The sequence below is a fragment of the Hordeum vulgare genome, chromosome 1H (genome assembly GCF_904849725.1).
Source record: "Hordeum vulgare subsp. vulgare chromosome 1H, MorexV3_pseudomolecules_assembly, whole genome shotgun sequence".
NCBI classification, from domain to species: Eukaryota; Viridiplantae; Streptophyta; class Magnoliopsida; order Poales; family Poaceae; genus Hordeum; species Hordeum vulgare.
This window is the reverse complement of record NC_058518.1, coordinates 335,735,541-335,807,629: the sequence shown is the minus strand read 5'-3', so window position 1 is coordinate 335,807,629 and position 72,089 is coordinate 335,735,541. Positions and strand designations below refer to the sequence as shown.

The window sequence follows — 72,089 nt, the reverse complement described above, 5'->3', positions numbered from 1 at the left end:
GTTAGGGCGCAGAAGATCTGAACCAAAGAGCTTCTCTCTTTTACTGCTCCTGCTCTTCGTGTTCTTCGCTCAGGGTAATTAAAATCTTATTTTAATGCCTCTGTTGATCTATTAGTTCACTTTAGATTCGCAAAATGTGTTTTTCCTCAGAGTGCCTGTCAGCCATGCACACTCATTCCTCAAACACTTGATGAATTTCTCTAAGCCACTCAAATTCTTCATGAGATTCCTCAATTGTGTAAATTCTCGAATCTGCACAACTCTGGAACCCAAGATCACAATGCTTAGTCAAATTCCTCAACCCACTGGTCAAATTCCTCAACTTCTAAAATTTTCAATTTCTTCAAATCTAAGAATGCATATGACCTCTCCAAATTCCTCGCACCCACACTCTGTTCACACGTACAAAATGTGAGCTGATGAATCACTAGGTTCTCATCAACTTAACTCATTTTCAGCGTTCCTCGAAGAAACTTTACCAGTGTCATCACAATCTTCAAGAGTGCATATTCCTCAGCAAAAGCCTCAGTTGAAGAAAATGGAAGATGACAGAAAGCAAAAGGGAGGAAAGAAGCTTGAACAGAACACTGTAGTTGATATTCCTGAAGAAATATATGCCGACTACTGTACTCCTGGTGAGCAAATATATGGCAAAGAAACCATGGCGAAGCGCAAGATAAGGCTTCAGAAAATTCAACACATGTGGGCTAAGGAGTGGAAGGAATACCGCTATGTAACTCCGAAACATGCAAAGAAATTCGCCCTCAAGCCACCTGGCAAGAGGCCTCCTCATGGTGATCAACAAGCTTCTCATCCCTCAAGTGTTGAAACAATTGAGAACTACCCTGATGAAAAAGACAAACATGTGTCTAAGCTACAGAAGAAAGCAGAAGCTGCAGTGAAGAAATTCAATGAGGACTCTGTTTTGCTGCCATTGTCGCCACCTCTTCAGCTGCTAAAGCCTCTGGTACAGCTATTCCTCAAAAGAAGACTGTGCCAAAGAAACCAAAGGCCTCAGTGCCAAAAGAGCAATTGCCTCAGAAGGCTGCACCAGTGCCAAAACCTTCAACAACACGACAATCCTCACAGCCTCAACAAAAGCAGATAGTTAAGCATCAGCCTGCTCATTCAAGTTCCCCAGTGCCATCTGCCATGAGCTTTGCTACAAAGTCTTCACCAACTCTTTTGAAGACTAAAATGACTGCTGGAAGAGGCATCAGGCCCAGTCCAAGCAAAGTCATCAACATTCCTTCTGCATCAGAAGGAAGTGATGAATTTGATGATGAAACTCTTCAAGCGATCATCGGAAACAAGCAGGAACGAGTTGCACAAGCCTCAGGCAGCTCTATTCCTCTTCCCATGGACCCCAAAGTTCTGCTGTACTTCATCAATCTCTGGCATGAAGATCCAAACACTCCCATTGATGGCTTGAAGCTTCCCCCTGGTGTCAGTCACATGGTTGCCACATTCATCAATGAGGCAAAATGGAAAGAACAGCAAGCCAAGCAAGCAAAGGCTGCTAAACTGAAGAAGGAGAAATTCCTCAAGCAGAATCTCCTCAATCTGACGCCTGGAGCTCTTGTTTCAACACAGGCTGAACTGAAAACCTTGACAAATAAGTACACAAGACTATATGATCGTCAAAGTGTCAAGGTGAATTTCATCAAGCTTGCAACAGATGCAGTTGATGAATACAACAAGAAAGTTGCTCCTCCTGTGCAGTAAAAGCTACCTGAGTCTAGCTACACGGTTTAGCTGACAGAAGAAGATGAAGTTGATGAACCTACTACTGAGGAAATTCCTCAAGACATTCCAGCTGAAGAATCTGCTCCAGGTGAAGAAAATGTTCCAGCTGAAGAAAATGCTTCAGCTGAGGAAACTGCCAGGACTGTGTCTGCATCAGCTCCTGAAGAAACAATTCCTTCACCTCAACCCTCAAAGGTGAAGAATATGACTCTGTCTACATCAGACGTGAAAAAGAGAAAAGCTGCTGAGAAAGAAGCAAAGAAGAGAAAAGCTTCAGGCCTTGTTTGGCAAGAAGGGGTTGGGCAGGATTGTGGAGGGGGGGTTTCAGAGGATTGGGTGAATCCCTTCTTTCCACCCAATCCTCTCAAATCCCCTCAATTGTCAAATCCCTGAGCATGAGACAAGGTTTCTGAACCGCATGGGTAGGAAGAAATCGAGGGGGGTTAGAGAGGATTGAAGGGGTTTCCTCACCACAAACCCTGTCCACCAAATGGACATGCTGGGAATCGCGGGGTTTTTGATCCCCTCGGGGATAATCCTCTACAAACCTCCTAAAACCCTGTGCACCAGACAAGGCCTCAATGACCTCAGAATCCTCAGAGGCCAAGCGCCCAAAGGTCACTTAGACAGAGTCTTCAACTGCCCGTGTGGATGTTACGCCTCCGAATGTAGCTCCATCCTACTCATTGGTTCCCTTCGGAGTTGACTATGTCATCCCTAAAGATGATGAGGAAATGGAAGATGCTGAAGCTGAAGAAATCATGGATGATGAAATACAAATTGATGACATTCCTCAACCCTCCATTCCTCAAAACACCCCTCATGAAATTGTGGGTGATGATGAAACTGGGTGCACCACTCCAGTTATTCGTAATGACTTCTGGGAAGAAACTCATCGCTCACCAAGGTCAACCCAAATCCCTCCTACTCCTGCTGCAATAGAAATCCTCACAGGATCTGATGGGAAGACCTTCCATGAGGAATCTGCTCAAGAATCAGCTACATCAGCTGAAGATAATGCAGCGACTAATGCTACAACTACCTCCTCCACCAAGCAAATTCCTCAAGCTGAGGAAAATCCTCAACCTGAAGAAAAAGGTCAGAATGAAGAAAATGCTCCTGCCCCAAATACTGAAACTTCTATTGTTGTGGTCAACACAGAAATAGCAATGATAGTAGCTCCTCCTCAAGAACAGCAGCATAATCTTCAACCACAGCAAAATTGGCCCTTTTCAAAGAGGACACAATTTCAAAAGGAAGCATTCTATGAAGAACGGATGTACTTCACTAGCGCAAATCCATATGATAAGCTTCGCATCAGACACCAGAAGTTTTGGACGAGGAATCAGCTCAACTACTATGCCTCTGTGCTCTGTGGGAGGAACAAAATATTTCAGCACAAGCATATTCCTCACCGTGACATGGAAGAAATTTCTTGCTTCACTCCAGTCCTCAATGTTCTTCATGAAGCTGGACCGCTGCCTCTCTGCACTAACATTGGCGACTAGAACTGCAACATCATTCTTCAATTCTACGCCACACTGCACATCTCTGGAGACCCGAAGGATGTCAACACTTGGGTGTTGGACTGGATGACTCAGCACATGCACTACAAAGAGCCTGCCACTGAATTGCTTTGAGCGCTTCCAGTCTCAATTCCCTCAGAAAATGTGGTGCTGATGCACTACAACAATACCCCCTATAAAGCAACACGCCTTCTACAACGTCTTGACTATACGTTGCAAAATTTACAATAGATACACATAATAAACATTATAGCATATGCGTTGTAGAACTACACCTCATTACCCATTGCAACCGACCAGGTCTTATAGTAAAGCCCAACGCACTAACCCGGAGCCTCTTGTCTCTAGCCCAACACAAGTTAGCTTTCAAGGTTAATTTAGTTCGTGATTCTCAAAAGAAAAAAAGTTAACCTAGGTAATTCCGTTTCCCCAGCCTCACTTATTCCGCTCGAGAGCTCCCACACCGGTCGCCACCCCTCGTGAGTCTTTGCGCGGTTGCGATCTAGCATCCCGGCGCCGTCCCTCAGAACGCCCCTGGGATTCTCTCTCCCGGCGCCGCCCCTCACTACTCGCATGCCACCCTCCGCTCCAGCGCGCCGTCCCTCGTCACCATCCCTACGACTCTGGATACCAGCGTGCCGGCCCACGTCACCGCTACCCTACGCTCAATGGTGAATCCGAAGGTACGACCATGAACATGAAGTCAAGAACACGTTACCACACCCCACATACGACCCAGCAGCAGCAGACTGGTCCGTTTTTGCTTTTTAGGATTTTTATGTTGGGTTGTGCTACTGAAATCTGAGACATAGAGCCTAGAGTTCTGTTTTGGGGATGTCTTGGTATATAATGAGAAAGTACAGTCTAAAGTTTCGTAATGGGGGATGTTGATGATATGCGGTCTTTAATTTCAAGCATCTGAAGATACATATTAATATTACTTGGATGGCTATGATTTGTAGGCGATATACAAGCAATTATGCGATTCAATTCGCCTAAGGCGTCGACGTACCTCTGCACACCGAACTCAAGCACCACTTATAATTTTGTTGGAAAGTGGATAAGTCCTTTTGGAGCATTACACGATTTGTTCAGTCTAGTTCTCTATGTTCCTTACATGCCAAAAGGAACGAGTTAGTTTACTAGGATCTATTCTTTTAGTTTTATGCTCACCTAGTAATCCACATCCTTAAAAGCACAAAATACACTGTTCAGATGTAATTTCTTTGATAATGTTGTTGCAGACTTGGAGGTATATGCATCAGGAGGTCAAGGTGGCACCGCAACAATATTTATTTATTGTTTGATCATATAACAGTATTTATTTGGAGCTACACGTGAGATCAGACATATGATGCTAAGTTAACCTCTTTCCTCATATATTTTTTCTTGGTTTGTTTTAGTGTCATCCTTTTGTTAAATTGATGTACTAACTAATTAAGAACATATTTGGGTCGGATCTTTTAAAGTTCCTGAATATGTTGTATGGACTTAGAACTTGCTTTGGAAGGGCTAGTTTTTGTAAGTCACTGATGCAATCCATGTTAATAAATTATATGTTTGTTGAAGTTCATAACTTCATGTATGTGTTATACATACATGTGCAGTTACTAGGAACTGTTGGAAATATGCCCTAGAGGCAATAATAAAATGGTTATTATCATATTTCCTTGTTCATGATAATCGTCTATCGTTCATGCTATAATTGTATTAACAGGAAACAGTAATACATGTGTGAATGAATAGATCACAATGTGTCCCTAGCAAGCCTCTAGTTAGCTAGCTCGTTAGTCAATAGATGATCATGATTTCCTGATCATGGACATTGGATGTCATTGATAACGGGATCACATCATTGGGAGAATGATGTGGTGGACAAGACCCAATCCTAAGCCTAGCACTAGATCGTATTGTTCGTATGCTAATGCTTTTCTAATGTCAAGTATCTTTTCCTTCGACCGTGAGATCGTGCAACTCCCGGATACCGTAGGAGTGCTTTGGGTGTATCAAACGTCACAACGTAACTGGGTGACTATAAAGGTGCACTACGGGTACCTCCGAAAGTGTCTGTTGGGTTGGCACGAATCGAGATCGGGATTTGTCACTCCGTGTGACGGAGAGGTATCTCTGGGCCCACTCGGTAGAACATCATCATGAGCTCAATGTGACTAAGGAGTTAGTCACACGATGACGTGCTACGGAACGAGTAAAGAGACTTACCAGTAACGAGATTGAACAAGGTATAGGTATACCGACGATCGAATCTCGGGCAAGTTCTATACCGACAGACAAAGGGAATCGTATACGGGATTGATTGAATCCTTGACATCGTGGTTCATCCGATGAGATCATCGTGGAGCTAGTGGGAGCCACCATGGGTATCCAGACCCCGCTGATGGTTATTGGCCAGAGAGGTGTCTCGGTCATGTCTGCCTGTCTCCCGAACCCGTAGGGTCTACACACTTAAGGTTCGATGACGCTAGGGTTATAGGGAATTGTTATACGAGATTACCGAAAGTTGTTCGGAGTCCCGGATGAGATCCAGGACGTCACGAGGAGCTCCGGAATGGTCCGGAGGTAAAGATTGATATATAGGACGGATGGTTTCGGAGACCGGAAGTGTTTCGGGCATCACCAGTAACGTACCGGGACCCCCGGGACCACCGGAGGTGGTCCCGGGGGACCACCGAAGGGGGGCTGCGACCCCAAGGGGTAAGATGGGCTAAGTGGGGGTGGGAACCAGCCCCTAGTTGGGCTGGTGCGCCTCCCCAATCAGCCCATGGCGCAGGGGAAAGAAAAACAGGGGGGAACCCTAACTTAGGTGGGCCTTAGGCCCACCAGAGGGGTGCGCCACCCCTCCTCCCCATCTGGCCGCCACTTTCCCCATCTGGGAGGGCTTCCGCACCCCCTAGGGTGGGAACCCTAGGGGTGGTTCCCCCTCTCCCCTTCCCCTATATATAGTGGGCACTTTTGGCCTTTGGAGGACACAGTTTTCCCTCTCCCTCGGCGCAGCCCCGCACTTCTCCCTCCTCCTCTCTGCCGGCGCTTGGCGAAGCCCTGCCGGGAGACCTCGTCTCTCCACCAACACCACGCCGTCGTGTTGCTGGTCTTCTTCCCCAACCTCTCCCTCCTCCTTGCTGGATCAAGGTGCGGAAGACGTCACCGGGCTGCACGTGTGTTGAACGCGGAGGTGCCGTTGTTCGGCACTAGATCGGAATCGCCGCGAGTACGACTCCATCAACCGCGTTCTAGCAAACGCTTCCGCTTAGCGATCTTCAAAGGTACGAAGATGCTCTTACCCCTCTCTCGTTGCTGGTCTCTCCATAGGAAGATCTGAATAAGCGTAGGAAAATTTTGAATTTATGCTACGTTACCCAACAGTGGCATCCGAGCCAGGTTTTCTATGCGTAGATTCCATGCACGAGTAGAACACAAAAGTTGTGGGCGATGGTTTGTCAATTTTCTTGCCGTTACTAGTCTAATTCTTTTTCGGCGGTATTGTGGGATGAAGCGGCCCGGACCGACCTTACACGTACGCTTACGTGAGACTGGTTCCACCGACAGACATGCACATCGTGCATAAAGGTGGCTAGCGGGTGTCTGTCTCTCCTACTCTAGTCGGATTGGATTTGATGAAAAGGGTCCTTATGAAGGGTAAATAGCTTTGGCATATCATCGTTGTGGCTGTCACGTAGTTAAGAAGGCGTTCTTGCTAGAAACCCAAATCAGCCACGTAAAACTTGCAACAACAATTAGAGGACGTCTAACTTGTTTTTGCAGGGTTTGACATGTGATGTGATATGGCCAAAGTTGTGATGGTGCATGTATGATGTATGAGATGATCATGTTATTGTAATAGGTTTCACGACTTGCATGTCGATGAGTATGACAACCGGCAGGAGCCATAGGAGTTGTCTTAATTTATTGTATGAGATGCAACGCCATGTGCTTGCTACTTTTACTTCATTACTAATGGTTAGCCATAATAGTAGTGATAGTAGTAGTTGGCGTGACGACTTCACGGAGACACGATGATGGAGATCATGATGATGGAGATCATGGTGTCACGCCGGTGACGATGATGATCATGCGATGCCTGAAGATGGAGATCGAATGAGCAAAGATGATAATGGCCATATCATGTCACTATATGATTGCATTGTGATGTTTATCATGTTTTACATCTTATTGCTTAAAACGACGGTAGCATAATAAGATGATCCCTCCTAAAATTTCGAGAACGTATTCCCCTAAGTGTGCACCGTTGCGAAGGTTCGTTGTCTCGAAGCACCACGTGATGATCGGGTGAGATAGATTCTAATGTTCGCATACAACGGGTGTAAGCCAGATTTACACACGCAAAACACCTAGGTTGACTCGACGAGCTTAGCATGTACAGACATGACCTCGAATACAAGAGACCGAAAGGTCGAACATGAGTCGTATGGTTGAATACGATCAGCATGAGTTGCTCACCATGGTGACTAGTCCGTCTCACGTGATGATCGGACACGGGTTAGTCAACATGGATCATGTAACACTTAGATGACTAGAGGGATGTCGATTTAAGTGGGAGTTCAAACTTAATTTGATTAAATGAACTTAATTGTCATGAACTTAGTCTAAAAGTTGTCTTTATAAATATTGTAGATGTCCAACGTCAACCTCAACTTCAACGCATTCCTAGAGAAAAACAAGCTGAAAGATGATGGTAGCAACTATACGGACTGGGTTCGCAACCTGAAGCTCATCCTTGAAGCAGCTAAAAAGGCTTATGTCCTTAATGCGCCGCTAGGTGACCCTCCCGCTCCCGCAGCAGCGCAGGACGTTCTAAACGTCTGGCAAGCGCGAAGTGATGACTACTCTCTGGTCAGGTGTGGCATGTTATACAGTCTAGAAACGGGGCTCCAAAGACGTTTTGAGCAACACGGGGCATATGAGATGTTCCAAGAGCTGAAGCTAGTTTTTCAAGCTCATGCCCGTGTCGAGAGATATGAAGTCTCCGACAAGTTCTTCAGCTGTAAGATGGAGGAGAACAGTTCTGTCAGTGAGCACATACTCAAAATGTCTGGGTTACACGGTCGTCTGACTTCACTTGGAGTCGAACTTCCGGATGATGCTATCATTGACAGAATCCTCCAGTCTCTCCCACCAAGCTACAAAGGCTTTGTGCTTAACTACAACATGCAAGGGATGGAGAAAACCATTCCCGAGTTGTACTCGATGCTCAAGTCTGCAGAAGTAGAAATCAAGAAGGAGCATCAAGTGTTGATGGTCAACAAGACCACTAGTTTCAAAAAGGGCAAGGGTAAGAAGAACTTCAAGAAAGACGGCAAAGCTGTTGCCGTGCCCGGTAAGCCAGATGCCGGGAAGAAGAAAAAGAACGGACCCAAGCCTGAGACTGAGTGCTTCTACTGCAAGGGAAAAGGTCACTGGAAGCGGAACTGCCCCAAATACTTAGCGGACAAGAAGGCCGGCAACGTTAAAGGTATATATGATATACATGTTACTGATGTGTACCTTACCAGCGCTCGTAGTAGCTCCTGGGTATTTGATACCGGTGCTGTTGCTCACATTTGCAACTCAAAGCAGGAACTGCGGAATAAGCGGAGACTGGCCAAGGACGAGGTGACGATGCGCGTCGGGAATGGTTCAAAGGTCGATGTGATCGCCGTCGGCACGCTACCTCTACATCTACCGTCGGGATTAGTTTTAAACCTTAATAATTGTTATTTAGTACCAGCTTTAAGCATGAACATTGTATCAGGGTCTTGCTTAATGCGAGACGGCTACTCATTTAAGTCAGAGAATAATGGTTGTTCTATTTATATGAGTGATATGTTTTATGGTCATGCTCCGCTGGTGAATGGTTTATTCTTGATGAATCTCGATCGTGATGTTACACATATTCATAGTGTGAGTACCAAAAGATGCAAAGTTGATAACGATAGTCCCACATACTTGTGGCACTGCCGCCTTGGTCATATCGGCGTTAAGCGCATGAAGAAGCTCCATACTGATGGACTGCTAGAGTCTCTTGACTTTGAATCATTTGACACATGCGAACCGTGCCTCATGGGCAAGATGACTAAGACTCCATTCTCAGGAATAATGGAGAGAGCCACCGACTTATTGGAAATAATACATACTGATGTGTGTGGTCCAATGAACGTTGAAGCTCGCGGTGGTTATCGTTATGTTCTCACTCTCACCGATGATTTGAGTAGGTATGGGTATATCTACTTGATGAAGCACAAATCTGAGACGTTTGAAAAGTTCAAGGAATTTCAGAATGAGGTTGAGAATCAACGTGACAGAAAAATAAAATGTCTACGATCTGATCGTGGAGGAGAATATTTGAGTCACGAGTTTGGCACACACCTAAGAAAGTGTGGAATCGTTTCACAACTAACGCCGCCTGGCACACCGCAGCGCAACGGAGTGTCTGAACGTTGTAATCGCACTTTATTAGATATGGTACGATCTATGATGTCTCTCACCGACTTACCGCTATCATTTTGGGGATATGCATTAGAAACTGCAGCATTCACTTTAAATAGGGCACCGTCTAAATCCGTTGAGACGACACCGTATGAACTGTGGTTTGGCAAGAAACCTAAGTTGTCGTTTCTTAAAGTTTGGGGCTGCGATGCTTATGTGAAGAAACTTCAACCAGAAAAGCTCGAACCCAAAGCGGAGAAATGCGTATTCATAGGATACCCTAAGGAAACTATTGGGTATACCTTCTATCTTAGATCTGAAGGTAAAACCTTTGTTGCCAAGAACGGATCCTTTCTAGAGAAAGAGTTTCTCTCGAAAGAAGTAAGTGGGAGGAAGGTAGAACTTGATGAGGTAATTACACCCCCTCTCGAACAGGAAAGTAGCGCAGCGCAAGAAGTTGTTCCTGTGGTGCCTACACCGACTGAAGAGGAAGTTAATGATGATGATCATGAAGCTTCGGATCAAGTTACTACTGAACCACGAAGGTCCACAAGGGTACGCTCCGCGCCAGAGTGGTACGGCAACCCTATGATGGAAATCATGTTGTTAGACAACGGTGAACCTTCGAACTATGAAGAAGCGATGGCGGGCCCGGATTCCAACAAATGGCTTGAGGCCATGAAATCCGAGATAGGATCCATGTATGAGAACAAAGTATGGACTTTGGTGGACTTGCCCGATGAACGGCGAGCCATAGAAAATAAATGGATCTTCAAGAAGAAGACTGATGCAAACGGTAATGTAACCGTTTACAAAGCTCGACTTGTCGCAAAGGGTTTTCGACAAATTCAAGGAGTTGACTACGAAGAGACTTTCTCTCCCATAGCGAAGCTGAAATCAGTCCGAATCATGTTAGCAATTGCCGCCTTTTATGATTATGAAATTTGGCAAATGGACGTCAAAACAGCGTTCCTTAACGGGAATCTTAAGGAAGAGTTGTATATGATGCAACCAGAAGGTTTTGTCGATCCTAAAGGTGCTAACAAAGTATGCAGGCTCCAGCGCTCCATCTATGGGCTGGTGCAAGCATCTTGGAGTTGGAACATTCGCTTTAATGAGGTGATTAAAGCGTTTGGGTTCATACAGGTTTACGGAGAAGCCTGTCTGTACAAGAAAGTGAGTGGGAGCTCTGTAGCTTTCCTCGTACTATATGTGGATGACATGTTATTGATGGGGAATGATATAGAGATGTTGGAGAGCATAAAGGCCTACTTGAACAAGAGTTTTTCAATGAAGGACCTTGGAGAAGCTGCATACATATTAGGCATCAAGATCTATAGAGATAGATCGAGACGCCTCATAGGTCTTTCGCAAAGTACATACCTTGACAAGATATTGAAGAAATTCAATATGGAAAACTCAAAGAAAGGGTTCTTGCCAGTTTTGCAAGGTATGAGATTGAGTAAGACTCAGTCGCCGACCACGGCAGCAGATAGAGAGAAGATGAGTTCTGTCCCCTACGCTTCAGCTGTGGGCTCTCTAATGTATGCCATGCTGTGTACCAGACCTGATATAAACCTTGCGATAAGCTTGGTAGGGAGGTACCAAAGTAATCCCGGTGCGGAACACTGGACAGCGGTCAAGAATATCCTTAAGTACCTGAAAAGGACTAAGGAAATGTTTCTCGTTTATGGAGGTGACGAAGAGCTCGTCGTAAAGGGTTACGTCGATGCTAGCTTCGACACAGATCCAGATGACTCTAAGTCACAAACCGGATACGTATATGTGTTGAATGGTGGGGCAGTGAGCTAGTGCAGCAGCAAGCAAGAAGTCGTGGCAGCATCTACATGTGAAGCGGAGTACATAGCTGCTTCAGAAGCGGCTCATGAAGGAATTTGGATGAAGGAGCTCATCACCGACCTTGGAGTGGTTCCAAGCGCGTCGGGTCCTATGACACTATTCTGTGATAACACTGGAGTCATTGCCATAGCCAAAGAGCCCAGGTTTCACCGGAAGACGAAGCACATCAAGCGCCGCTACAACTCCATCCAGGACCATGTCCAAACTGGAGTGATAGATATTTGTAAAGTACACACGGATCTGAATATTGCAGACCCGTTGACTAAACCTCTTCCACGAGCAAAACATGATCAGCACCATAATGCTATGGGTGTTCGATACATCACAATGTAACTAGATTATTGTCTCTAGTGCAAGTGGGAGACTGTTGGAAATATGCCCTAGAGGCAATAGTAAAATAATTATTATCATATTTCCTTGTTCATGATAATCGTCTATCGTTCATGCTATAATTGTATTAACAGGAAACAGTAATACATGTGTGAATGAATAGATCACAATGTGTCCCTAGCAAGCCTCTAGTTAGCTAGCTTGTTAGTCAATAGATGATCATGATTTCCTGATCATGGACATTGGATGTCATTGATAACGGGATCACATCATTGGGAGAATGATGTGGTGGACAAGACCCAATCCTAAGCCTAGCACTAGATCGTATTGTTCGTATGCTAATGCTTTTCTAATGTCAAGTATCTTTTCCTTCGACCGTGAGATCGTGCAACTCCCGGATACCGTAGGAGTGCTTTGGGTGTATCAAACGTCACAACGTAACTGGGTGACTATAAAGGTGCACTACGGGTACCTCAGAAAGTGTCTGTTGGGTTGGCACGAATCGAGATCGGGATTTGTCACTCCGTGTGACGGAGAGGTATCTCTGGGCCCACTCGGTAGAACATCATCATGAGCTCAATGTGACTAAGGAGTTAGTCACACGATGACGTGCTACGGAACGAGTAAAGAGACTTAACAGTAACGAGATTGAACAAGGTATAGGTATACCGACGATCGAATCTCGGGCAAGTTCTATACCGACAGACAAAGGGAATCGTATACGGGATTGATTGAATCCTTGACATCGTGGTTCATCCGATGAGATCATCGTGGAGCTAGTGGGAGCCACCATGGGTATCCAGACCCCGCTGATGGTTATTGGCCAGAGAGGTGTCTCGGTCATGTCTGCCTGTCTCCCGAACCCGTAGGGTCTACACACTTAAGGTTCGATGACGCTAGGGTTATAGGGAATTGTTATACGAGATTACCGAAAGTTGTTCGGAGTCCCGGATGAGATCCAGGACGTCACGAGGAGCTCCGGAATGGTCCGGAGGTAAAGATTGATATATAGGACGGATGGTTTCGGAGACCGGAAGTGTTTCGGGCATCACCGCTAACGTCCCGGGGGACCACCGAAGGGGGGCTGCGACCCCAAGGGGTAAGATGGGCTAAGTGGGGGTGGGAACCAGCCCCTAGTTGGGCTGGTGCGCCTCCCCAATCAGCCCATGGCGCAGGGGAAAGAAAAAGAGGGGGGGAACCCTAACTTAGGTGGGCCTTAGGCCCACCAGAGGGGTGCGCCACCCCTCCTCCCCATCTGGCCGCCACTTTCCCCATCTGGGAGGGCTGCCGCACCCCCTAGGGTGGGAACCCTAGGGGTGGCACCCCCTCTCCCCTTCCCCTATATATAGTGGGCACTTTTGGCCTTTGGAGGACACAGTTTTCCCTCTCCCTCGGCGCAGCCCCGCACTTCTCCCTCCTCCTCTCTGCCGGCGCTTGGCGAAGCCCTGCCGGGAGACCTCGTCTCTCCACCAACACCACGCCGTCGTGTTGCTGGTCTTCTTCCCCAACCTCTCCCTCCTCCTTGCTGGATCAAGGTGCGGGAGACGTCACCGGGCTGCACGTGTGTTGAACGCGGAGGTGCCGTTGTTCGGCACTAGATCGGAATCGCCGCGAGTACGACTCCATCAACCGCGTTCTAGCAAACGCTTCCGCTTAGCGATCTTCAAAGGTACGAAGATGCTCTTACCCCTCTCTCGTTGCTGGTCTCTCCATAGGAAGATCTGAATAAGCGTAGGAAAATTTTGAATTTATGCTACGTTACCCAACAGGGAACACATTGTGAGAAGATAAGTTCAGTCTCTATTTATTTCATTAAGCACAAAATATGACCTTTCATACATGTATTTCCATTCTCATATAATGGAATATATACTAAAGGAAAGACTCATGTTGTATGCTTCTCATTCATGTTGAAAGTGTGTAATACCTTTGACGCAATTCTTCCATTTCACATAATAGGAAAAGGTCTATAGCAAAAAAGGAAGCTCGCTGAGCACGTCATTACAGATTACCTGACGAAAGCCCGGGTAATGAAGAGGATAATCAAGTTGAGAGCCCCCAAGGAAGACGTATAATGGCCTAATGAGCTTCTTATCTGTGCTTTGGCTGCATCCCGTGTCTCCAGGGGTGTAGGTATTGGCTTCATACAATTTTATTTTATACACGTACGTACCAGACTACATGTTTGATTTTTAGGATTATTTCTTATTACTATTTTACACCTTTACCCATGATGCATGAATGATGAGCTCATATATCTTTGGAAAGCATGGATCATATGATTAGGTTCACTGGGGCTAAGCTAAGAGAGGATTACCGATGCTTACCATACGTATATACACAAGTGTGTGGAGTATATGATGTCTATTTTTTTAAGCCCTATAAATCTATGTTTTTATTTTGACCCTATATGAAAGAGAGAAAAACCATATGAAAATCAGTAGAGAAATAAATCTATAAATTGTTCCATGATATAATGTACTAACTACAAGGGAAACAACTAAGCTACCTGTATGTATCATGCATGAAAAAAATATATCATATAGATGAGTATGTATACCATATATTTGATATGCGTACGTATGCATTTGTTAAATCTTAGAATGGAAGTTTCTTTTGGAAACTCTTCAACATAAATGAACTAGAAATTCAGGTTATCTCCATCGCATTAGTTAAAAAATGATATAGACCAAAAGGAAAAAACAGATATCTCTTTTGTGTTACCTATAGAATATTTCAATGTATTTGTTGTATATCACCAAAACAAAATAAACATCCTCCTTTTAACTGTTCATCCCATATACAGGATCCAAAACGGCTCTTTCTGCAGAAACATAGATACATGGTCCCTTCTAAATATTCCATGGAATATCTTATTTTGAGTTTCCAGTTTTATCATCCTATATTGGCCACCTTTATTTTATGAATCAATGACATAAAATGATCAGTTGCGAGATCTTCAAAATGTATTGAAGTTCACTAATTACTATTACATTACCACCAGAAGTTATTTGATTTGTTAATAACATTATGTTTCCAAAGTCACTAGCCCGCGTGTGTGCATGGGTTGATGACAAGTATCATATAAGTAGTGTATCACGCAATACTACTATGCAATACAACCTGCTCTATAAAGTACATATTGGTAACTGAATTTAATTTGCTTACTCATATTTATGTAAATAAAAATTTGTTTAATGATGGTGCTGCATAATAGTTCACAACGTGAACAATCTGGTGTTTCCAATATGTTGGTGTTTGATTGATGCACAAATAGAATTTTTTTCCAAAATTTAAACTTGATGGTGTTGAGCTTACAAATGAAATGTATGCCGATATGGGACTTGTGAAAACATAAGATTTGGTGTGAAGCTGCAAAAACTACAATAGTCTTGGTAAGGCTGAAAAAACAAAGATTGTATGGCATTCAACCTTTGCATGTGACTAATATCCTGCATTTTTTCACAATTTGCATCATGTCAATGCATTGTGTGTTAATAGTTCATTTCCTTCTTCTTTTGTAGATTCAAAAGATAAATGGGTGATTATATGGGTGTGTGGCAAGTATAATGATGATGATGATGATGATGATGATGATGATGACGATGATGACGATGTTGGACGCTATGAGTTTTAGTTTAAGCCATAGGGATGATGTTCCTTGGTTAAGTTTTGGTTAAGTTTTAGTGATGATGGATCCTTTGAGTATATGTTTTGTTGTCAAGAATGTATTTAGATTACACATCACATTTGGATGATGCTCCTTGTGTAATATCCATTGTTGTAATCTAACAATTTTATCTAATATATGATTTCTTCTTCCCGTGAGTATATTCTCTTGTTTTTTGTTCACTTGAAATATATAATCATCACCGTTAAAAGTAGAATTATTTAATTGCTGGCAATACATATATATAAATTAATAATATTCACAATATACAAGTACCAACACTTGGAACAGATGCAAATTCTTTGTTATTACACAATGCGATTTTGATTCATGTACATTAAGCACCAACATATACTATCGTTGCACAAGTCTTTTTTATGTGTTGCATTTTTGCAATGGTCCCTTTTACCAACGGTAATATAAGTGTTGTAAAGTGCGCTAGCAACACTGGATAAGGCAACACATTCCAGAACGTTGTTAAAGACTCTAACAACGCATATATGGACTTTTAGATACAGAAAGAAGCGTTGCTATACAGGGAATAATGTTGTATTGATGTATGAGGAATGGGAGCTGCCCAACAGACTGATGGAAGTCCTCATGAAGCCTTTGGCCAAGGACCAACCTCCTAGGACTCGCTTTCTGGTTCAAGACTTGAAGTATGAACCACGAACAGTATACAGAATCCTGGCCAATGTCATCGCTTCTATCAAAGGCCATGATGATGAAGAAGATGTCGTAGGCATCATGAAGAATATCCTTTTCAATATCATCCCTGGCATACCAATAAACCTTCATGACTTCTTCATGAGGACTTTGGCTGATAATGCATTGTCGCCTTTTGACATGAAGATTTATGCTCCGTGGATCATGAGATTCATCAGAAGCGGGTCATGCATCAACTACCATGTTGATTTTCCTAATCACATAGGATATCTTCCGCCCATCAAAGTCATCAACAAGACATTTCAGCCTGTTGAGGGCAAAGGAAAACCTGTCATTGATGAAAGAAATCGGCCCCTTGATGGCCAGTTTCGAGAAGCAGAATCATATTCTTCATATGATGACACTGCTTCCCAAGATCCATTAAGCGTTGCTGCCCTAAGAGTGATGCATAACAGAGAGCTACTCCTCAGTCTTCATCAGAAGGTCGATCACAATCACAAATGGGTCAAACGTCAATTCACTGCCATTGTGAAAACCCTCAACGAGACTCAGAATGTTGTGAGTAAAAATCACTATTATCTTCATGAGGTGTTTGATCGTACCTGGGCAACCTTGGCTCATCTGAAGACTCAAGAGCAAATTGATGAATTGGAGTTTACCCAGGACTTCGACTGGTCGTGGCCTCCCAAGAAGAAATTCAAGCCAATTCCAGTTCCTGACCTTGAGAACAGTTCTTTTTCTTCATTCCGCACTGCAGAATCTGATGAAGAACCAAAAGACACTGCAACTGGTCCAAGGAAGAAGCCCGTCGCCAAGAATCCTCATGCCTCTTCATCAGCCAAGAATTGAAAGTCTTCATGGGGCGTTAGTCCTCAGCTTTGTCCCTTTTCGTCACTTGATGACAAAGGGGGAGAAATCTGAGTTAGTCTTCACGCAGGATATATTTTGGGGCTTATGAACTTTATTAAGTTACAAACTCTTGGTTCTTGTGAAGTGTTTTATGCAATGAGTTGTAACTTAAGCCTGATGATACTCTGACTCTTTTGAACGTTTTTCTTCGCATGGTTATTCCTCAAAATATATTAATGCAGGCATGCTGAAACTCATCAGATACCATCTATCATCATGCATTCTCAAATTCCTCATTTTATATGTCAAATGTATGCATGATTTACGAGATACAGGGGGAGATCTCCATGATATAAATCATCAATGTGCATCTGCTGTGAAAAGCAATTTCCTGAAAATATGCACATCTCCACGGGGGGTCTTTTAGTATCCTGAATTCAAATTCCTCAAACTCAGTATTTACACTTCATATTTTTATCCCCGTTGAAAACTTAACCTAATTGTCATCAACCACCAAAAAGGGGGAGATTGTAAGTGCATCTAGTGCCCTTAGTGATTTTGGTGGTTTGAAAACTTATAGGTTAAGTAACTAATGTGTTTATAAGTGTACACAAGCTTTATAAGTCGTTGAGGAGTTTGAGTTATACGATTAATATCAACCCCAAAAATCTATGTCTTCGGCTGAAGAAATTGGTCTTATGCTGAAGACTTTGATCGCGAAGAAATTGCGATGAAATTGATATTCCTCATGAAGATATTGAAGATGAGGAATTTGGTGTGTCGTGAAAAAAAATCAGTCCGAAGAGTTTGAAGCGTGAAGATTTATTATTTCTGTTTCATTTTCTTCACTCTTGAGTCATAGGAACAATGTACTGTTAAAGGGGGTCGAGGTAATACTACGGAATGAATTTCCTCATGATGCTCAACCCAAGCCTAAACCTACAAAAGCCTCAAGTGAGGAAGATGAGAGACATGAGGACTCTCACAGTTGAGAGTTCCGACCGTTGCCGCGATTCGCGCCATGTCACCAATCTTATCCACACCAACGGTCATAATATTTAAGGGCATTTATGCTAAATCATGTCGGGATGCTCCCAGGCTATAAATAGCCACCCCCACAACCACTAGCTGGTTGGCTGCTCCGCGAGAAACTGACACTTGTCATTTAGAGCAACCCAAATTCCTCAAAGTCTTCAAGAGTAAATCATCAAGTGAGGAAATTCCCCGAACACCAAACCACAAACCCAAATCCAAGTGATTGAGCATCACTGAAGAATTTGTTCCTCTATGGAACTGAAGCCTTTTACCTTTGAGGATTGTGCATCCTCCATAGGACTGTGCATCCTCCATACAGTTAGGCGTCATGGTCTAGAGCAATCCAGCAGACAATTGTGGATCGCCGGTGACGAGTTTGTGAGAGTTTGGAAGTCTGCCCTGAAGACTTACCACGAGTGTTGGGCGAGGACTGTGTGTCCTTAGCTCAAATAGAATACGGTAGGGACTGTGTGTCCTTTGGTTTCAATACCAAGCCGCTCCAAACCAGACGTACGACTGTCACAGCAGTTGGAACTGGGTCATCAACAACTGTCTTCATTGTGATACGGGTTCTATTTCTTCAACTCTTTCAATTCCTCAATATTGTATGCTGAAGACTTTCATTGTCACTGTTTGAAGAATTTGCTGAAGACTTTCTATGAATTTCCTCAACCTCAAATTCTTCATACCAGTTAATCTTCACCTGCTTATTCTGTGCCTGCATACTCTGCAAACCGATTCATAATCATCATCAAGTAAACTGTTATTGTAATCTTTGCACCTCTAATCCTGCGCCATTTCCGTTCCACGTTATTCATTACTGAGGAATTTCCTCAAAAGGAATTTCCTCGACGATGAAATTCTAAAAATCGCCTATTCACCCCCTCCCCTCTAGTCGATATAACACACTTTCAAGTCTCAATCACAAAACAATGTCGTTGTACTGGTAAGACATGTTATATAGATTGCTATAAAAGCAAACACATTGAACATGCCACATATAACAACCACATATTTTCTGGAATGTTAAAACTCAACAGAAAAGGGTTGAAATGCAAAGTCCAAGGAGCCAGATTGCTCGATTGCAAAATGCAGTAAAGCGTAAAGCTAAACTGCAAAGATTCGTAAGCATGAGGATTGAATCAGAATTTACTTGAACCCATTTAGCATTAAGATAATGTCCGAACGGCCGAAAGGATATTCCCTTTCTTCCTCCTCGTAACCGTCGCCTCAGCGGCTACGACCTGGCGCGGGCGAGCGCGGGCAGCCATGACGCGGGCGGGTGCGGCCAGGGCCTCACGCAGCCACAGCCTGGCACTGCCTGCCAAGTAGCTGGCGAACGAGGGGATGCCACGGATAAGAAGCTAGGTGGCGTGGATGATGCTGGAGCCAAGGCCAGATCGGTGCGGGCATAGCCGACCGCCACTGTTGTTCTTCGAGTGGACGTCACGCGAGAGAACCTGCCGGTCGCGCACTGCATGGCGATGTCATTCTGTACTATGGTCGACGCGGCCATGCACTCGAGGGCCAAATTTTTTTGTTCTAACCTTTAGTGCAAAGAAAACGCAGATCTGACCCTAGTTCAAAAATACATTCAAAACTGACATCTTTACGTGACGCCAACGTCCCTGGCGTCTGGGTTGCATTGGAGACGCCAGGGACCCTGGCGTCTGGCTGGGCCCAGTCGATCAGCCTGTCGTTGACCAGATGACGTGGCGAATGTGCCAGACGCCACCAGATGACGTGGCGAATGTGCCAGACGCCAGGGTCCCTGGCGCCTGCCCCAGGACCAGATGCCAGGGTCCTTGGCGTCTCATAATTCCAATTTAGTGCAAACCTACTAGTGTCCGTTATGCGCACCCAGACGCCAGGGACCCTGGCGTCTCATATGTCCAATTTAGTGCAAACCTACTAGTTTCTGTTGTGCGCACCCAGACGCCAGGGACCCTGGCGTCTGGTCCTGGCCACATGACCAGACGCCAGGGACCCTGGCATCTGGGTCCTGAACCCAACTAGACTATGTGGTGGACTGTTGGTGTGGGTCCCACCACACTCACTTTCCCCTACCATTGCTGCTTCATTTCTGCTCTCCTCCTATCTCCTCCCCCTCAAGACCCCCATCAAATCCGAGCAAGAAGGTGAATCTCTAACATGAATCTTACCATAAACTTTGTTCCTTGTAGTATTCCCCTTCGATTAATCCAATTTTTTTGTTGAAACTTCTATATTATGATACATTTTGTACATCTTACATTTTTTACATCTTAGAGAAACCCTAGCTAAATTTAGTGTGTATTGAGTAGTTAGTGTGTATTGAGTAGTCATTTTCTGAAATACAGGATGAAACCGTTCATTTACGTTGAGGCTTCTGCTGAGGCGGCGACGAAGCGTGAACACGAATTTTATTAAGGAAAAAATGACCTACTGGATGGCAGCCGTTGATGTGTTGAATGCGGCGTGTAGAGCCTTTTCAAACTACTGTTTCTGTAAGGACGTTGCCAAAAGAATAATCGACAAAAAAGAGAGCGAGATCAAGAAGCTGAAGAAGAGGGAAAAAGATTGTCGGCGTGATCTTGCAATGCAAGTTTCATTGTGTGCAACAAGGGAAGAACATTAGCAGTTTAACATTCACAACCATGGCCAGGTCATTGATTGGTTAGTGAGGCAACCTTTTTTGCCACTGCCGAAGCAGGCTTCTCGTTGGGCATGGGTCAAAGAAAGAAATGATGTCGTTTGCTGCAATCCTGGACCTAACGACAATTAGCCTATGTAATCTTTGTCATTTGGAACTATAATGACATGTATCCATCAGCCTGTTATGTAATCTTTATCATTTGAACTATGTAATCTTTATCATTTCAACTATGCAATTTTTAGCATTTCAACTATGTAATATTTATCATTTGAACTATGCAATCTTTATCATTTGAACTGTGCAATCTTTATCATTCCAACTATGTAATCTTTATCATTTGAACTATGTAATCTTTATCATTCCAACTATGTAATATTTATCATTCCAACTATGTAATCTTTATCATTCATAACAAGTACACAAATTAAAGATAACATAACAGGTGCACTCCATTTCATTTCCTGACATGTTCACGAATTCAAGATAACATAAGGTGTTCACTACATGACAACTTCAAGAATTCAAGATAACATAGGTGTTCACTACACGACAAGTTCACTTCACGACAAGTTCACAAATTAAGGATAACATATCAAGTGCACTTCACTTCACTTCCTTCTTCCTCTCTTTGTGGCTTTCCCCTTTCTGGTAGGCACTTCCTCCTCTTCTTCGCTAGACTCCTCTTCTCCCTCTGCCTCTTCCTCTTCTATATCTTCCTCCTCTTCCTCTTCCTCCTCTTCCTCTTCTTCAATATACCGCATCCCCTTAGGCAAATTCTTACAATTATACTCCAAACTACGAAACCGAGAATTTAATCTCTTCTTTCTCGCCGCCCGTGGTGTCTTCTTCTTCATGGACTGTGACGGTTGTGGATCATCAATATCTACCTCATGCTCCTGTGCCGTCTCCTCTTCTATTTGTTCATCTTCTTCTATGTCATCGATGGTCAGCTGACGACGTCGAGCTCTAGAGGAGCGGCTTGTACCACCTGTAAACACGTCCACGGACTGAGCACCGTGGCAAGAAAGCATAGCTGCCCACTTGTGGAACCTTGACTTAAACTTATGAGAAAACACAAAACACTATGTTAGACGCGAATAAGTAATTCATTAAGACAAACATTTGTAAACACGATCATACCTCCAACGTGGTCCTAAGAGTTCTCTCAGATGATGCACCTCCTCGGGGATGACTAAGTGCTACATTGGCATCATTCATGCACATAAGGAACTCTCTACCCTTCAATTCATTAACACAACAAACATTCAGAATTGAAGAAGACAATGTAATGTTGGTTGGTTCTGATTCATTCACTTACCAGTTCGTCATGCATGGGTGCATAGTCCACTTGACTCCCTCTAGTCTCTCGCACAGCCATGTTGAAGGCATGATACCCTTCTGTAGCAGATGGATCTTCTGACACCAACTCAGACCACTCTTCCCTAGTCCAACCGGGCTTAAGCTTCAACCGGTAACGCTCCGCATACCACACAAGATATTTCTGGTAGGCAGAATCATTGTGGGGTCTATTCTCTTTGTCAATTAACGTCGCTCTCTGATTCCACATTGCTATCCACGTTTTATGTTTGGCAGCCCAATCCGATATATCCTGATTGTTCCTTCGACTGAACCTAAAATGATGCACGGTGGTTTAAACGACCATCAAACATAAACTTTCACAATGCTATAGTGCAAAATCTCATGAATCATTTTGTCTTACCCATGAAAACTTGTGATTACACTCCTGGTCTCCTCAGTTGGAATACCTTGGCGTTTCCCAAATTGCCTGGCAACACGGTCTACAAAGTGGAACTCGACAACGTAAAAGCATATCATTGGACACCTAGACCTCCAAATATTACTATCATGCGTGCACATCTGGTTGAGGTCGTACTCACGATCTTCCTCATAAGGACGCCAGAAACCTACAACAATAGGACGAGCTGAGATGTTAGGTACACGTTCTAATATGGTCGTCAGAAAAACCTACAATACAAGGAATTGAAATGTTGGTACCTGCTCAGCAGTTAAGGTGTCCAGCTCGTTCACATAACACTTGTATCGCACATGAGAGCTTCCTGTGTAAACAGACACCTGATCCCAATGATAGGCAACTGTAGGGCAACGATATGGATCTTCATCATGAAGCCCTTCATGTGGATTGGGGTTTGGGTTATCAGGGTTCTTTAACATGGGTCGTCCAACCGGCAACTGCTCTCACATCCACATAGAGAGGCTCCACACAAACCCACACAATGAAGATGATTCTCTTGTCCTCATTGACGCCCGATCCAACTGCAATTAAACATAAATGTTAGCAACGTGTGACGCATGACAAATTACAAAGAAAATGTCTGCAGATAGCTCTCACCTGACGATACAAGTATGATAGTGCTGCTGAACCCCAGCTAAACGGAATATGCCAATTCCTTAGGCGCTCCAAATACATCCAGAGTGTCGAGTTACCGGTTGCGTCTGTGAAGACTACTTTGGTTAGTATATACCAAAGATAGGCCCGAGCATATTGCTGTACTACAATATCATCGGCATCCGCAGGGCACGATGCTTTTCTCACTTCTTTTAACCAGGAATGCTTCAGTTTTGAGGCATCAGGCTTGCCTGGCAGAGGGGGAGGGGGTTCAACACCAATTAAGACGCCAACCGTTGTCGCCAGTTAACGGCACTGACATGACCCGTAACAGCATCGTCGTTGAGAGGAAGGCCGCTTATCATGGCCATGTCCTCTAAGGTCATCGTCATCTCCCCACAAGGAAGGTGGAAAGAGTGTGTCTCGGGCCTCCAACGATCAGTCAGTGCGGTGAGCGCTGCATGGTTCACCAGTGGTGGGTTCCTCTTGAATTGCAAAAACAAAGGGCAGCAGACCCAACCTTGCAATGTAGGGCTCGCATCACACGTCGTAGGGAAATTCATTTGCAGCATGACCCCTCATGCGCATAGCTACTACATTGTGCAAAGAATGTGAGCTTCATATCAGTACGACAAACACACATAAAAAACACAAATAATTGACAAGTCTTCGATTAATTCATCATACCTTACGATTCTCAATTGCACGACCATGGTGCACTTTGTCAAACTCTTTTATTAATCCATCATACCAAGGGCCATTATCATCCGCCATCCTACAAAAAATAACATACATGGAATTTAGTAGGTTTCTTTTGTAAAAAAATAAAGAAAGGCAAATACATACACCTATCATATACATACACCCTTCTATAAGAACTATCATATACATACACCTATCATACACCTATCATATACATACACCTATCATATATTATATACATACACTATCATATATTTCAAACTCTTCTATAAGAACTACATCATCTAACAACTACAAAACAATCCCTAATCTAATACATCATCTAACATCCAACCTAACCTAATACATCATCTAATACATCATATAACCTAACCTAATCTAATACATGCCTACAAAACGGTATCACCTAACCTAATACATCATCTAACATATAAGAACTATATCATCTAACAACTACAAAACAATCCCTAATACTAAGACAAAATCAACTAATCAAACATAACCTAATATTCAAAAATACTATCAAAATAAGATGTTGAAACAAAAAAATTTGGAGGGATTGGGAGAGATTACCTCAACGAAGCTTTGGGGATCCAATGTAGTGATTTTGGTGGAGGAGGGAGTAAATCAAGGGGGTGGGTGTGAGTTGAAGAGGGGGCGAGAGAGAGATGAGTTCTGGCGGCTGGGGGTGGAGGAAGAAGAGGGGTGGGTGGGTGGGTCAGGCCAGGGAGTTACTTAACCTACCCGAGCCAGACGCCAGGGTTCCTGGCGTTTAGGTCTGGCTAGACGTCGTGGCCCCTGGCGTCTGGCCCATTTGCCACGTCATCTGGTCAACGGGGGGCAGATCGAGTGGGCCACCACCAGACGCCAGGGTTCCTGGCGTCTCCAGTGCAACCCAGACGCCAGGGACGTTGGCGTCACGTAAAGAGGTCAGATTTGCAAAAAGTTTCAAACGAAGATCAAACCTGTATTTTCTTTCGACATTAGGTTAAAACACAAATTTTGGCCCACTCGGGAGCCCCGTGTGGGGTGCCTGCGCGCTGGATGTGCCCTCGCTGGTGGAGGGCTGCAGCATCGCGTGCCAGATGATGGCCACTGCTGCCTCGCAGGCTGCATGTGAACACATCATCAACCACATGTGCTGGTGCAGATGACCTTGCCAGGGTCAAGCGAAGCGTCGTATCGACGCGCTGGACGGAGCAGCCTGAGGCCAACTCCACCGCGCGACCCCAAACGGATGTCTGTTTTGCCTAGATTCTGTCCGTTTGGGTAGGGCGATGGGGTCGTGTCCGGGCCTGTCCTGGGATGCGGTGGCCGTGCGCCCAGCGCGCGGCCGCATCCTTTTGCCCCATCCTGTCTGTCGGGGCCTAAAATGCCCATATTTTCGTATCAAAACAAGTTTGCACATCAACCCAATCGAAATAGTCTCTAAATAAAATAGTTTTACAACCAAATTGAAATTCTCTTGAATGAACATAAAATGAACCAATACATCTATTGGTTGCCAATATGTTCCCACATGTGCTCAACCAAGTCATTTTGAAGATTCAAATGAGTGTGCCAATCACGAATCTCACGATGGAATTGGACAAATTGTTGAAGCGTGGCCGGTTCTTGGTGCAGGGGCTCAACATTTTCACCTTGATAATCAAATCCTTGGTCGAAGGTACTGTCATCACGCTCGTCCTCGACGATCATGTTGTGCATGATCACACAAGCAGTCATCACCTCCCAAAGCTTCCTTTCATCCCATGACAGTTCAGGGTTTCGAACGATACCCCATCAGGATTGAAGCACACCAAAAGCACGTTCCACATCCTTTCTAGCACTCTCTTGCATTTGGGCAAATTTCTTTCTCTTCTCATCTTGGGGGTCCGAGATTGTCTTCAAAAAACTTGACCACCGAGGATATATACTATCAGCTAGATAGTATCCCTTGTTGTACTGGTGGTCGTTGATCTCAAAGTTGACAGGGGGGAGTGGCCTTCTGCAAGCCTTGCGAAGACTAGAGAACGCTGCAGCACGTTGATATCATTGTGAGAACCTGCCATACCGAAGAAAGAATGCCATATCCAAAGATCTTGCGAAGCCATCTAATATGACAGTGCACACTTTAACATGCCCCTTGTACTGGCCCTGCCAAGCAAATGGACAGTTCTTCCACTCCCAGTGCATACAACCTATGCTGTCAAGCATGCCTGGAAAGCCTCTAGCTGCGTTGGTTCGCCAACAATCTCTCTGTATCAGCGGCAATTGGCTGCCTCAAGTACTCAGGGCCAAACACCTCGATCACAGCCTGGCAGAACTTGTACATTGACATCAGACATGTTGTCGCACTCATACGCACATACTCATCCACCAGATCGCCTGAAATTCCATATGCAAGCATGCGGATGGCTGTGGTGCATTTCTGGTAAGAGGAGAATCCTAGCTTGCAAAGAGCATCCGTCTTGCACTGGAAGTATGGGTCATGAGCAACCACTCCCTCTCGGATACGATTGAACATATGCCTTGCCATACGAAAACGGCGGCGGAATTTATCCGGCTTGAAGAGCGGTGTGTTCGCAAAGTAATCGGCATAGAGCAGGGCCTGACCCCTCTCCCTGTTGCGGTTCAGGTTCGGAGCACGTCCAGGGAGTGACCCCTTGTACTGAGGAAGCTTCCGTTGAATGTGGTCGTGAACCATCACTGCAGCCACCACAATATCTTCATCATCGGACGACGAATCGTCCGATGAATAAATGAAGTGGTGGAAGAAAAACTCATCACCACTGTCCATACCTTTGCGGGCAAAGTGTCGAACACCTTGCGCTCGAGGTGGCAAAGAGGCCGCGATGATTACCTCGATGCAGGGGTGGTTGGTGGCCGGCTATTGGCTGCTCTGGAGCACTCGTCGGAAGCTGTCGTGGCCGCCGTGGTACGTCGCCTGCGGTCGCATCCACTCTGCCGCCGGCTACGACGGCGACGGCCAAACCTCCTCCGATCGACGCCCAAACTACGGCGAAAGCGCGGGCGTGGTGGCGGCCATGTCGAGACGGGGTTTGCTATGGACGGCCGGGGGATGAGGTGGCCGGGGAATAGCGGCGGCGCCGTCGGCGGGGCGGGAGAGGGGGTGGAGGCGTTGGAATTTCTGGGAGTACTTGTGTCCCCGACACGCGGACCACGGGCGGACAAGGGCGTGCGGCGAGCGCGTCCGCGCGATGTCCATTTCCTCCAAACTAGGCGCAAGTTTGGACCGAGGATGGGTCGAAAACGGGCAAAATCCAAACATTTGTCCATTTGGGTCCGCAGGTTGATCCGCGGTATTTGTTCGTTCTATTCCAAAAGGACGCACGCGAATAAAATGAGGTCGCGCGGTGAAGTTGGGGTGATGACGCACCATCGGAATCAGCGGGTGCATGTGTAGACGCCAAGTACAAGACGCACATGGACAGTAGCCGTCCGACTCGTGCACCACCGAAATCCATGGAAGTTCCTTGTTTAATCACAGAGAGGAAATCAAATTTGTGTGCACCTGATTGATTTCTCCTCTGCAGATGCATGCATGCTGCGTTTCCTTGGACGGAATGGTTCGTCGCTTCCGCCGGTGGTTTGTGGGCTGCGCGCGGCCGGCATCACGGCAGTGTTCGGCGTGGCCTTTTTCCACGCGCTAGTGCCGGAGGTTTCCTGTCGGTGCTATTTCCGCCTCGCGCCGATGCAGTCCTGTGTCGGAAATGCTTAGTTGCTCTCTATGAAGAAACTATCATGCTGATAACGTGTTGAAGATCGAAAGAGAGTCGAGAGACAACAAAATGAATCAACTCTATTATTAATGATTGAGTACAAGTATATGTAGCCCTTGAGGATGCGTCCAACAGACACGATGGTCCGAAAAGACACGAGCGAACAGTCGCGTTCCTTGTGCATGACGGTTAGGGATAGTGAAGATTCTTCTTAATTAACACGTGGGTTAATTAAATCTCAACAGGCAATCAGCATACAGCTCTAGACATCTAGTCAGGATTTATACAATGGTATAACTCTGAAGTTCTGAACCGAACTCTGAACTAGGCACAGAAGAGAAAGCAACCTGCTCTGCTCTTATTTCAGGTTGCTGTCATGTTTAATACGGAGTACTACAGTTTGCTCATGTGGTCTGAAATATGTTCTGAACCATTTTCTTGGGGCACTCCATCGCCGCGGCTTCCAGCTCTGAGATCTCACCAGGGCTCAGCCTCCAGCCAAGCGCACCCAAGTTGTCCTCCACGTGTCTAACTGTTTTCACGCCGGGAATCGGAATTGCGCCTTTGCAAATGCACCAGTTTATAGCCACCTGCATTCAGTTCAGGGTCAAACTTATACGATGTCGCGTTGTTTGAGAAATTCAGATTCGTGTGGCCATATTTTTATTATTTACTTCTTCCGTCTCATAATATAAAAACGTTTTTGATATTAATGTAATGTTAAAAATGTTTTCATATTGTAAAACGGAGTGAGTACTTTTTTGCGCTGGGTAAGGGATTTATAATTAGCCTGGACTGGAGAGGTCCATATCACAGTCTTACATAGACTTCAGGGCCATATATTTTTAACGATGAGGACAAATTACATTGACTTCATATCGACCCACGTGCTTCAATCTTTTCTTAAAGACCCTACATAAGATGGTTCTGTATTTGTCGGTAACATGTCATCGGCGCGCTAATTGGCACTAAACGCCTTACCATGATGCCCCTTCAAACATAACATTGAGATAGCGTGCTATTTAAAAATATGGACGCGACTACTGTCCTATGAGTCAGAGGTTAAGCAACAGATTCAAACGATCGTAACCTACCTTACTATTCAACACGCTCGATTTTAGTTTTCTTTCCAACGCCCTGATGCACTCTTTTCGTTTGTGAAAAAGTGGATCAGCTAATTACTCTCAATTGATCTTAAATCCGCATGCATGTACACAAAAACCAAAGTGTCATCAAAGTTTCCAATAAAAATCAAACTTTAAAACGTTTTGTAGCATAAACCGTTGCTCCGATTCAAAATACATTTTCACATAATTTTTTTGTCTCAACGAGACATCCCATATTTATATGTTCCGACAACTTTTTTTCTGATCAGAAGTTACCATATCTGTGATACCTAAGTTATCACATCTATGCTACATAAATTATTATCATATTTGAACCAAGTTACCGAGACATGAAAAAGTGTTCCTTCAGCCTTTTCTCATATGCACATGCATGAATGCATAAGAGGACAAAGCTAACCTCATCCTATATTTTTCCTCAAACCATCGCTCCAATTAAAATTCTGATTTCATAAAAACAATCATCATGACGAAACCATGGAAACAAGAACTCTTGCTCGCATGTTACGACGATTTTTCTTCAGGTCAAAAGTTAGCACACCTGAGCTAGAATATATAATGTATCATTCCTACGGTTCGTATATTACCTTCTTATTTACACATAATTTTTTTGGGGTATGTTTTCAACAACTTCTTCTTCGGGTCAAAGTTGCCGCCGTGTTTTATACCTTAATTTATTAGGTATACGATATGTATATTAACATACTATTTACACTAAAATCTATGAGGGTATGTTCTCAACAATTAATTTTCACCGGGTCGTAGTTATCGTGGTGTTTGTACCTAAGTTATGAGGTCCAAATGTGTAGATTACCATGGTTAAAGTTGTCATGATGTGTGTACCTAAGTTACGAGGTACACGGTGCTTAGATTACCATGGTTAAAGTTGTCATGATGTGTGTACCTAAGTTATTAGGTCTGCGGTGCTTGTATTATCATGCTATTTATACAGGAGTTATCGGGGTTGTGTATTCAGTAACTTTTTTCCCAGGTAGAAGTTATCGCAGTTTTTGTGCCTAAGTTATCAGCTTTGCGATGCTTATATTACCAAGATATTTATACATAAATTATCGAGGCAGGGAAGGGGGTATTCAGTAACTATTTTTCCAGGGTAAAACTTGCCATGGTGTTTGTACTTAAGTTATCAGGTCTGCAGTGTTTGTATTATCATGTGATTTATATTGAAGTTATCGCGGGTGGGACAACAACTCTTTTCCCCGGTAAAAGTTATTGCGGGGTTTGTACCTAAGTTATTAGGTATGCGACGGTTATATTACCAAGATACTTATGTCGAAATTATCAAGGGGGACATTCAGTAATTGTTTTCCCAAGGTAAAAGTTACCGAGGTGCTTGTACCTAAGTTATCAAATATGCGATGCTTGTATTAGCATGCTATTTATATAGAAATTATCGCGGGGAGGGGGAGAGGGTGTATTGAATAACTTTTTCCTCGGGTAAAAGTTATCCAGTGTTTGTACCTAAATTATGTGGTCTGTGGTATGTATATTACTATGCTACTTTTGACAAAAGTTATGTTTGTTCCTAAATTATTAGTTCTACATTGTGTCTATTACCATCCTATTTATATAGAGGTTATCGGGGACTACTTTTTCCCCGGTAAAAGATTACTGAGGTGTTCGTACCTAAGTATTAGCTTTGCGGTACGTATATGACCCTGCTATTCACAAAGATGTCACCACAAGTATATTTTGAATATTATTTTTCTGACGGTTAAAAAGTTACTATGATATTTGTACGTAAATTATCAAGTCAACGATGCATATATAACGATGTTATTCATATAGAACTTACTGTAGTATTTTCCAACAACTTTATTTCTTGGGTCAAAGCTCATGTGGCCACAAAATCTCAATTACGAAAATGGCAAAATAAATATTCCTAGCAACCATTAAAAGTACCATGGCAAATTAACGTAGACTGAGTGAATAGTATAGTGAGTAAAGTACTCCTTCCGTTCCTAAATATAAGTCTTTTAAAAGATTTCATTAGTGAACTACATATAAAATAAAATGAATGAATGTATATTTTAAAGTTTGTCTATATTTCTAAATAAAAAAACTTATATTTAGAAACAGAGGGAGTACCATGAATGTGATCGAACTGGACAATCAGGTGCTAGTTGGAAAAAGAAAGGAAAAAAGCTGATGTATAGTACTAAATGCAAAAATTAAGAGATTAAACAAATAGTGCGTCATAGGCGAATTGGTTAGTGGGCGTTGCCCCTAGCCCTCCCAGTCGAGATGGCCGAATTCCTGCTGACTGAAAAATAGTTTTTTCATAAAAGTAGATACTCAGATAAATATTCTGGCGGCTGCACGTGGATGAGTGTATCGAAGGGTTATCAAGGTGTGCCGATCTATCGCAGAATTCATGCCGATTAAAAAATATTGTTTTCGTAAAAGTATTGCTTAGTATGAAGCCCCTTCAAACACTATAACACGAAGATAGAGTGTTATTCCATTTCAAAAAAAAAAAGATAGAGCACCATTAAAAAGAATAATACGGCCAGCAGGTTCTATTTGGATGGCCTTAGGTTTTATTTTTGTCAAAATCTTCAACATCAATAATTGACTTTTACTTCGCATCATTAAATAGAAAAAATATGGCTATGTGCATCAATCTATACGGAGGAGTGATCTTTCTTTCCAAAAAAAGTTAGGCATGTCAAGACCGTAAGGGCATCACTGCCTCTCAAAGTGCACTCAATCTGTTTGTTTCCGACATGGCTTAGTGGGTAACAGCGGGCTACCCACCCCAGACGTAGGCAGTGATACTCACAAAAAGTGTGTTTTCTTTTTAGCGCAAGATACTCAGATAAATAATCGGACGGCTGCACGTGAATGAGCGTATCGAAGGGTTATCGAGGCGTGCAGATCTATCGCAGAATTCCTACCGACTGAAAAATAGCTTTCACATAAAAGTATTGCTTAGTATGATGCCCCTTCAAACACTACAACACCAAGATAGAGCGTAATTCCATTTCAAAAAAAAAAGATAGAGCGCCACTAAAAGAATAATATGGCCAGCAGGTTCTATTTGGATGGCCTTGGGTTTTATTTTTGTCAAAATCTTCGACATCAATAATTGACTTTTACTTGGCATCTTTAAATAGAAAAACTGTGTCTGTGTGCATCAATCTATACACAGGCGGGATCTTTCTTTCCGACAAAAGGTTAGGCATGGCAAGACCGCGAGGGCATCATTGCCTCTCAAAGTGCACTCAATCTGTTTGATCCCAACATGGCTTAGTGGGTAACAACGGGCTTCCCACCCGAGAGCGTAGGTGGGTTTGGCGGGCAAGTACAATTTCAAACAAAGGCAAAGACACTGACATTGGAAACTTGGTCATGTGGCAGAGAACAAGCAAAACCTCACCAACGGTGATCGTGACTTCGATTAGACTGTATCACTTTTCACACCAAGTCACACACGTACCATGTGTGGGAGGAACCATCATGTGACCATGTGAGCATGCTGAATTCGTTAGAGGAAGCTTCACTGGTTAGCGGTGCAAAACCTTGTTGATGTTGTCGTGTATGTCCACCTCCCTCTAACATGAGGCGGGCTTTCTATTATTGCCACTTCTCAAACCTTCTCACGCAAATAATCAGCACATAGTGACCTCTGCCCTCCGGCGCCAGAACAACGTCTTTGTTAGGGGCGGATGAGCACTGCCAAGGTTCCCACCTGCTCCAACTAGATCACGAAAGAGCGTCGCCTTGGTCGCACCGACGAGCATGGCCACAAACTACTTGAACTAAACCTATGAGAGCTTACTATAGTTGAAGGGCCGAGTAAAGGTGGAGGAACGTGTATATAATTTGTTATGGACACACCCGAACGGTGTTGTGTGTGCCTCTCCGACACAGTCAATGGTGATTCAATTAGTCAGGCTTCAACAAGCTCAAGTCGACCCTTCAAAAATTAATTAATTTTTAGTGCAACTATTTAGTTTAGACCTAGCCCACCTCCCATACTAGTCCCTCCATTCCTAAATATAAGTCTTTTTAAATATTTCAATAAGAGACTATATACGAAGCAAAATGAATGAATCTATACTTTAAAATATGTTAATATACATTGTATGTAGTTCCTTGTTGGGATCTTTAAAAGAACTTATATTTTAAAAAACGGAGGGAGTACTTCTTAGTTTTATTTTAGAATTAAGTACTTCTTAGTTTGGATTTTACAATGTTCGGGAATTTGAAAAAAGTTCCGGAATTTTAAAAAATATCCCCGAATTTAAAAAAAGATTCCGAAATTTGGTTTTTTTTCTGGAATTTCGGAAAAAACTTTTGGAATTTGAAAAAATGTTCTGGATTTTTTATCAAAATGTTTAGATTTTTTTAAAAACGAAATTTGGAAGAAATGTACCATAATTTAAAAATATTCCAGAATTTCTAAAAATATTCCAGAACACGGAAAAAATAGAAAAACAATTACTATATTTTATGAAATAAAAAAGTAAGATGGGCCGGCCCAGTTTGGGGCAAGCCGAAGATGGGATGGCCCAATCAAGGGGTGTCGGTCCTGTGCGGCACACGACTCCTTGCTAGAACGCGCGGCAAATAGGAAGTCCCAATGTACGCTGCGCAATTAGCTGAGCTTTTGCAAAGCTAGCCCATAAAGGACTACTAAATGCGCTATTGTAGCCAGTGATGTACTCCTACAATTAGGTTTATATGGTAGTGTTTCAGTCACTGTGGTGGTCCACATTGTAGCAATTGGGATTTAGTTATCGTTTTAAATTTTGAATATATTTTTTATTATAAAAACCAAACCAATTATGAAATTGCTAAACATTTTTGAAAAAACACAAACACTTTATTTATGCTGGGAGTGTTTTTAATATTTCAAACATTTTACATAAACACACATATATTTTTACAATAACCATTTAAATTTCTCGAATTTCTGGTTTTATTTAAACACAATTTTTTTTTGAAAATTCTTGAAAATTTTACTACATTGTGAGAAATTTATGGAACTGAAATCAATATTTTTAAACATTCTTTTTATTCTAAAAATCCAAACTCTTTTTAGAAATTTTGAACACGTTTTGAAACTTAAAACACACAAATATTTTTTGAAATTTGTTATTTCTTGAGAAAAAAGTAGAGAAGAACAGAAGAAAGAAAAAATTAAACCGAAAAAGAAAATAAAATAAAAACCAAGAAAATAAAATGTCGAAAACAATAAGACTATTTCAGGAGAAGTGTCCCGTAACGAACCCTCCAAACGGGACGACCCATATCTCTGTTGCTCGCTCAAAATCGTGCGTAGGGACAACCGCAATTCTATTTTTTAGCACAATGTACTCGGTTTTATTGATTGATAGTCTTTTTTTAGAATCAGTTGATAGTCATAGGAATACAAGCATTATGAGGTAGACCAAGCCAAGTATGCCTGCCCGGTTGTATAGAAGATGCAAACCTAACTAAGTTGTGGGCTTCATAATTCGAGCCTCTTTTTTCATGGATAAAAATACATAGATTAAAAGAAGATTTCATATCTATTATTTCCTTCAAGATAACTGCATATTTCACTCCTTGCCCATCAGCTTGTCATTCACCACACTTCGACAATCTGACGCTACATGCAACCTCTGGAGATATAGGTCTATAGCCAAAGCGAGACCCTCCCAGCACGCCAACGCTTCTAGGATAGATGGTTCGGTCACACCCGGTATAACCAGAGTTGAGGACGAACAAAATTCCTATATGACACCTATTGGCGTTAATTTGTCGATGCATGAGCAACATTTCGGGGTGGGCCTGCACTTTAAGCATTTCGACAATCCCAGTTTTGGAAAACTTCTAGAAATTTGTCGAACCGTTTATTTTTCATGTTTATTTTTTCTCCTTTTACTCTTTTCCATTTTATTTCTTTCCTTCTTTTTATTTCTTTTTCCCTTTTTCTCAACTTTTTTTTCTTTTCCAACAAATGTTCAGAAATTTTAAAAAATGCTCATTTCTCCAAGAAATATTTCTGTTTCAAAATTTCTTCGAAAACTTCAAAACACTTTAGCATTTCACAGAATTGCTTGGTTACTTTAAAAATATGTTTGAAAATTCGGAAAAGTTTAGAATTACAAAATATAGAAAAAATCGCATTTTTAATAAATTCGGAAAATGTTCCTACTTCCAAACTTTGTTCACAAATCCAAAAAACTGGTCATGTTTCAAAATTGGTTCAGAAATTCAGAAATGTTCGCGCTTTAGAAAAAATGTTCATAATTTGTTGAAATAATCGTGTTTTCAATTATGGTCCATTTTTCAAAAAACATACGCATTTAAAAGAAATGTTCATAATCTTGGAAAATGTTATCATTTTCAATTTTGTTCCTGTTTTCGTATAATGTTTGGATTCCCAAAATATGTTTGTGGTTACAGAAAATGTTGGTGTTTTTAATTAATTGTTCAAAAAAATTAATTGTTTGCATTTCAGAAAATATTTACGTTTTCTAAAAGAAAAAGACGTCCGAAATATCCAAAAAAATAAATCCGCCGTGCCTTGTAGTTCATATATATCGGGCAGTCTATTTACACACCAAATCTCAGGAACTACAGTGCTAGTTATGAGGTTCACTAGTGGAAGGTCTTGGATTCGGTCCCAGTCACGCACTTTAGTTTTTGGGAATTTTATATTGGTCGCTCACTGCTAGCCGGCCTACTCGGGTGAGCCCCCTGTGCAGCGTTACATAGGCACTTTTCGAGTGGCTGACATGTGGGATAGATGGGCCCGGTGGGCTAGGTGATAGCTCCGCCCTTGTGTAAAATTATGTGGAAAGTCTAACACTCAGCCGGCGGATTCAGTTTGGGGCATCCGCCAACACTAGCGCTTGACACGTGTTCTCTATGAATTGGTGCATTGGTCTACTCTTTCTTGCATCGCTTAGCCGATTTATTTTTCTCCATCGTTTGGCTTTTTGTTCCTCTTTCTGCAACATGATCTCTATTGTATTTTTTTAACATGATCTGTGTTGCAAAAATTTCTGCAGCAAGATCTATGTTACAAAGTTTTTCGCAACATGATCTTTGTTGTAAAAATAGAGGACCACACGCGACCGCTAGATTGCGAGATATGACGGCGATCCGCCGACGGTTGTTTCGGGAATTGTTTCTGTAACATGAACGTTGTTTCTGCAACACTATTATTGTTTCAGGAATTGTTTCTACAACATGACCATTGTTTCTGCGACGCGGCCGTTGCAAGGTGAGGTTTGGCGTAGGCCTGTCGAAGAGGAAACTCCAACACGTGACGGAACCTAGGTTTCATGATTTTTTCAGAGTGAAACAGAGATGATGTAGAAATTAATCCACGCTTCTCGATGCGATCTGCTCGAAGACGGCAGTTTAGCTCCTGCACGTCGACGGAGGGCTGATTTTGCGGTGGGCTGGCGGCGGCGCCGCGCGGGGCGCAACTCTATCCGGGTCGGGAAAGAGTATTTAGTTTCTGCAACAAACCATTTGTTGCGGGAAATAACGACTGAGCATGCGGGATGCGGACGCTAGATTGAACGGCTATTAGCTCGGGCATCCAACGACTGTCCAGGTGACGGATAATTTTTAGAAATCGACCGACGGACGCGTAGTGTTCCCCAAAATTATGGCATGCACATGGTTTTCTAACATATTTTGGTAGGTTAAAGCCAAATTTCAAGAATTCCACATTTACTGTACGGAGAAAAAGACTACTTGCTGTGACAGACCACTCATCATTTAGCAAAATTCGGGTCACTCCAAAGTCGTTGTGCACTTAGGAAAACACGCATAGAGATGTAAATGACAAATAAGTGGCAGTCACAAGTCCCATTTATTTAGCTTTTTCTAATTTTATAGTTCATTTTTCTCGAAAAAAAAACAAAATTTTAAACTACTACTCCCTCTGTTCCTAAATATAAGACTTTTCAGAGATTGCACTATGAACTATATACGGATGTACATAGATATATTTTAAAGTATAGATTCACTTATTTTGCTTCGTATGTAGTCTTCTAATGAAATCTCTAAAATGTCTTATATTTTGGAACGGAGGTAGTAGATAATAAGTGGGTTTAAATGGGATTAAATGGGACTGGGTCCATCCCTAAACACGCACCTGGGACATGGTTTTGCCCTTTCGGTCGGCAATACTCTTCAAGCAAGACAGCAGGGACTCCAGCCCAGGAAGAATCTGCCGGAACAACACAGATCTGCATTGCAGGACATATTCAGAAAGAAGAAGGACAGGCACTCACTCATCAACCGCATTGCATGTTTAGAAAAAACATACGTAACAGCGTATTTTCTCGTCCGCATTGGCCATTACCTTGGCCCATTTGGAAGGTTAGAGGCGTCGTACTTCCCGGTGAGCATGCCCAGCCCAAGCGGGCTATAAGCGATGAGACGAACGCCCAGAGAGTCGCACACGGTTTTCAGCTCCATCTGCTCCTCACCCATGCTCAGCAGCGAGAACTGCACCTGCATTCACAGTATGTTTGAGGCATAATAAAAAAAAACTGAATGAGAAGTATATTTCGGCCCAATAGGCCCAACGTGCACGCCCAGCCATTATTTTCTCGCAGCTACCTGAGCTGAGCTCAGGGGGACACCTCTGGATGCTAGGTAGCTGTGGATCTTCAGAAGCTGCTTCGGCCCGTAATTGCTCACACCCACGGCCCGGACAAGACCCTAAAAACGCCATAAACTTCCAGTCATGTTTCAGAAGCTTTGGTCAATTATGTGTCTGAAGAAATGATAGTCAAATCATACATATGTAGGAGTAAGTGTGCACTGCACTAAAAGGAATTCAGGAATTCAGAAACTTTGTTCGATTGCATGATATGATTTGTCTGAAAAAAATGGCAACCTTGTCATACATTTCAACTAGACCGTCCCAGAGAGCGCGCTCCTGCAGAGGCGCATAGTTGGCAGTAGACCAATGCAGCTGCCCTATTCCGAGACGGTCGATCTGTAACCTTTCTAATGACGACCTGCAAAAGAGGCACTCCGTAAGGTCATTAGAAGCTCAAGGTAACGCAACTTCTCAGATATGCTCCGTCCCCAGTGAGCTATATGTTTCTGCACAAATCCATTGAACGGAGTTGAACAAAAGGACATATGGCCGATGTACATTAAGCACACAAATTGGAGGAGTACCTGCAGGCGTTGACAAACTGGCCGGACGTTAGTCGCCAAGGATACGCGGCAAACTTCGTTGCGATGACCACGTCGTCTGGAGATTTTATTGGCCCTGTGACAATACAAGGGCATAGAAATGTTATAAAATTTAAGGCCATACAAATGACAGAACAAGCATCAGTTCACAATTGCTGAATACATTTTGAGCAATTATGCTATCTAATAATCCAAACCTTGGCACTCGCGGATAAATTTGCCGAGCAGCCTTTCGCTTTGGCCGTTCAACTTCCCAGTTCCATAGGAGTCGGCGGTGTCGAAAAGGTTTATGCCATTCTTCAGAGCCAAATTGAAACACTCCTGCAGTTCACTGTCCATGCTTTCCTCGTAGCCCCAGAGCAGCTGGTTGCCCCAAGCCCATGTTCCAAAACCCATGGGGGAAACTGAAAGGGGCCCAACATTCACCTACATTTGTGAAACAACAATTTTACCTTAAACCGATTTCAGTGAAGACGAGTTGATAACCACACCCAATAATTGTGTAGTCCACGATTTTTTTTCTGAAGATTGTGTTGCATGTTATGGTTCAGAGTGTCATGTGAGCACTACAGAGATGCAAAACTGAGAGTTGGCTCGACAGATTTCCGGACACTGCACCTGTTAAGAGTTCAATGTTGCACTAGTCCGTCAGGAAGAGGGATACGAGCTGATCAGGTCAACGAACCCTCTGCTTGTTTTGACAGTGGTACCAACTCTCTTTTTCTTTGAGAGAGAGGTGCCATCAGCTAATGTTACTAGAGACACCGTGTCAGTAGCTTTTCACCCACCTAGTAGTAGAGTTAAAATAAGCACAGCAACAGCAAACTTTGTCAAGTCTCTAAGCGTTCTCACGCAATGTGGAACTTTTGGGTTGCCGTGCTGCACGGCTTCGGTAAAGAGGAACGGCAGCATCAGAGTGGATATCGACAATCGCTCTGAACCAAACGAACAGGGGCATTTCCCGTTTGATCCCTAGCCTAAAAGATACCACCACAGGTTAAGGCGCCTGCAGTGCACTACTAATCTAATCGCGTTCCTGTTCGAGCCTCGTGAACGGGTTACAGGCGTGGGTGTGTGCGAATTCAGACGGGAACATGAAGTTTGTCCTCGTGTCTCGTCTACTCGCCATGCTCCTTGATGGCGAGCTGTACCGCGCAGCTCATGTCATGTCGCGAAATCAGCAACGCACTGTGGAAAAGAGCGTGCCGCTGTGTAACCATTCAATGGAGTTTGTACTGATAGTCTGATACTGTACAGGAAAAAAAATCGCAACGACTGCGCAGCGCTGGTGCTGTAGTTAGGGCTCCGGATACGCACGGCTGCAGTGGTTATCAGAAACAGGGGGAAATTTCCGATGGTTGCGCGGCTTCAGGCCTTCGCTATTATAGAATTCATGCAAAATCGACGTGAAATCTGAGAAGCGATTGCCTTGTGTGTGTGTGTGTGTGTGTGTGTGATCTTGAGATTTCGGCTAGCGTATGACTTTAGTATCATGCACACAACATGTATGGGTTGAGCTAGCGTGTTGGAACCTTTTCCCACGGCCAGAAGAGTGGTCCGAGGCGCAGCGCGGCGGCAGGCGGCGGCGGTGACGAAGCTCGTCCGAGGAGGATGCCTCCGCCGTGCGTCTGCGACGAGAAAGGCGTCGCCGGCGCCGCCTTGGCAGCCGGCAGAGCCATCCTCGGTGGAGGGCGGGGAGAGAGGGAGTAGGCACGATCTTCAGGCGCGTTGGTTCGTGTCCGTTCGTCTCGCGATAAAATCCCATTCGTTTTTTTTTTCTGCGGGACGTTGCAGTTTACTTGCGCGTGCATCGCTCGTGATCTCCTTTTTTCTTTTGAGGCAATCGTACGTGATCTCTTGTTTGGTTTAACCCCGGTGGCGGTGGGGAAGCACAATGTAGGCTAAATTTGTTCGGCCCTAAGAGCATCTTCAGCCGCATCCGTAATAAGGGAAACGCTGTCGTTCCACCGACGGATCCTGATTTCGCGTCCACCGTCTCCTTTATTCGTCACGTGGCCGGGCGGACGAGCCGTGACCCGTTTTCTGAAACAACTCCATTGTTTCTGCAACTTGGAAGTAGTTGCAGAACGAGGGACCCAGGCATGGCGACGACGGCTTCCACGGGAAGAGCTCGCCGGCCGCCCCGCCGCCGGCCGCCTCGCCGCCTAGAGCTCGCCGGCCGCCCCGCCCCGCCGCCAAGAGCTCGCCGGCCGCCCCGCCCCGCCGCCAAGAGCTCGCCGGCCGCCCCACCGGCCGCCCCGTCGCCTAGAGCTCGCCGGCCGCCCCGCCGGCCGCCCCGCCGGCCGCCCCGCCGCCTAGGTAGTGGTTCTGCAACTTGAGCTTTGTTGCAAAATTTCTTGAAACATGACCCTTGTTGCAAAAAATTCTCCCGCAAAAACGAAGAAAAAAATCTTGCAACAAGCAAATTGTTTCTGAAACTCGACCGTTGTTTCAGGAATTAACAGATCCAAAGTTTATTTCTTGCAACAAAGCGAAAGTTTCCGCAACTCGAGCGTCGTTTCAGAACCATGCGGCGGGGATGCAGGGCGTTAGATCGCCATCCAACGGCTAGCTAGGTGACGGATAATTTTTAGAAATCATCCGGCGGATGCGTAGCGTTCCCCCCGTAATAAGCCTTCGTTTAAATTTTTTCGTTGACCAAAAAAATAAAATGACCCAGTTGCATCTTCACTAACCCGTTTTTCTTCGGTTAGGATTAAAATAGGCCCCAACGGTCCCACGTCAAACTGAACGCGCTCGGTCGCTCGGGGGCGCCGATTGAAACATTTTTGGCGCGAAAAATCTCTAGGCCTGCCGAGTCAGCGATTGACGCGCGCGGTTGTTGTCCTCGTCGCCTCGTTTCCTGCAGAAATCAATGCGAAGGCTGCGCCGCCGGTCAGCCTTTCATTGATTCACGGGCGGCACAGTGAAGGTGCGGCGATGCACGTCCCATCGGTTCTTGCCACACGTTCACATGGCGCCGTTCCCGTGCCCGCCCGCCCGCGGCTATATAAGGTGTCCTCTCCTCGCTGATGGCCACACACCTCTCTCGTCGATGCCCTTTCATCTCCTTCTTCATCATCGACGCCTCCTCTCCCGTTCTCTCCCCAAAAGATGGTCGAATGCTTCCCCGGCGACGGAGCGGTAGCCAATGGCTTCGGCCGCCGCCACCTCCACGAGGACGAGGCCCGCCTTCTCTACGAGGAAGACTACCGGGGTCATGGAGGGTGAGCGCCAGCGGAGTCCCGGTGCCACCGCCGCCTATTGGAGCTGACCGGCTGGCGGAGATCGCACACATCCGGTCGTCGCTGTCGGAGAGCTCGCGCAACGTGCCGAGGTACGTCCCCGACAGCAACATGTTGTGGACGGCGTACTTCGAACGCCGTCACGCCGACCAGCTCGCCACAACTCCGAGGGGCGCCGCCAATGGTGGTGCGTCCCCGACCGCACCTTGGAGGTCGTCCTTGAGGACATCGAGGGCGGCAACTCGCCGAGGTACGAGTACCCACCACCACCCGCCTTCTCCCGCCGTCGTGGCAGCTCCTGGACGCCGAGGCGGATGGAGACGGCACCGTCCTCCTCGTCCGGCTCCCGCTCCTCCGGGTAGCCGCCCCCCCCCCCCCCCCGTCAAGCCGGAGCCGCAGGAGACGCTGCTAGGGCGGCGCACACGCAGCTGCGGCATAGTCATCAATGAGCCCGGTGCCACCTCCCGCCTCGTCAAGCCGAAGACGGAGCCGAGACTCCTCCCCATCAAGCAGGAGCACCAGGCCATGACGGCTGACGATGAGACCACCCTCAAATGGGCGCGGGACGACTACGCCCGGGAGGAGATGGAGCGCCAGTGACGCGCCCTTGAGGAGATCGCCGCCCGGCGCCGCGGCCGCGAGGAGGACGACGTTGTCATCCTCGACGACAGTAACGAGGAGGCGTCGGGGCCTTCCAACCCCGTTCGCCACGACGACCCACGGTAGGGGTGCAACAAGGACGGCGGCGGAGCGCAGGACGACGACGACAGTGACTACACAAATTTCTACAAGCTTCTGGGCATGTAGAAGGTGGCGGCATCGGGCGGCAGCGACGGGCGGCGACGATGTAGTTTAATTATGTTTTTATTTCACTTTTGTACAAAATGTAATGAAAACTATGAATTTACTTCGAAATTGAATCAGTTTTGGCCGAATTTGTTTGTTTTCAAAAAATAGTTGGGGTGACCTTTGGGGGGCGACTGTGAACCTGAGCCCCCCCTCACGCCGATTTTTTTGTCGGCGCCCCCCAGGCGACGCTATTTCACGCCCCTGGGGGCGGGGGCAAACGATGGAGATGCTCTAAGCCCTCCGAGAATGCACAATTTCTTTTTATTTTCAGAAAAATCCATAAACTCGAGAGCAACTAACTAAGGTTACCTAAACATTCTTATATACTACATACTACATGTACATACTCTCCGATTTGATAGATACTGCAGACAACATACAAAACACAAGTGATGGTAACTACCACCTGGTGGATTTTTAACACCCGGTGACTATGCCACCTCTCTAGGTGGTAGTGCCATACCATCTTATATTCGTTCAATTCATGCCTTGTGATCCATGCAAACACTATGTTATCATCATTTCTTCATCAGAATTCAGTTAATGAAGCATGCTAATGATCACACTAATATGATTTCAACAGAGTATGTGTCAAACTAGTGGTATCAAAATGTCAGATCATGAATACTTCACCAAAAAGATTCCCTAAGAGTACACACAATAATATTACTTGCTATTTTTTTGTAATACTGCAAAAAAGAATGATTGTTGATCAAGACTTATATTCCTAAAATAAATTATCCATAAACTCCAAAAAGATTTCACCAAAAAATGTCATTAGGTAAACACAACATCAACTTTTAACATTGTTACTCCTTAGTGCTAAGAAATTATCTCAGTGTTGTTAGACAAATGAAACACTAAAAGAATGGTAAGCCTAAAAGATGCTACACGTGTCTCAAAGCAAGATCAAACGGAAGCCAGATCTCAAAGCAAGAGCAATGCCCGGGGTGAAAAGTGTTGGAAATATGCCCTAGAGGCAATAATAAAATGGTTATTATCATATTTCCTTGTTCATGATAATCGTCTATTGTTCATGCTATAATTGTATTAACAGGAAACAGTAATACATGTGTGAATAAATAGATCACAATGTGTCCCTAGCAAGCCTCTAGTTGGCTAGCTCGTTAGTCAATAGATGATCATGCTTTCCTGGTCATGGGCATTAGATGTCATTGATAACGGGATCACATCATTGGTAGAATGATGTGATGGACAAGACCCAATCCTAAGCGTAGCCCTAGATCGTATTGTTCATATGCTAAAGCTTTTCTAATGTCAAGTGTCTTTTCCTTCACCGTGAGATTGTGCAACTCCCGGATACCGTAGGAGTGCTTTGGGTGTATCAAACGTAACAACGTAACTGGGTGACTATAAAGGTGCACTACGGGTACCTCTGAAAGTATCTGTTGGGTTGGCACGAATCGAGATCGGGATTTGTCACTCCGTGTGACGGAGAGGTATCTCTAGGCCCACTCGGTAGAACATCATCGAGCTCAATGTGACTAAGGAGTTAGTCACACGATGACGTGCTACAGAACGAGTAAAGAGACTTACCGGTAACGAGATTGAACAAGGTATAGGTATACCGACGATCGAATCTCGGGCAAGTTCTATACCGACACACAAAGGCAATTGTATACGGGATTGATTGAATCCTTGACATCGTGGTTCATCCGATGAGATCATCGTGGAGCAAGTGGGAGCCACCATGGGTATCCAGACCCCGCTGATGGTTATTGGCTGGAGAGGTGTCTCGGTCATGTCTGCATGTCTCCCGAACCCGTAGGGTCTACACACTTAAGGTTCGATGACGCTAGGGTTATAGGGCATTGTTATACGAGGTTTTCGAAACTTGTTAGGAGTCGTGGATGAGATCCCGGACGTCACGAGGAGCTCCGGAATGGTCCGGAGGTAAAGATTGATATATAGGACGGATGGTTTCGGACACCGGAAGTGTTTCGGGCGTCACCGGTAATGTACCGGGACCACCGGGACCACCACAGGTGGCCCCGGGGGTCCACCAAAAGGGGGCAACAACCCCGGGAGGCTAGATGGGCCAAGTGGGGAAGGGAACCAGCGCCTAGGTGGGCTGGTACGCCCCCACTCAGCCCATGGCGCAGGAAGAGGGGACAGGGGGGGGGGGGAACCTAGCGCAGGCGGGCCTAAGGCCCGCCAGAGGGGTGCGCCACCCCTCCTCCCTGCCCTGGCCGCCGCACCTCCCATCTGGGGGGGGGTTGCCTCACCACCTAGGGTGGGAACCCTAGGGGTGGCACCCCCCTCCCCTCCTCCTATATATAGTGGACACTTTTGGGCTTTTGGAGACAAACTTTTGCCTCTCCCTCGGCGCAGCCCTGCCCTTCTTCCTCCTCCTCTCTGCCGATGCTTGGCAAAGCCCTGCCGGGAGACCTCGTCTCTCCATCGACACCATGCCGTCGTGCTGCTGGAGTTCTTTCCCAACCTCTCCCTCCTCCTTGCTGGATCAAGGTGTGGGAGACGTCACCGGGCTGCACGTGTGTTGAACGCGGAGGTGCCGTAGTTCGGCACTAGATCGGAATCACACCGCGATCTAAATCGCTGCGAGTACGACTCCATCAACCGCGTTCTAGTAACGCTTCCGCTTAGCGATCTTCAAAGGTATGAAGATGCACTCACCCCTCTCTCGTTGCCATAGGAAGATCTGAATATGCGTAGGAATTTTTTTGAATTTATGCTACGTTACCCAACAGTGGCATCCGAGCCAGATTTTCTATGCGTAGATTCTATGCACGAGTAGAACAGAAAAGGTTGTGGGCGATGATTTTTCAATTGCTTGCCGCTACTAGTCTTATTCTTTTTCGGCGGTATTGTGGGATGAAGCGGCCCGAACTGACTTTACACGTCGCTTACGTGATACTGGTTCCACCGACAGACATGCACACCGTGCATAAAGGTGGCTAGCGGGTGTGTGTCTCTCCTACTCTAGTCGGATTGGATTTGATGAAAAGGGTCCTTATGAAGGGTAAATAGCTTTGGCATATCATCGTTGTGGCTGTCACGTAGGTAAGAAAGCATTCTTGCTAGAAACCCAAATCAGCCACGTAAAACTCGCAACAACAATTAGAGGACGTCTAACTTGTTTTTGCAGGGTTTGACATGTGATGTGATATGGCCAAAGTTGTGATGTTGCATGTATGATGTATGATATGATCATGTTATTGTCATAGGTTTCACGACTTGCATGTCGATGAGTATGACAACCGGCAGGAGCCATAGGAGTTGTCTTAATTCATTGTATGAGATGCAACGCCATGTGCTTACTACTTTTACTTCATTGCTAACAATTAGCTATAGTAGTAGTGATAGTAGTAGTTGGCGTGACGACTTCATGGAGACACGATGATGGAGATCATGGTGTCACGCCGGTGACGATGATGATCATGCAATGCCTGAAGATGGAGATCGAAAGAGCAAAGATGATAATGGCCATATCATGTCACTATATGATTGCATTGTGATGTTTATCATGTTTTTAATCTTATTGCTTAGAACGACGGTAGCATAATAAGATGATCCCTCTTAAAATTTTGAGAACGTATTCCCCTAAGTGTGCACCGTTGCGAAGGATCGTTGTCTTGAAGCACCACGTGATGATCGGGTGTGATAGATTCTAACGTTCGCATACAACGGGTGTAAGCCAGATTTACACACGCGAAACACCTAGGTTGACTCGACGAGCTTAGCATGTACAGACATGACCTCGAATACAAGAGACCGAAAGGTCGAACATGAGTCGTATGGTTGAATACGATCAGCATGAAGTTGCTCACCATGGTGACTAGTCCGTCTCACGTGATGATTGGACACGGGTTAGTCAACATGGATCATGTATCACTTAGATGACTAGAGGGATGTCGATTTAAGTGGGAGTTCATACTTAATTTGATTAAATGAACTTAACTGCATGAACTTAGTGTAAAAGTTGTCTTTATAAATATTGTAGGTGGCCAACGTCAACCTCAATTTCAACGCATTCCTAGAGAAAAACAAGCTGAAAGATGATGGTAGCAACTATGCGGACTAGGTTCGCAACTTGAAGCTCATCCTTGAAGCAGATAAAAAGGCTTATGTCCTTGATGCGCCGCTAGGTGACCCTCCCGCTCCCGCAGTAGCCCAGGACATTCTGAACGTCTGGCAAACGCGGAGTGATGACTACTCTCTGGTTAGGTGTGGCATGTTATACAGTTTAGAAACGGGGCTCCAAAGGCGTTTTGAGCAACACGGTGCATATGAGATGTTCCAAGAGCTGAAGCTAGTTTTTCAAGCTCATGACTGTGTCGAGAGATATGAAGTCTCCGACAAGTTCTTTAGCTATAAGATGGAGGAGAACAGTTCTGTCAGTGAGCACATACTCAAAATGTGTGGGTTACACGGTCGTCTGACTTCACTTGGAGTCGAACTTCCGGATGATGCTATAATTGACAGAATCCTCCAGTCTCTCCCACCAAGCTACAAAGGCTTTGTGCTTAACTACAACATGCAAGGGATGGAGAAGACCATTCCTGAGTTGTACTCGATGCTCAAGTCTGCAGAAGTAGAAATCAAGAAAGAGCATCAAGTGTTGATGGTCAACAAGACCACTGGTTTCAAGAAGAGCAAGGGTAAGAAGAACTTCAAGAAAGACGACAAAGCCGTTGCCGCGCCCGGTAAGCCAGATACCGGGAAGAAGAAAAAGAATGGAACCAAGCCTGAGACTGAGTGCTTCTATTGCAAGGGAAAGGGTCACTCGAAGCAGAACTGCCCCAAATACTTAGCGGACAAGAAGGCCGGCAACGTTAAAGGTATATGTGATATACATGTTATTGATATGTACTTTACCAACGCTCGTAGTAGCTCCTGGGTATTTGATACCGGTGCTGTTTCTCACATTTGCAACTCAAAGCAGGAATTGCGGAATAAGCGGAGACTGGCAAAGGACGAGGTGACGATGCGCGTCGGGAATGGCTCCAAGGTCGATGTGATCGCCGTCAGCACGTTACCTTTACATCTACCATCGGGATTAGTTTTAAACCTTAATAATTGTTATTTAGTACCAGCTTTAAGCATGAACATTGTATCAGGGTCTTGCTTAATGCGACACGGCTACTCATTTAAGTCAGAGAATAATTGTTCTATTTATATGAGTGATATGTTTTATGGTGATGCTCCGCTGGTGAATGGTTTATTCTTGATGAATCTCGATCGTGGTGTTACGCATATTCATAGTGTGAGTACCAAAAGATGTAAAGTTGATAATGATAGTCCCACATACTTGTGGCACTGCCGCCTTGGTCATATCGGCGTTAAGTGCATGAAGAAGCTCCATACTGATGGACTATTAGAGTCTCTTGACTTTGAATCATTTGACACATGCGAACCGTGCCTCATGGGCAAGATGACTAAGACTCCATTCTCACGAATAATGGAGAGAGCAACCGACTTATTGGAAATAATACATACTGATGTGTGTGGTCCAATGAACGTTGAAGCCCGCGGTGGCTATCGTTATGTTCTCACTCTCACCGATGATTTGAGTAGGTATGGGTATATCTAGTTGATGAAGCACAAATCAGAGACATTTGAAAAGTTCAAGGAATTTTAGAGTGAGGTCGGGAATCAACGTGACAGAAAAATTAAGTGTCTACGATCTGATCGTGGAGGAGAATATTTGAGTCACGAGTTTGGCACACACCTAAGGAAGTGTGGAATCGTTTCACAACTAACGCCGCCTGGCACACCGCAACGCAACGGAGTATCTGAATGCCGTAATCGCACCTTATTAGATATGGTACGATCTATGATGTCTCTTACCGACTTACCGCTATCATTTTGGGGATACGCATTAGAAACTGCAGCATTCACTTTAAATAGGGCACCGACTAAATCCGTTGAGACGACACCGTATGAACTATGGTTTGGCAAGAAACCTAAGTTGTTGTTTCTTAAAGTTTGGGGCTGCGATGCTTATGTGAAGAAACTTCAACCAGAAAAGCTCGAACCCAAAGTGGAGAAATGGGTATTCATAGGATACCCTAAGGAAACTATTGGGTATACCTTCTATCTTAGATCCGAAGGTAAAACATTTGTTGCCAAGAACGGATCCTTTCTAGAGAAAGAGTTTCTCTCGAAAGAAGTACTCCCTCCGGTCCTTTTTAGTCTGCATATTAGGTTTGTCCAAAGTCAAAGTATCTCTACTTTGACCAAATTTATAGAAATATGTATCAACATTCATAATCCCAAATTAATATTGTTAGATTCATTATGAAAGGTAGTTTCATGATATGTATATTTGGTATTGTAGATGTTGATATTTTTTAATATATACTTGGTCAAACTTTGTAAAGTTTGACTTGACCCAAATCTAATATGCAGAGTAAAAAGGACCGGAGGGAGTAAGTGGGAGGAAGGTAGAACTTGATGAGGTAATTACACCCCCTCTCGAACAGGACAGTAGCGCAGCGCGGGAAGTTGTTCCTGTGGCGCCTACACCAACTGAAGAGGAAGTTAATGATAATGATCATGAAACTTCGGATCAAGTTACTACTGAACTACGAAGGTCCACGAGGGCACGCTCCGCACGAGAGTGGTACGACAACCCTGTGATGGAAATCATGTTGTTAGACAACGGTGAACCTTCGAACTATGAAGAAGCGATGGCGTGTTGGAAATATGCCCTAGAGGCAATAATAAATTAGTTATTATTATATTTCTTTGTTCATGATAATCGTTTATTATCCATGCTATAATTGTATTGATTGGAAACACAGTGCATGTGTGGATACATAGACAAAACACTGTCCCTAGTAAGCCTCTAGTTGACTAGCTCGTTGATCAAAGATGGTCAAGGTTTCCTGACCATAGGCAAGTGTTGTCACTTGATAACGGGATCACATCATTAGGAGAATCATGTGATGGACTAGACCCAAACTAATAGACGTGGCATGTTGATCGTGTCATTTTGTTGCTACTGTTTTCTGTGTGTCAAGTATTTGTTCCTATGACCATGAGATCATATAACTCACTGACACCGGAGGAATGCTTTGTGTGTATCAAACGTCGCAACGTAACTGGGTGACTATAAAGATGCTCTACAGGTATCTCCGAAGGTGTTCGTTGAGTTAGTATGGATCAAGACTGGGATTTGTCACTCCGTATGACGGAGAGGTATCTCGGGGCCCACTCGGTAATACAACATCACACACAAGCCTTGCAAGCAATGTGACTTAGTGTAAGTTGCGGGATCTTGTATTACGGAACGAGTAAAGAGACTTGCCGATAAACGAGATTGAAATAGGTATGCGGATACTGACGATCGAATCTCAGGCAAGTAACATACCGAAGGACAAAGGGAATGACATACGGGATTATATGAATCCTTGGCACTGAGGTTCAAACGATAAGATCTTCGTAGAATATGTAGGATCCAATATGGGCATCCAGGTCCCGCTATTGGATATTGACCAAGGAGTTTCTCGGGTCATGTCTACATAGTTCTCGAACCCGCAGGGTCTGCACACTTAAGGTTCGACGTTGTTTTATGCGTATTTGAGTTATATGGTTGGTTACCGAATGTTGTTCGGAGTCCCGGATGAGATCACAGACGTCACGAGGGTTTCTGGAATGGTCCGGAAACGAAGATTGATATATAGGATGACCTCATTTGGTTACCGGAAGGTTTTCGTGCATTACCGGAAAAGTTTCGGGCTCATCGGTAGTGTACTGGGAGTGCCGGGAGGGGTGCCGGGGACCATCAGGAGGGGTGTCACGCCCCAAGGGGTCTCATGGGCTATGGGAAGAGATAAACCATCCCCTAGTGGGCTGGAATAAGTTCTCACTAAGGCCCATAAGGTTTGAGAAGGAAAAAACACAAGGTGGAAAGAGTTTCCATGTGGGAAGGTGGAATCGTACTCCAAGTAGGATTGGAGTAGGACTCCTCCACCTCCAATTTTGGCCAAACCTTTAGGTTTTGAGGCTGCCTCCTCCCCTCCCTCCCTCCTATATATAGTGGGGTTTTAGGGCTGATTTGAGACAACTTTTGCCACGGCAGCCCGACCACATACCTCCACGGTTTTACCTCTAGATCGCGTTTCTGCGGAGCTCGGGCGGAGCCCTGCTGAGATTAGATCACCACCAACCTCCGGAGCGCCGTCACGCTGCCGGAGAACTCATCTACCTCTCTGTCTCTCTTGCTGGATCAAGAAGGCCAAGATCATCGTCGAGCTATACGTGTGCTGAACGCGGAGGTGCCGTCCGTTCGGCACTAGATCGGAGCGGATCGTGGGACGGATCGCGGGACAGTTCGTGGGACGGTTCGCGGGGCGGATCGAGGGACGTGAGGACGTTCCACTACATCAACCGCGTTCACTAACGCTTCTGTTGTGCGATCTACAAGGGTACGTAGATCGGAAATCCCCTCTCGTAGATGGACATCACCATGATAGGTCTTCGTGCGCGTAGGAAATTTTTTGTTTCCCATGCGACGTTCCCCAACATGGCAGGCCCAGATTCCAACAAATGGCTTGAAGCTATGAAATCCGAGATAGGATCCATGTATAAGAACAAAGTATGGACTTTGGTGGACTTGCCTGATGACCTGCGAGCCATAGAAAATAAATGGATATTCAAGAAGAAGACTGATGCAAACGATAATGTAACCGTTTATAAAGCTCGACTTGTCGCAAAGGGTTTTTGAAAAATTCAAGGAGTTGACTACGAAGAGACTTTCTCTCCCGTAGCGAAGCTGAAATCAGTCCGAATCATGTTAGCGATTGCCGCCTTTTATGATTATGAAATTTGGCAAATGGACATCAAAATAGTGTTCCTTAACGGGAACCTTAAGGAAGAGTTGTATATGATGCAACCAGAAGGTTTTGTCGACCCTAAGGGTGCTAACAAAGTGTGCAAGCTCCAGCGCTCCATCTATGGACTCGTGCAAGCATCTCGGAGTTGGAACATTCGCTTTAATGAGGTGATTAAAGCGTTTGGGTTCATACAGGTTTAGAGACAAGCCTGTGTGTACAAGAAAGTGAGTGGGAGCTCTGTAGCTTTCCTCATACTGTATGTGGATGACATATTATTGATGGGGAACAATACAGAAATGTTGGAGAGCATAAAGGCCTATTTGAACAAGAGTTTTTCAATGAAGGACCTTGGAGAAGCTGCATACATATTAGGCATCAAGATCTATAGAGATAGATCGAGACGCCTCATAGGTCTTTCGCAAAGTACATACCTTGACAAGATATTGAAGAAGTTTAATATGGAAAACTCAAAGAAAGGGTTCTTGCAAGTTTTGCAAGGTATGAGATTGAGTAAGACTCAGTCGCCGACCACGGCAGCAGATAGAGAGAAGATGAGTTCTGTCCCCTACGCTTCAGCCGTAGGCTCTCTAATGTATGCCATGCTGTGTACCAGACCTGATATAAACCTTGCCATAAGTTTGGTAGGGAGGTACCAAATTGATCCCGGTATGGAACACTGGACAGCGGTCAAGAATGTCCTTAAGTACCTGAAAAGGACTAAGGAAATGTTTCTCGTTTATGGAGGTGACGAAGAGCTCGTCGTAAAGGGTTACGCCAACGCCAGCTTCGACATAGATCCGGATGACTCTAAGTCACATACCGGATACGTATATGTTCTGAATGGTGGGGCAGTGAGCTGGCGCAGCAGCAAGCAAGAAGTCGTGACATCATCTACATGTGGAGCGGAGTACATAGCTGCTTCAGAAGCGGCTCATGAAGGAATTTGGATGAAGGAGCTCATCACCGACCTTGGAGTGATTCCAAGCGCGTCGGGTCCAATGACACTCTTCTTTGATAACACTGGGGCCATTGCCATAGCCAAGGAGCTCAGGTTTCATCGGAAGACGAAGCACATCAAACGCCGCTACAACTCCATCCAGGACCATGTCCAGAGTGGAGTAATAGATATTTGTAAAGTACACACGGATCTGAATATTGCAGACCCGTTGACTAAACCTCTTCCACGAGCAAAACATGATCAACACCATAATGCTATGGGTGTTCGATACATCACAATGTAACTAGATTATTGACTCTAGTGCAAGTGGGAGACTATTGGAAATATGCCCTGGAGGCAATAATAAAATGGTTATTATCATATTTCCTTGTTCATGATAATCGTCTGTTGTTCATGCTATAATTGTATTAACAGGAAATAGTAATACATGTATGAGTAAATAGATCACAATGTGTCCCTAGCAAGCCTCTAGTTGGCTAGCTCGTTAGTCAATAGATGATCATGGTTTCCTGGTCATGGGCATTAGAAGTCATTGATAACGGGATCACATCATTGGGAGAATGATGTGATGGACAAGACCCAATCCTAAGCGTAGCACTAGATCGTATTGTTCGTATGCTAAAGCTTTTCTAATGTCAAGTGTCTTTTCCTTCGACCGTAAGATTGTGCAACTCCCAGATACCATAGGAGTGCTTTGGGTATATCAAACGTCACAACGTAACTGGGTGACTATAAAGGTGCACTACGGGTACCTCCGAAAGTATCTGTTGGGTTGGCACGAATCGAGATTGGGATTTGTCACTCCGTGTGACGGAGAGGTATCTCTGGGCCCACTCGATAGAACATCATCATGAGCTCAATGTGACTAAGGAGTTAGTCACACGATGACATGCTACTGAACGAGTAAGAGACTTACCGGTAACGAGATTGAACAAGGTATAGGTATACCGACGATCGAATATCGGGCAAGTTCTATACCGACAGACAAAGGCAATTGTATACGGGATTGATTGAATCCTTGACATCGTGGTTCATCCGATGTGATCATCGTGGAGCAAGTGGGAGCCACCATGGGTATCCAGACCCCGCTGATGGTTATTGGCCGGAGAGGTGTCTCGGTCATGTCTGCATGTCTCCCGAACCCGTAGGGTCTACACACTTAAGGTTCGATGACACTAGGGTTATAGGGAATTGTTATATGAGGTTATCGAAAGTTGTTCGGAGTCCTGGATGAGATCCCGGACGTTATGAGGAGCTCCGGAATGGTCCGGAGGTAAAGATTGATATATAGGACGGATGGTTTCGGACACCGGAAGTGTTTCGGGCGTCACCGGTAACGTACCGGGACCACCGGGACAACCGGAGGTAGCCCCGGGGTTCCACCGAAAGGGGGCAACGACCCCGGGAGGCTAGATGGGCCAAGTGGGGAAGGGAACCAGCCCCTAGGTGGGCTGGTGCGCCCCCCACTCAGCCCATGGCGCAGGAAGAGGGGAGAGGGGGGGACCCTAGCGCAGGTGGGCCTAAGGCCCACCAAAGGGGTGCGCCACCCCTCCTCCATGCCCTGGCCGCCACACCTCCCATCTGGGGGGCTGCCGCACCACCTAGGGTGGGAACTCTAGGGGTGGCACCCCCCTCCCCTCCTCCTATATATAGTGGGCACTTTTGGGCTTTTGGAGACAGAACTTTGCCTCTCCCTCGGCGCAGCCCTGCCCTTCTTCCTCCTTCTCTCTGCCGGTGCTTGGCGAAGCCCTGTCGGGAGACCTTGTCTCTCCATCGACACCACGCCGTCGTGCTGCTGGAGTTCTTCCCCAACCTCTCCCTCCTCCTTGCTGGATCAAGGTGTGGGAGACGTCACCGGGCTGCACGTGTGTTGAACGCGGAGGTGCCGTAGTTCGGCACTAGATCAGAATCACACCGCGATCTGAATCGCCACGAGTACGACTCCATCAACCGCGTTCTAGTAACGCTTCCTCTTAGCGATCTTCAAAGGTATGAAGATGCACTCACCCTCTCTCGTTGCTGGTCTCTCCATAGGAAGATCTGAATATGCGTAGGAATTTTTTTGAATTTATGCTACGTTACCCAACAAAAAGTACATATTTTACCTTAAGAAGCACAACTTGGAAAAATACACTTTTAGAAGAAACACATATTTTGTTTTGTGAGAAGCACAGTTATGCTTCTCACAAGAAATACAAGTGCTTTCAGGCTTAGTGTTTTTCTTCATTTTTTCGTATTTGTCTTTTATTGATGTTTATTTATTTATTTTGTTGGGTACTCATTTTTTCTTCTGCTTTTTGTTTGTTGGGTGATTTTTTTTCTGTCCAAAGCTATTAACACGGGTCTAGTTCGAAGACCTTGAATGGAGGAATTCAACGGTGAGAACAGTTCAGGTTTTGAACTCACAGTTTTATAGACAAAATGTTTTAAATAAATGGATCTACGAAATCAAAGAAAACTTTCAAGGTGCAACAAATGAGGCATTGGAGTGCGTCACTTGTCAACATTTGAGAAGATGGGAAGTGACCTTAGCTGGGATAACCTTTGACTAAGATTTTGCATAATCCCCCATTTTGAACTTGAACTTCTGGGGAGGGGCCTAATGGTGTCACGACCATTCTATATAAAAAGAATAAACTTGTAGTTTATTTTAGGGTCGTAGGCGGAAAATGGCTACTATGTACTCTTTTTTTTATTTACTCCACATACTAGTTTTGTCTTGAGTCATACTTCACAAACACTCACCAAGTTTATACAAAAAAGTTATTAAAATCTTTGTAAGCTCATTATTATCTATACAATCTACACTATATCGGTAGTTTGTGAAATGAAAATGTATGACTATGTGTTGTTGTTTATGACTGTATGATGTTGTTTATAAGTATATGTTGGTGTTATAATCTATTTTTGTAAACTATGATTATATATTGTTGTTTATGATTATAAGTTGTTCAAATTATTGATTTGCAAACATGGCTAATTTTACCCGCGGGGTATCCATCTACCCTGTCGGGTAACGGGTATGGAGAAAAATTGCATCCGTTGATGGATATGGGTAAGTGTGATGGATAAGCTCGGGGGGCACAGGTAAGGGTATGGGATGGATCAACCCATACCCATGCCCTGCGGTTGCCATCAAACTCACATCTTCATAAAACGCATGCTCCATGATCGCCCATACCCCTTCGGCTCGCTAAAAGGCCATGGGCTAAAAGTGGCTGGTGCTAGCTGGGTGCTCTGCTGGGTCTGACTAAGTTTAGGCCCAGTTAGCTTAAGAAATAGGTTTTCCAATTATTTATTTGCACATAGAATAGATTTGGCAAAAACTAATCCAAATATTTTTAAGAAAAAAATGCCAAGAATTCCTAAAAATAAATATTGTTACGTATAGCTTAGTGAACATTTATTCCTGCTCAAATTAATATGTTATAAAATGCATTTTGTATAGAACCAATTTGGGCAATAATAACAACTCCCTAAATTGTTTTCCAGGCTTTATAAAATGCTCAAAATGTTTCATAAACTCTAAATAAATATTCTAAACCATTTCCCTATTATTTAATTTCAAGAAGTCATATTATCTTCCCTCATTTGGCTTTCTTTATAATTGGAACACCATTTGAATATTTCAAGTCCAAATGAAACTTCAAACACAACCGAAATCCAAATGGATAGGAAAGTCATTTTGTCCCATCTCTATTTAAAATTTAAGTAGCTCATTAAAAGTTTAAAACTCCACTCAAATTCAAACAATATCACAACAAAACAATCAAAATTACTTAATGATACAACATTCGAAAATTTAGAAACTTAGGATGTTACACGTGCAAGTAAAATTTGAAAAGTCACTATGCCATGGATTTTACATCATAAACTACAAATATGACTTGCTATATTGGAGTCTACGTGCCCCACATAATTTACCTATATATATGTGGGTGAAGAATAGTTATTGTTCATCCAGTTCTATTTTCACATCATTGCGCCGTAATTTTACGTTTCATAATTATTTTCTTATTTCATATGTAAAAAGAGACTATAATAAAAATATATAGTCATCGTAAAAAATATTTTATATCACGTAAAATTATAAAAATAAAACATAGTGTAAAATATACATGAAATACGATTTTTCTGGTCTTATGATTTTTATTTTTATTTTTATGTTAAATTTTACATGATGGATTAATATAATGGTAACTATTTTTATTTTAAATGTAATTTATTTACGAAACAGTCGTAAAATTATTTGGATAAAGAATAACTTATATTCTGCACCGTGTATGATGAACATATATTTGCTGATACTTTCCTGATTCTGATTCGTAATCGCCCAGTTTTTGTACCACCGAGTACCGTAGGCAATGCTAGCTAGCTAGCTATATATATATACGCACGTGCGCGCGCGCAGAGCCGCGCGTAGACGACGAGGCGTCCAGCACGGAGGAGTACCGTGCAGTGTGCACGCAGTGCAGTACCACTCCATCACTGTCTGGCTGGATGGTTGGTGGCGCCGTTGATCGTAGTATTGTGGTGGTAGTAGAGACTAGACTACGTACCGGAGCATCAATCGCGTCGGCATCGTCTTGCATGCGTCGCATTCAAACCGGCGCTCAGAGGCAGCGTCCCCGCGAGTTATGGGAATTTATGGCCGCGCAGCAGCGGGCAGCGCCTCAGCTCGGGGAAAAAGGGCCTTTTCCGGGCGCACAGATCTCGACGTGGAAAGTCTCCAGGGCTAGATGCCGCTGCTTGCTAGGCAGGCTCCCTGCTCCTCCTCGGTTCTTTAAGAATGAAAAAACCTCGCGTCGTTTCCGTGCGGGTCACTCATCACGGCAGCGCCGCTTGCGGCCCCTGCGGCCCCCGTCGCCGTGGGGGCGCCGAATCATTTCGCAATCGAGTAGCGCTGGACTGCGCCCGGGCGTCGTGTCCGTCGTCGCTCTGACAGCGTTGACGTGGCCTCTCCAAGCAGCAACCATGGTCACCAGAGTCGTCGCAGGCTCGGCTCTTTCGCCAGTTACCCGCCGCCCCTTTCGGTTTCTAGTATATTTAGCAAATATAATAAATACTTACGTAAGAGCAATTTTAAGGGATCGACCCAAGCGGATAATAGTTTTGTTTGTTTTTTGTCCGTTTGGAACGGCCGTCCGGCCAGCGTTTGTCCTGTTTTAGATTTGCGTCGGCACTGTGCCCAACGCGTCCACCCATATGTGCCGGCGTGACCGGATGACTGCCTTATTTCAACAAACAACTTATTTTACATTATTTTTTGCATTCACACATATAGTCAAATAACATAGTTTTAATCGAATAAAATAACGTAGTTTTAGAAGTCGAATGAAAAAGATACATCTATTGGTTGTCAACATGAGCTCACATATGTTCAACCAAATCATTTTATAATTACACGTGAGTTTCTCAATCACGCATGTCATGATGAAATTGAATGAATTATTCAAACGTTGCCACTCCGTCATTTTCACACATAACATTCTCATCTTGAAACTGAAACCCTTGATCGTACCGATATTCCGGACGCTCATCTTCTACGATCATATTGTGGATGATCACACAAACAGTCATCACTTCCCATAGTTTCTGCGTGCTCCAGGTATTAGCAGGATACCGAACGATGCCCCATTGAGGTTGCAAAACACCAAAGGCACGCTCGACATCCTTCCTAGCACTCTCTTGCTCTTGGAAAAATCTTTTCCTCTTCTCTCCAACAGGATCGGGGATTGTCTTGACAATAGTGATCCACTGAGGATAGATACCGTCATCCAGGTAGTATCCTTTGTCGTAGTTGTGGCCATTGATAGTAAAGTTCATCGGTGGGCTGTTGCCTTCGACAAGCCTAGCAAACACCGGCGAGCACTGAAGCACATTGATATCATTGTGTGAGCTGGCCATGCCAAAGAAAGAGTGCCAAATCCAGAGATCTTAAGACGCCACAACCTCTAGTATGACAGTGCAAGCCCTAACATGGCCCTTATACTACCCTTGCCAAGCAGAAGGACAGTTCTTCTACTCCCAATGCATGCAGTCTATGCTGCAAAGCATCCCTCGGAAGCCCCTACTGGCATTCATCGCCAACAAATGGGCTGTATCTTCAGGAGTCGGCTCTCTCAAGTACTCAGGGCCAAACACAGCAATAACAGCCTTGCAGAACTTATACAGGGACTCTAGACATGTAGACTCGCTCATACGGACGTACTCGTCAATGAGATCACCGGGCACTCCGTATGCAAGCATTCGGATGGCGACAGTGCATTCTGATAACAGGAGAAAATAATCTTTCCAACGACATCCTCTTTGCACTCGAAATAGTCATCGCGGCCGACCACCCCCTCTCTATTACGGTTGAAAAGATGCCTACTCATGCGGAAACGGCGGCGGAATTTGTAATGTTTGAACAACGAATTTGTTGTATCAAAGTAGTCCTTCCAAAGAAGGAGATGCCCGCTCTCTCGGTTGCGATTCAACGCCGGAAGGTGGCCTAGAATGGAGCCACGGAACAACGGCCGCTGGCTATTGAGGTGGTGATGGACCAACACGGCAGCCAATATCTCCTCCTCGTCATCCGACAACGAATCATCGGATTTGCAAAGGAAATTTTGAAAGAAAAAAACTCGTGGGCGGAGTCTATTTTGTACCTTGGCAAACTGTCGAACAGCTTGCGGGTGTCAACGAAGGAGACAGCCGGCGAAGGGAGTGGCCGACATCCAACGAGCATGCCAATGAGGATCTGACTGGGGCGGCGAGGCGGCTTCTTGGTCACGGTCGCGGCCGACAGCTAGCAAAGTCACCGGATAAAATGGGTGGCGGCGTCGGCGACGAAGGGGGCGAGGGCGGTGAGGGTTGCTGTTGGATTGGGGGGCAATGTGCCACTGACCAGCTGGCCCTGGGGGAGGGGAAGGCGAGCGCGCACGCGTCCGTCTCGTGTTCGCGCTGACGCAAATCCGGTTCGAAAATGGACCAGGAATGGGTCGCCCGCGGACGAAAAGCGGACGCTCGTCCGTTTGGGTCGGCGCGTTTGGCCGACTTTTGTGTCCACGCCGACCCAAACGGACACCAACGGACGAAGTGGATCGTCGCGTTAGAGTTGCCCTAAAACACAGATAAAGAAGGCTAACTTGGTAAAAATACTCGGAGGAGGTGGGAGTCGAACTCACTACCTCTTTGTCCATCATCGCGTGTCTTATTCACCTGATGTGGTATCAAGTTGTGATTACAAAGAAGGTCGATACGTATTTGTACTTTGATATACGTGACGAGAACAATGAGTTATTCTTTCTTTTCTTACCATTTTTCTTTTTCTTTTTTACATTGTAATTTGTGCATCAGATACCTGATAACTCACGCACTGCGGATGCGGTAACTTTTTGACGCTAGGTAAAAAATTTGTTCTAAAACACCTAGATAAGTTATATGTAAAAGTATATGGTAATTATACGTCACGGACCTGATAAATCACTCACAAACACTGTGGTAACTTCCAAATCAAAAAATCGTTTGTTGTACAACATCCCGATAACATATCTGTAAAAAGAGCATGGTGATTTATACGCCATGAATCTGATAGCTCATGCACAAACATTGTGGTAACATTTTTTGGCCACATGAAAAGAAGTTGTTGTAACACAGCCCAATAGCTTCTCTATAAAGAGCATGTGAATATATACGCCATGAACCAGGTAACTCAGCCACAAACAATGCGGTAACTTTTGACGCGAAGAAAAAAGTTGTTGTAATACACCTGGGTAACTTCTTTGTAAAGAGAATGATAATTTATATGCCACGAACCTCACAACTCACGCACAACAACATTTTCTCCCAAGTAAAAAGTTACCGTGGTGTCTGTACCTAAGTTATCATAGTTGTGATGTGTATATCATCCTGATATTCATACAAAAGTTACCAAAGTTGTGTTTTAAACAACCTTTTTCTCTCATATTAAAGTTATCAGGGTGTTTGTACCCAAGTTATGAGGTTTGTTGTGTGTATATTATCATGTTATTTATACATAAGTTATCGCCGATGTGTCTTGAACAATTTTTTTCCCAAATAAAATTACTATGATATTCGTACCTTGGTTGTGAGGTAAGTGATGCGTATATTACCATGTTATTTTACTCACAAGTTATTACCATGTTATTTTACTCACAAGTTATTACCATGGTATAAAATTACTAGAGGTATGTTTTAACTAAATAAAAATTTCCAGGTCAAAGTTATCGCGTTGAATGCGCCTAAGTTATCTCGTCTGTGGTGCATAAATTAGATTATCATTCGGATCTGTCATAGAATTCATGCCCACTGGAAAATATCATTCTCGTTTTCAATAACTTTTACCCCAGGTCAAAAAAGTTAATGGGAGATGGTATGTGAGTTATCAGCTCTGTTGTGTATATATTACCAGTTATTTACACATGATTTATCGGGGGTGTTTTCAACAACTTACTTCTCGGGTTAAAAAGTTATCACGTCTAGGCTAAGTAAATTATCACCTATGTTGTTTATATATTAGCATGCTATGTACACATCAGTTACTGCGGTGTTTTCAAAAAAAATATCACTATGTCAAAAGTTATTGTGGTGTTTGTATGCGAGTTACCATCTCTATTGTGAATATAATTATCACATTATTATCATAGAGGTTATCAGAGGTATGTTTTTTCAAACAATTTTCATCCGAGGGGTCAAAAGTTATCATGGTATTTATACGTGTGTTATTACCTCTGATGTGCATATACAACCATGCTTTTTTATACCAAAGTTATCTGGGGATGTTTTTGAAGAACTTTTATCTTGGGATTGAAAAGTTACCAGGTTGTTTGTACATGAATTATCATCTATATTGTGCATATATTATTATGCTATTTACACAAAAGTTACAGCGTGTATGCATTTCTACACTCCCGTTCTCAACCCATGAATAATATGAGTTTGAAGCTTCTTTCATATCTCCCATAATTTCTTCGTAGTGGCCCCTTTCTGTTTTTCTATAAGTCAAAAAATTAACTTGTGTTTGTATGTGAGTTATCACTTTATTTTGTGTGCATTATCATGCTACTTACACAAAAGTTATCAAGATATGTTTTCCAACAACCTTTTTCCCGTTAAAAACAATTATTATGGTATTTGTATGTGAGTTGTCACCTCCATTGCGTGTATATTATCATGCTACTTACACACAAGTTATCGGGTATGTTTTTTCAACATCTTTTTTTCCGTTAAAAAAGTTGTTGTGATGTTTGCATGTGAGTTATCAGCTCTATTATGTGTAAATTATGGTGCTACTTACACAAGCTTTTTGGATATGTTTTAACAACCTTCTTGTTAAAAAAATACTTGGTGTTTATATGTGAGTTATTAGCTCTACTGTGTGTAAAAAATCAGGTATGTTTCAACGCCTCTTCGCCTCCCTCAAGGTCAAAGTTACCATGGTATTATATACGTACACCGTTGGTGTACACAAAAGTGCACTAAAGTGACATGAAAAATGCAACAATGACGAAATAGAGAACCCAATACTACATAGTAGTGCACTAGTAAAGGAATGTGTTTAAAAACGCATTACTAAAAGTAGGTCAAATAGCGTGACTGCAATTTACTTCGCACAATAACACGAGCTAGGTGAGTTGGTTGTTGGGGTTGAGTACAATCTGGTTGGTCCTAGGTTCGAATCCCAGGACTTCCTGAAAATAGCATTGTCAAATTGTAATAAACGTTGATAAAAAAACGGACTTCATGACAAGTGGTCCACACGGATAATAAAGTGTAACAAGTCAAACTGTGGCAAAAACTAAACACATGTCAACTAAACTATGACTCTCAAATTTTAGATTGGCAAAATGTGGCTTGGAACCAAACATCTCCTGTTATGACCGGCGTGCATTATAGCCGGAAGATGCCCACGGGCGCAGGCAGTTAGGCCTAATGGCGTAGGTAGTTATGGGTCTGGCCCAACTTATCGTTATTTTTATTAGGACCTAAAGGGATTATATAAACCCATGTAAAGATTTGTTTTGAGATTAAGAAGTAGCAATCATAATTGCTCGGCTTCTGCCGAGACCCCTAAACCCTAGCTACCCTTGCGGCCCTTCCCCCTCGCGCGATCATGGCGCCCCAGTGTCGTCGGTCGCGCCTCGAGCCTCGTCCTTGTTGGAGCCTTGCTCCTATCAATCTGGTATGAGATGTCTCGGGTGCGATCATGTCCACCAATCTGCCCACCGCCACCCTTCCGCCACCCGTCACCACCACACCGCTACCCTTGTCGGGGCTGATCGCATCTGCCGCCGGGACGCCACCAGGCTCCGCCCCCTTCGTCTTCACACCAGAGGAGATGATGGCTGCACTCCAGGAACTCGGGCAGGCGGTTGCGGGCATCCATACCTTCCTCCTGATACCCTATATATGCCCCGCAGCCCGCCCGGCTCCTTCACCCGCACCATGGCACCCCAGCAGCAAAGGCTGCCGCCACCGCCTCTGTCTCCACACTCCTATAGGTCACCGGTCGCCGACTTGGGGGCGTCTTCATGACCGGGGGTGCCCATCCACCAGGTACGGTTTCCCCCGTCACCATCGCTATTGCCGGCCTGGCTCGCAGAGTCCCTCAGGACAGTCTACACGACGGCCTCGGGCCAACCGTACTTGCGGCCGCCCGACACATCGCACCAAGCCGTGCAGTACGGAGGGTCCTCCAGTGCCACCAGCCCATACAATGGCACGGATGGACCCCTCTTCCATGGCGGCACCCTGATGCCCGCCTAGTCGGCTCCATCGTCCTTGCTATTCAGCGCGGAGGGTGCACACCCGCTTGCCATGCACGCCCAACCGCCGTCGAGATTCTCCAAACTGGACTTCGCCAGCTACGACGACACCGTAGACCGTGTGAACTAGCTCAACCAATGCGACCTGTTTTTCAGAGGGCAGCGCATGCTCGCGTCCGACCGCACCTGGATCACCTCATATCACCTCCGGGGAGCAGCCCGGACGTGGTAATACACCCTCGAATAGGACGAAGGCGCCATGCCACAATGGGAGTGCTTCCGCGAGCTATGATTTTTGTGCTTCGGGCCATCGGTCTGCGGGAGCCGGCTGGCGGAGCTTGTGCACCTGGCTTTCCCCTACACGGTGCAAGACTTCACCAACCGCTTTTAGGCGCTGGCGTGCCATGCCTCGGGCATCTCGGCCTGCCAGCGGGCCGAGCTCTTCATGGGCGGTCTGCTGGACCACATCCGCATGGACGTGGAGATGCGCGGACCACATATGGCCATGTACTATGCTCGAGCTTTCGAGCACCGCTCGGTGGCCATGCAGCAGGCCCCAACGTCCTGGTCCGCTCACCAGGCTCCCTTGATGACACCTCCTATTCCAGCACGACCTCTCCAGGCCCCCGCGGTGCCCAACACCGCGACTGCAGCTCGCCTGTTCCGTCGGCTAACACCGACCGAGCAACTCGAGCATCGTCGTCACAGGTTGTGCTACAACTGTGACGATCCATACGTTTCGGGCCATGTCTGACCGCGACTCTTCTACCTGGAGGTCGCGGACTACATCGAGGAGGACGCCGCCACTGTCGGGCTCGGTGACCTCGCCGCTCTGCTTCACACCGAGGTCGCCCCAAGGGACGCTTAGGCGAATGCCTTCGTGGTCCCCCTCCATGCTCTCGCGGCTATACGGACAGAGAAGACAATGCTGTTGTTGGTGACGATAAATGGTGAGAGCCTCTTGGCCCTGCTGGATACGGGCTCCACCCATAACTTCCTATCGGGGTCCACCATGTGATGCATGGCACTCCAACCGACTAGCGGGGGGGGGGGGGGGGGGAGCTTCGGATTACCATTGCAAACGGTGATCACGTCCATTGTCAGGGCATCGCCCGACAGGTTCCCCTCATCCTCGGCGACAAGCACATCACCATCACGTGCGTCAGCATAAACTTGGGATGCTTGACGTCATCCTTGGTGTCGATTTTCAGCGGACCCTCGGTCCCATCCTTTGGGGATTTCGACGCCCTGACGATGATATTCTGGCACATGGGTACCGTGTCCGGTGGGAGGGCGTCGGTGGCGCCGCCCCAGCAAGCCCCCAACCCCAGCTGACGACGACTTCCATCGACCCCATGCAAGCCTTGTTGGATCGCCTGTTGCAGCAGCATAGCGACCTCTTCGACGAGCCACAAGGACTTCCTCGAGTTCGGGCCTATGACCACCACATTCACCTACTGTCGGGCACACCACCAGTCGCCGTGCAACCGTACTGCTACCCCAAGCTGCAGAAGGACGGGCTGGAGCGGCAGTGCGTGGCCATGATCTTCCAGGGCATCATCAAGCCTACCACCTCGCCGTTCTCGGCACCGGTGCTCCTCATTCGCAAGAAGAACAACTCGTGGCGCTTCTGCATTGATTACCGTGCTCTTAAAACCAAGAGGTTCAAGGACAAATTTCCAATACCAGTCGTCGAGGAACTCCTGGATGAGCTACATGGGGCCTGATTCTTCACCAAGCTCGACCTCCACTCTAGTTACCACCAGGTGCAGATGCTCCACGATGACGTCTCTAAGACGTCCTTTCGCACCCATCATGGCCACTTCGAGTTCTTGGTGATGCCCTTCGGCCTTGCCAATGCCTCGACGCATTTCATGCCCTAACGAACGATGTCCTCCGCCCCTACTTGCGGTGGTTTGTGCTCATTTTCTTTGATGCCATCCTTATCTACAACTCGTCCTGGGCGGAGCACTTGCAGCACGTCGCCATCGTCCTCAACGAGCTTCGTACGCACCATTTGTACCTCAAGCGTTCGAAATTATCGTTTGGCACGCCGTTCGTCGCGTATCTCGGACATGTCATCTCGGCAGAGGGAGTCGCCACGGATGCCGACAAGGTTGCGACTGTCGCGACCTAGCTGATGCCGCACTCTCCTTGCGCCCTTCTCGGGGTTCCTGGGACTCGTGGGCTATTACCAAAAGTTCATCTGGGAGTTCGGGCTCATCGTGGCACCACTCACGTGTTTGTTGCGCTGCGACGCCTTCGCTTGGGACACAGACGCGGACGAGGCATTCTAGACGCTTAAGCACACGCTTACTACATGACGGTCCTACAAATGCTTGACTTTGACAAGTTGTTCACAGTGGACTACAACACCTCGGGCATGGGGTTTGGCGCCGTCCTTTATCAGGGCGCGAGACCTCTCACATTCTTGAGTCGGCCTTTCGCCGCGCGCCATCACAATCTCGTGGCCTACGAGAGGGAGCTCATCGATTTGGTGCAGGCGGTGCTCCATTGGCAGCCATATCCATGGGGGCGGCCATTCCTTATTCGCACATATCACTACAGCCTAAAGTTTCTGTTGGACCAACGCCTTTCCACCGTTCCGCAACACGTGTGGATCATCAAGTTCTTCGGGTTTGACTTCATCGTCAAGTATCGGTAGGGCCGCCACAACACCGTGGCGGACGCATTGTCCCGTCGCGACACCGACCACGACACGAGCGCCGTCGACACCGTGGGGGTTGCCTGTTGCACCTACCCGGGGCCCTCATTCGCCTTCATCGACGACACCCGCCGCGCCATGGCAATCGCTGCGCATGCACAACGGCTTCATCAACAGCTCGAGGAGGGTGAGCTGCGGGAGCCGTGGCGCCTGGGCAATGGCTTTCTACTCCATAGGCGGTGCCTCTTTGTGCCGGATCACAGCGATCTGCGTCACGAGACCATTCTTCTGGCACAATCGGCGGGACACGAGGGGGTGAAGAAGATCCTTCACCGCCTTTGAGCCAATTTTTACATACCCGGCAACCGGGCGCTCGTGCGCGATTTTGTGCGGTCTTGCATGACTTGCCGGCGCAACAAGACATAGACACTGTAGCCGTCGGGGCTGCTACAACATATTGTGGTGCCCTCCCAAGTCTGGACTGACACATCCATGGATTTTATCAAGGGTATTCCCAAGGTGGGCGGCAAGTCCATCATCCTCACCGTCGTCGACCATTTCACCAAGTATGCACACTTCATCACACTCGCCCCCCTACACCGCCACTACCGTCGCCCGTGCCTTCTTCGACGGCATAGTACGCCTCCATGGTTTTCCCTCATTGATCATCAGCGACCGTGACCCAGTGTTCACCGTCCATGTCTGGCATGATCTTTTCTGGATGGCGGGCGTTAAGTTGCGGGTGAGCACGGCGTTCCACCCGTAGACCGACGGCAAATCTGAGGTGGTCAACAAGGTGATTGCTATGTACTTACGATGTGTTACACGTGACCGTGTGCATGCCTAGCTGGACTGGCTTGCTTTGGCGGTGTACCGCTACAACACCTCCTACCACTCCATCCCGCGTGCCATGCCGTTCGAGGTGGTCTATGGTCACCCCCACCACCCATTCTCCCGTGTCAACCGGGGACGGACTAGACTGAGGCGACACTCGACCTTCTATGCAACAGGGATGAGATTGTTGCCGAGGTGCACCAACGTCTTCTCCAAGCCCAGCAGCTGTCCAAGAAATACTATGATGCTCACCACCGTGAGGTGGAGTTTGCGGTGGCTGATTGGGTGTGGCTGTGGCTTCTCCACCGCACCACATAGTCACTGGACCCGCGAGCCAAGCGCAAGCTCGGTCCTCGCTACGTCGGACCATTGCACATGTTAGAGCGCATCGACAATGTTGCCTACCGACTTCAGTTGCTGTCGGGCACCCGCATCCATGATGTCTTCCATGTGAGTTGTTGAAATCCTTCCGCGACGACCCACCGGCAGCAGCGCCGGCCCTTCCGCCCAATGTCGACGAGCGTCTTCTTCCGGGTCCGACAAAGGTGTTGAAGGCCCTGCAGAGCCGCGGTGTTTGGCGACTGTTGATCCAGTGGCAAGGCCTTCCGGAGGAGGAAGCCACTTGGGAGAAGCTCGAGGATTTCCGACAGCATTTTCCGGACTTCCAGCTCGAGGACGAGCTGTTTGCGCAGGCGAGGAGAGATGTTATGACCGGCGTGCATTATAGCCGGAGGAGGCCCACGGGCGCGGGTAGTTAGGCCCAATGGCATAGGCAGATATGGGTGTGGCCCAACTTATTGTTATTTTTATTAGCTCCTAAAAGGATTATATAAACCCATGTAAAGACTTGTCTTGAGATTAATAAGTACCAATCATAATTGCTCGACTTCTGCTGGGACCCCGAAACCCTAGCCGCCCCTATGGCTCTTCCCCCTCGCGCGATCACGACGCCTAGCGCCGCGACCGCGCCTCCTGCTTCGCCAACCCTTCTTCCACCCCTATAACCTAAGGCCACACCCTAGTAGGAGCCTTGTTCCTATCATCACCATAATATGTTGAAAAAAGGAATATTACATTGTTTAAAAATACTCTCATCAAACATAAGTTAACCCAAAAATAAAAATAAAAATAGAAGTTGCTAAAATTGCACAAAATAAGCACTCTAATTTTTCTAAAGATTTTCAGTGTGTTTGGTTGAGTTGTCGATGCTGTGCGAGAAATATTTGTGAGCTAAGAACTATGGAAAATCTGAAAGTTGTTTGGTTGAGAGTTGAGACAACTCTAAAACTGTAGATTTTACATGAATCATGTGTAATGCTCACGGATGCTAAAATAATGTTTTATATGCTATGATTGACTGTAAAGCAGCGATTTGTACACTGATCGACAATACAATGATCATTTTGGAAGAATTGTATTTTGACAATATAGACAATTACTAATAGCTATTACATATAGGCAAGTCAATGACTATCCTTAATGATGCATATGTATAGATGAGTGATCGAGTGACATTATTATTACGAAAGACATGGATCCTACAAAGCACATATGGTTCGCATGATGATGGCATCTATCAACATAGCTAACCTTTTTGGTTTAGCACAACAAACATCATCTATCCTACTATAAATATTGTTCATGATACTTTTGTTCTCCTCATTAGAATGTGATCCACTTTGTGTTGGTGTGTGATAACCCACAAGTATAGAGATCTATTATAGGTCTTTTTGATAATTAAGAGTGTCAAACCTAACGAGGAGCAGAAAGAATTTGCTGAACAAATTTCAACAAAGATTCAGTATAAAAGTTAGAAAAGTTATTTGATGGTTTATTTGATCACAAGAATAAGTGCAAGAACATATGGTGTAACCAAAATGCAGCAGCAAGACAAGCCGGTTGTATCGCATACATGAATCAAATCGCTCTGAAGGACACATGAGAGTTTCACAGAATTACTATCATCTACTCCCTCCGTCCCAAAATAAGTGTCTCAACTTTGTACTAGCTCTAGTACAAAATTGTACTAAGCTTGAGACACTTATTTTGAGACGGAGGGAGTAGCTCTGATGAGTTAACATTCATCGTCCTAATAATTGTTCCATGGAGGAACCTATAAGAAGTAGAGAATACTACATAGTTGCCGCGGGAATCAATTGCAATATATTTGAGTGATTTTATCGTATAAAACATGCACAATTGCATAAATAGTATCTTGAATAAAACTAAAATAATACTTATTGTATTTTATTATTGTGTAGTTGAAAATATTTTAAATATAGGTCACATAATATAATAAAAAATCCATGCATGTTGAGTGTACCTTTGATGAGGTGACATGTGTGGTGAGATGGGATGTGTACATGAGATCAACAAATGCATTTTTTTCTAATGCATATTATGGAGGGCTGTTACTTGTAATAGATGTTGGGATTCCCAGAAGAGAAGGGTGAAGTTGTATAGTAGAAGATAGTATTTCCATTGGTTTAGAACCAAGTTTTACCAGACCAAAAGGACGACACACAAACAACATGAAGGGTATGTGTCCACGTATAAATCAAATGCTTGCATCCAATGAAGGCAAAAGGGTTGTCAATTCCTTGTTTTCGGCAATTCCAAGGATTATATCTGATAGTTATAGATAGGTAAAAAACGAAAAAAAATGTAAAAAACAATGAGAAATTGTAGGCTTTTAGTAATAACGGAGAATGGTCACGGGGGGCATAGGTTCTCTAGAGGCATCTCTCTCATAAGAATAACATCGGTGGGTAAATTTTAAATTGTTTGTCAATTGACAGAATATCACATAGTTATGATTATGATTCTTCATGGCATGATTAATATATAGGCTTTACATCATTAACAAGTAGATCGTTAATCGAACTGCATCTACTAGTGTTACTCCACCCCAAAATAATTATTCAGCATGCATATCAAAGTATTAAGTTCATGACAAACAGGGTAAAGTTTGAAGTAAGATGATATAATGTAGACAAAGTAAGATCAAGCAATATGTTGAAACCCCATCGTTGTATCCTTGGTAGCAAAAGTATAATATGTGCCTTGCAACCCCTCCTGTCACAGAGTAAGGGCACCCACTACTACAGGAAGGTCCTAAGACGACACATGCATGTGAGATTCTTCAACCAAACTATGTGCGGCACATGCATCACAAACAATATAGTTCTAGATCTGTCGCCAATGACAAGAACTATGTGTGATGGAAGATCCATCAAGCATGATTCAGATAAAGCTTGCATGTGCGACAGTGGCATACGTTTGTTCCATAAGAACTGATTGCGATTACCCAAAATGACACAAATGGCTAAGCAGATCCAGATGTGTGCGATATTGGGCACACGGTTCACTTAGATAAACTGTGTGAGATAATGCAACAGAACACAAATGATTTAGCGTAAGAAAGTGTCTATGATACCCTTCAAATAAGTAAATAATCAAAATCATGTGGGAAGACTGATAGTAACACAGACGATCCCTCCTCACAAGTTCTGTGTGTTGTGAGCAAACGATTGCTGGTAAACAATTGTCAGCGATTGATGAAATCATCACCGACATGTTCCTTAGTTTAATCGTATGAGATGTCATTTGCTTTTTTTAGACAACATTTATGTCATGTCTACTGAACAACACCATATATACTTATTCTAACATGATTACATAACCAAAAAAATAACACAATGCCATTTCAAACATTATGTCAAAAATACCAGAAATATTACAAAGTTCAAATTCCAATATTAGTAGGACCAAATTCAAAGATTACAAGGTTCAAATTAATATTAGAATTCAAATTCATCTTCAGAATCCGGGTCATGCAATATTTCTATGTAGGGATCAGCCACCAAAAGTCATATATCGGCTTAATACAAATGCTTACGAAATCTACCATTTGAAGTTCCAAACTGAATTTCAGCTTCTGTAGAGCCTTTTCCATTCAGCCCGTAGACACCTTCGATGAATACAAAACCATTCTTTTGTACCACTAAATATATGGCAAACCTCATTACCTTGACCACCATTGCTTTCTAAAAAAGAACCTCGTGTTGGGGAACGTTGCATGGGAAATAAAAATTTTCCTAAGCAAAAGATCTATGAGAGGAGAGATCAGATCCACATACCCTTGTAGATTGCTAAGCGGAAGCGTTATAGAACGCCGTTGATGCAGTGGTACGTCTTCGCGATCCAATCACGATCCGTCCATTGAACTCCCGATCAAGCGCCGAACGGACGACACGTCCGCGTTCACCGCACGTATAGCTCGATGACATCTCCGCCTCCTCGATCCAGCGAGCGAGGGCGGAGTAGTAAATGAGTTCTCCGACAACACGACAGCGTGGTGGCGGTTGTGGTGGTGCTATCCCGGCAGGGCTACGCCTAGCGCTACCGAAACCGCAAATGGAGGAGAAAACGATCTAAGGAGAGAGAGGGGCGCTAAGGGCTTTGTGTGTGCTCTTGGGGCGCCCCTCCTCTATATATGTAGGTGAAGGGACGTGGCGAACAACCCCTCCAAGACCTAGGGCTCAGCCAAGGGGGAGGAGGTGGAATCCTAGTCCCCTTCCTTCCCTTCCATACAAAGGTGGACTTTCCACCTTTCCCAACTGCACGGGCCTTGAGGGATTTGTGCGCTTGGCCCAATATAGGCCACGACGTCTCCCCTCAGCCCATTTAAATCCTTGGTACGTGGTGGAACCCTTGGTGGACTTCCGGACTCCTCCGAAAGTTTCCCGAACCTTCTAGGAGATTCCCGGTACAATACCGGAAAAGTCCGAACTTTTCCGGTAGCCAAAATATGACTTCCCATATATAAATCTTTACCTCCGAAGCATTCCGGAGATCCTCGTGACGTCAGGGATCTCATCGGGGACTCCAAAAACTTTCGGTTACGATCACACATAACTCATTAATAACAAATTGTCACCAAACCTTAAGTGTGGAGACCCTGCGGGTTCGAGAACTATGCAGACATGACCGAGACACTCTCCGGCCAATAACCAATAGTGGGACCTGGATGTCCATATTGGGTCCTAAAATTTCTAAGAAGATATTTTTCGGTCGAACCACAATGTTAAGGATCCAATCAATCTCATATACTATTCCCTTTGTCTATCGGTACGTTACTTGCCCGAGATTCGATCGTCGGTATCTCTATACCTAGTTCAATTTCGTTATCGGCAAGTCTCTTTACTCATTGCGTAATACAAGATCTCGTGATTAAATCCTTAGTCACACTGCTTGCGAGGCTTGTTGTGATGTTGTATTACCGAGTGGGCCCCGAAATACCACTCCGTCACACGGAGTGACAAACCCGAGTCTTGATCCATGCCAACTCAACACACACCCTCGGAGATACCTGTAGAGCACCTTTATAGTCACCCAGTTACATTGTGACGTTTGATACACACAAGGCATTCCTCCGGTGTTCGGGAGTTGCATGATCTCATGGTCATAGGAACAAATACTTGACATGCGGAAAACAGTAGCAATAAACTAACACGATCATATGCTACATTCATAGTTTGGGTCTTGTCCATCACATCATTCTCCTAATGATGTGATCCCGTTATCAAATGACATCTCATGTCTATGGCCAGGAAACCTTGACCATCTTTGATCATCGGGCTAGTACTTCAGAGGCTCATTAGGGGAAATGTGTTGTCTACGTACCCACACATGTATTTGAGTTTCCAATCAATACAATTCTAGCATGGATAATAACCAATTATCATGAACAAGGAAATATAATAATAACTAATTTATTATTGCTTCTAGGGCATATTTCCAACAATCTCCCACTTGCACTAGAGTCAATAATCTAGTTCACATCACTATGTGATTGTATTTAATCTAACACCCATACATTTATGGGGTTTGATCATATCTTGCTTGTGATAGAGGTTTTTAGTCAACGGGTGTGAAACATTCAGATCCGTGTGTACTTTACAAATATCTATGTCATACTGTCGATGTTGCTACTACGCTCCATGTGGAACAATTCCAACTGGCTGCTCCACTATACGAATCCGTTTTACTTCCCAGAGTCATCCGGATTAGTGTCAAAGTTTTCATCGACGTAAG

The 72,089-nt window shown here is 45.0% G+C and overlaps 1 protein-coding gene and 1 pseudogene across 2 annotated transcripts; both read right to left on the bottom strand.

Annotated features, from left to right (window-relative positions):
• Positions 1–21,366: 21,366 nt before the first annotated feature.
• Positions 21,367–63,389, bottom strand: LOC123399041 (annotated as a pseudogene).
• On the bottom strand, positions 27,611–39,621 carry LOC123434655 (pyridoxal reductase, chloroplastic). Of its 2 annotated transcripts, none has more exons than XM_045115525.1 (8): positions 39,387–39,617; positions 38,052–38,280; positions 37,837–37,930; positions 37,547–37,670; positions 37,267–37,368; positions 37,007–37,158; positions 36,797–36,890; positions 27,611–28,140 (listed from the first exon to the last, which is right to left on the bottom strand). In XM_045115525.1, the coding sequence occupies exons 1-8, from the start codon at positions 39,531–39,533 to the stop codon at positions 27,955–27,957; spliced, it is 1,128 nt and encodes a 375-aa protein (XP_044971460.1). In that variant the 5' UTR covers positions 39,534–39,617; the 3' UTR covers positions 27,611–27,954. The 2 variants fall into 2 exon arrangements, with proteins under 2 accessions (XP_044971460.1, XP_044971461.1); XM_045115526.1 differs by lacking the exon at positions 27,611–28,140 and adding an exon at positions 35,793–36,151 and having other exon boundaries at positions 39,387–39,621.
• Positions 63,390–72,089: the final 8,700 nt, after the last annotated feature.

Coding starts and splice junctions, on each gene's coding strand:
- LOC123434655 (XM_045115525.1), bottom strand. CDS start 39,533: ATGGCTCTGCCGGCTGCCAAGGCGGCGCCGGCGACGCCTTTCTCGTCG. Junction 38,281..39,386: donor TCTTCTGGCCGTGGGAAAAG/GTTCCAACACGC, acceptor TCACAAATGTAG/GTGAATGTTGGGCCCCTTTC. Junction 37,159..37,266: donor TCCCCCTGAGCTCAGCTCAG/GTAGCTGCGAGA, acceptor CTGTGAATGCAG/GTGCAGTTCTCGCTGCTGAG.